Raw genomic sequence first — 72089 nt, 5'->3', positions numbered from 1 at the left:
ATAAAGACTCTGCCTCACTGAGCTGCACTTTCTCAAGGCACCATTCTGAAAGCAGCAGCTCCAATATGGTGGCTGTCCAACAATGAATCTACCCAAAAACATCCACACTTATGCCTGTGCTCAGCACAAAAGCAGCACCAGGTATCAGCACTGCAAACATCAAGCACTGACATGGTTCTCACTGCGATCAATCTACATCTTTTACATAAGAAAGCTACAACGTGCTGGCTGCTAAGTTTCCCTGTTCTTGCATGCCGCCCTTGCATGGCTAAACCAAAGACTTAAGCTTCTCTGCAAAAGTCCATTTGCTTCCTGCTCAGTCCTCCTAACCTTCTGGAACAGGATTTTGAATTAAAATACAAGACAAAGGTTCTTCTTCAACGTGACATTCATAAGCATTTACCAAAGACTGGTGTTACCGGGCCAAACTTACTAGTTTTCATGTCATCTTTTTGCTACTGGAGCCTCAGTAATGTGTTGGGTACCATGAAAAAAAATAGTTAGCCAAGACAATTAAAAAGTGTGATGCTATGGAAAAAAGGTGCAAATGGCAAGACATGGCATTGAGGGAAGTATCAAAGCACAGAGAGGTTACTAGCAGAGTTCCTCAAAGACCCAGTCTCAAAAGCAGTCTTGTTTCATTATTTAGTTAAAAAGTATAACCAGTAGTGATTTGTTTCTTCAAGTGCATGCAGTACTCATGTGGTGAGGGGAGAGGCTTCACAGAGCTTGTGAGACCATCCCAGTAGGGTTGGGCAGCTGTGGAGACTACTGCCCAAGAAATGCACCAAAATTCAACAGTTCAAAGTAGCAAACATTCAAGGATTAAATCGAAACACTTGAAGTAGTTGTACTACCTGATGAGCTACAACTTTAAGGAAGGGGGAAAAAGAAGTAGCAATTGTCAGACTCCCCATGTTCAGGCCCACTTCCCCATATTTTAATCAATTCTACGTTGTCTTCTGGGAGACATGATGCAGACAGACAGACATGAGATTCCATCTGAGCACCACCACCTTCCCATAGTAAAAGCACTCTCACTGTGAAAACACTCTCATCACTCTTTTTCCTCTGTAAAGTCATCAGACATGTTCACAGATGGAAACTCTCTCCCTTATCCACAAGCCCAGGCACTCCTTGTAATTCAAATCAGCATTGCCTCAGCTTTCTTGAAAATACAAACATTTCTCTGCTAGAACAAGGTGCCATTCCCACATTTGACTGGCTAATTAACAGTCCTTGTATCAAGAGAGATAAAAACTTCTTTCCACTTGAGCACATCAGCTCTGCACAGGCTTCAGTGCAGAAGCAGTTTTTCCTTCCATATCAATCCTTCCATTAATTGTTGCCCTGGATACAACATGAAGTGCCTTCGTCCTCGGCTTTTGATGTAGAGGGGCACACAGTTAACAACCTCCAGACAGCAGTCATATTGCATTATTTGACTACTAGCACCAACTTCAAAGCAAGTAAGAGAAATCTTGGGGCCTAGAGGGAGAAGCACCTACGCCAATGTACAGGATTCTGCCCAGACATCTCTTCGGGTCAGTTTGTTAAACTCTGGCCATCTGCATTTGAGAAAAACCTCAGGATGGAAGTGATACAAGGACTAAGCAGTGGCTAAACAAAGAGAGGGAGAGTCCCTCTCCAGGGAAGACTGGAAAATCCCTCCCCATTTAATCTACCTTGACAATACCTGAAAACCAAATAAGCATAAACAAGCGTGGGAAAAACCCCTTTCAGCTGAAGGACAGGTATGATTCACAAGGAGCTAAGTATGAACAGTTTGCACATAAGTTTAGTCTGAAAAGTAGAGGGGTCCTGAAGCATCAAAGCAATTTGAAGATAGACTTTAGTGGGAAGGGACAGGGAAAGGGAACTCCTTTTGAAGTACAATAGCCTGTTCCAATGAAAAACATCAAGATCTTGCCAGGCTCTTGTGAGAGCAAGGGAGTTAAGTCAGCAAAAAAACGCAGTAGCTGTCCCGTCTTAAAATCCAGAGGACTGCAACACCACCTGTACTACCACTCAAGGATGATTTTATTCAGATTTTTTTGCCGGTTCCTTGTTTGCTTTTAAATTAAAAAGACTGGAGTAAAGTAGATAATGGAAGCATTACAGTACAAAGCTTAAATTTTGCTTATAATGTTTTTCTAGACAGTTTTTTGTTTCAATTGTTTACATATGCTACAATCCTTGAATTACTTCCAACTAGGCTGCAAATTGTGCATCACAAATAATCAGAGAAATCAAGTGTACAAACAGCTGCTTTGCTGTTGGGTCAGCAGCAGTGGGTTATATACTTACATGGATTTCTTGTTGGACATCAAGGTTGCGAAAATTCAAGTCTGGCTGTTCTTTCCCAAACTGATGAAAATAACATTGCTTTCTCACATCATCAAACTGCCAGCTGGAATTCCCAAAGACACTCACCTGTTCATGTAAGAGAGGGAGAGAATAAGAACTCCTCATTTACTTCTATGCATACTTTAAAATGTGCAGCATTACAAGCATATAATATAAAGCACAAAATGCCTAATCAATGGACTACCTTGTGAGTAGATTTTGGTATTTAGGTTTTTACTTTCTTTTTCCTATTAGCTGCTCTCCCTTTAGTTGTGCTTTGCCACATGTGTTTCTTGTTCAATGTTATGGGGATTTTTTTTTATTAAGTAGACTTTCATTGGGGATTATTTGGAATAGAGGGGGAAAACATGTCTGGGAGCATTTATTTTGGAATTGCTTTCCCTAAAACTAAGTAAAAAAAGCTTTAGTTAACTTATAGCTTTCTGCAATCTGGTATTATCCCTTTGAAGTGCCAACAACAGTCAGCATGTTAAAAATGTTAACTTTATCATCATCTCTGTAATAGAAGATCCCAAAAGCTAAGATAGCTCTTAAGACTCTAAGCTTAGAGAGAAATTATATTAACTGGTACAAAGTATTAATTCTACCTTGAGTTTTTAGAATATACAAGTTCTTACACATGATACAAGTTTTTACACATGCACCCATCAGTTCAAATTTCAAATAAATCTGTTTGAAATAGACAACACACTTTCTGGCCTGATCACCTTCCAGAAAAAAAAAAAAAAAAGAAGCCAAGAACACATTGTTTTGTTTCCTTCCTCACCAACTACGATTTCAGAGGAGCTGACATGAAGTTTCTAGAGCAGAGTACCCAGACACAGAAGGGGGCACATGTGAACAACTCTTGCACAATTACTCTTTTCTGTGTTTGTTTAATGAATGAAGATTAACACTGAGGTAAAGAAACACAAGTAATTTTAAAAATTCTGTTTAAATTAGGAACTTCCCCCCCATCTGGTTTACATGTTAATCTGCACTAGCCCATGTAGAAACATCAGTTTGTAGCTCTCAGATGTCACTTATAACCCAGCATACATTGGGACAATCATGCTACAGCTGCTTTTGCTCTGTGGCAGCCTCCATCCAGCCTGGGATTTGCATATGTCCCATCCCGTGTTTACCCAGTTGTTTGGAGGAATGACTGAACCAGCAGCCTCCGTGCAGTCCTGCCAGATGTAGTAATCTGTGTACTTCCCAGTCCGGTTGCGACTCAGCTGAAACCATCGGTGTTTGTCACTTGTGTGGTTTGGTATTAAATCCATTATCACCTTCAGCCCTTAAAAATCAAAACAGTTAGACTCACTAGAGTTTGCTAGTAGCTGGAAGACATCTTGTTGGTACTGTTCCCCCCAGCATGTTGCCTGGGAGGGAAGGAAGGGTGAAGAAAAAAATCAGAACAGATTTCTGCTGTTATGAACCACTTCCACTAACTCTGACTTCAACATCTGTCTCACACCTCCCAGGTGGGAAAGGCACTTCACCAGTCTAGCCAGGGAACACATATTCTTCATCACCCTCCCTAAAGGCTAGACATTTTACTGAAATCTCAAATGTTTTTGGACTGGCAAACGATTTTCCCTTCAGCTCAACAGCTGTAAGAAGAAACACCTGAGCAAACATTTTGTCTAAGGCATAAACGCAGCAAACCAAGGATGCAATTACAGGAAGGAAGTGCATGTTCCTGCATGTTCAGTCAGAAACAACTGCACCTCAGCCTTGATCCCCAGACTGGATGCCCATAACATATGCACAAGGGAGCACGGATGGTGTGCCAGCCCACCACCCACACACACCCTCGGAGGGGACCACGCCTTGCAGAGGACACGCAGCCACCCAATGATGCTGCTGCAGCTCCCTGTGCCTTCAGTCCTGCTCCCAGCACTCCCCTGGCACCAAAGGGCAGGACACTGCTATCCCAGAGCTCATGTTGCTGTGGAGTTCACTTGTACCCTTTGCTGGCACCTCCATCTGCTTCTGCTCAATGCCACCAAGGGGGGAATTGCCAGGTGCACAAACTGAAATCTCAGGTTATAACCTTGCACTGTAAGGTACATCTTTTTAATAGAGTTACTTTGCTCAGAGGTGCAGCTTACCTCTGTCATGTATGGCTGCAATCAGATTGTCAAAATCACTCATTGATCCAAAAATGGGATCAACATCATAGAAGTCTTCAGCTCCATATCCAAGGTCTTTTAAAGGGGACTTAAAGAAAGAGGTGATCCAGATGGTTTTTATATTCAAATATGTAATATGGTCCAGTTTTTCTTGGATGCCTATTTAAAAAGAAAAAGGTATAATCTGTTTAGAAAAGACAAAAGATTTTTGTTTAAGTTTGGCATGGGCTCTCAAAGATGGTACACAGGTCTCCTCAATACATAACTATCCCTTGTTTTTACTGATCTCAGGTAGTAAGGACAGTCTTGACCTTTCTTCAGGGATAGCATGAGATCACAGAATAGAAACCATTCAAAGCCAATTTTACATGGAAAATAAAGCAGGAATCAAAAAGGTTAGATCAAAACAAATTTACATTCTATATTATAAAATATTTACTATTTCATTTAATAAATTTAACACCTGCTTCTGAAAACAAGCTCCTATATTTTGTTAAAAAGCAGTAACAGCATTGCTTTCCCATTTCAAAGAACATCAGTTAATCCTCAGACCACCCAAAGGGAAGCACAATGTTAATGTAAAGATCCCAGTTTTTTCCTAACTTAGGAAAAGTCTCTTATGGGGTTTTTCTGTTGTGTTTTGTAAGGACACCTCACTGCAACCTCCCCTAGTATTTTTAAACCCAAATCTTTTCATCTTCCTAACATGTACTACTGGCGTGCAGCCACAGAAACAGTTTTTTGCTCTTCACTTGCCAGTAGAGCACAGTGTGGCTAGTGCTTCTGGTTTAGAAATGTATTGTCCATTTTGGTGTTAAGCCTCTTTCTACAAGGCAGTCTCAGCTAAGCTACCAGTAAGTGGCATTGTCCATGCATTCTTAAGAGCTAAGAAACAGCTAGACCACGAGCAAAACAAGAAGTAACACATCTTTCTCTCCTCTTTGTCAGTTTTAGTCTTCTGTAGGAAAAGCAGCCAAACAACAAAGTGCTCAGCACCACCCATCCTCCTGACTGACCTCAGTTTTGTGGAGGTATTTTACTCTGATGGCAGCTGTGTTGCTGCTTGCTCTCAGCCCCATCTCTCCATTATAACATCCATTCTAACTCCAGGCTTAGGGTTAACAACTTGAGCAAGCAACTCCTGGATTTATTCATGACAATGTGAGTTACCATTAATGTTGTCAGACTACTTTTCTTTCCCCTCTCCATTAGGGTGGCTATGTCTGTTGGACTGTATTTTTCTATTGGTTATGCTCTTCATACACACACACACAGCTTTGTACATAGCAAGAATGAAAACTGACCCACCTTTCAGATCCCCATTCCCATCCATGTTGCTGTCCTTGAAGGAACGAGGATAGATCTGATAAACAGGACCAGCTTGCCACCAGTCAAGGCACTTTGGAGAGAGAGCAATAATTGCAATCGTAGCACACACAAGTGCAGCAGCACCAGCAATTATGAGCCAGAAGAGAATCTCCCTGGTGATTCTGTACCGGGCTTGGTTGGAGAACTTCAGCAAGACCTCCTTTGGCATCCCGGCATAAGGTTTCAGCACTGTCTCTTCCTCAGCCACCGGGTTCACATCAACAGCGCATGGTTTTGGCATTTCTTCTTGGCTACTGGTATCTGTTTCCTTGTCATCAAAAGCCTCATTTTGAACAAATCCATTGTTCTCCACACCTCCCTTCTCACTCAGCTCCATAGGTAAGCTCTTAGCTGCCTCCTCAACTATTTTATTTCACGGGTCGTGTCCTAGAGACTTGGCCAGAGCAAGAAACCGTTGTCTAACACACCTTTGTTTAGTGAAATGAGAAGCAGTGCAATTAGCATCTGGTTGATAATCAATCCTGACCAACTGGTCAAAGTTCAAAAAGGGACAAAAAGGGCAAAGTGCTCCCAATTTTTCACAGAATCAGCACCTTCAGCAAGATAACAGAATGCTATTGTTCACACCAGCTGAGCACAGTTATGTTTACTGTTGCTGTCTCCAGTACAGCAAACTTCTTTTCCCTTTCACAGCGTGGGGCGGGGGGGGGGGAATTTACCAGTAAAAGATCTAGTAAATATGCAGCTTTCTGGACAGGCCACAGTCTCCCCCGCCTAAAGCAGTCTGAATATGGGTAATTCAAACACAGACAGCAAGAGAATGAGGTGTTGACAACTACTGGCCCAAAAGCAACAATACAAACTAAGAAGAAAAGATACAAGGGCTGGTTGTGCTTCTTTTTCTCAGCTTAGAAAAACAAAATAACCCAACCCAGCCCACCCACAACTCTTAAGCACTAACAACTGCTAAGGCACATACAGATCCTGGGATTCGCAGCATGAGACATGAGAGGGATTGTTAAACCCAGAGCTAGCCCTGGGTCAAGACAGGACAGCTCTGCACGGGCACAAGTAAAACTTAAAAGAAAACCGCACAGCCCTCTATTGAAATGCATTCCCCCCCCCATTAAAAAAAAAAAAGTTAAAAGGAACCTCCCCCTTCTCCCTCCTTCTCCCCTTTTTACTACCCTAGGCAGGAAAAAGCACTGCCCAAAGTCTACACAACATGCACATGTGTACATATCTGTATGCCCCAAGCCCCAGCTGCCCTGAAGCCAGCGAGCCTGCTTTTGTCAAGACATTGCGTCCAGCCAGTGCCCCCTGCCCGGCATACCAAAGGACACACAAAGCAACAGGTATTTGCCAAGGATCCGCCTTATCACCTGTAAAAGTAAACACCTGCCCACAACCAAAGGGTCAGGGTCCCAGGGAAACTCTCATGGGCAATTGCAGTGGAGAAAAGGTTTCGTTTTGACTAAAGCAAAATGTTTATTTGGTTTGCCTCAGACCATGAAAGTAGTTTATAAACTAAGGACCATAAAAATTCCAGCACACAATATCTGAATGACTCCAATGTGTTATCTCTTCAGTAGCTGAGCTAAGAAGAGGTGTTTTATGCTGACAGATTTAATCCTTTTCTCTCCCTTCCTCACAACAGTGCCTGGCAGCAACCTCAGCCTGTGCAGCATCAGGCAGGTGCCAAAGCATCTGAGATAACGGCAGTAGTTTCAGTGCCTGTAATTCTGTATTGCCAGGAAATTCAGAACTGGGAAATTATTTGAAACAGTCTCACTTCCATCTAATGACTCTACAGTCTCAGCTTCATCACACGAGTGAGTTGTTAAAGTTTCCAGGCAGACACGGTACACTCGGGGCATAAACTTGTATTAAGTACAATGCCAACCACTCCACACCCCATTTCAATTGTTTCATTCCAATGACTTAACTTTCAATTAAAATAGGAAATGTGTAAATGCAGAATTTCTTTTAGCTTGCATCACATACACCTCAAGACATAGTACTCCCCATCTTGCTTTTTCCCCCCCAAACTCAGAAGTTTAAACATGCCCATAGCTTCCTGCACTACCTAAAAACTCCTTCAAGCACCTAAGCATGTCAGAGGCAAGAGCAAAGGGTGACCAAAATGCAGCTGCCTGCCACAGATGGATTGGTCAGCCAAGCCAATGAGACTCAGGATGGTCAGGTGCAGAGAGGGCTTGGTGCCAGGGCCAGGAATGTCTGAGAATGCATTCACAGCACCCCATCATGCTCTCAGTTTTGACTGCACCAAACAAAACCTGCCACAAGCCACGGTGAGCATCTCTTCTGAAAAATACAGGCCAAATGAGGACCCTGACATTTTACCATTTTGCAGCATGGGCATACAATGACAGAAGGTGGGTGTCAGAGCATTTACATACTTTAGACACAGTTCAGCACTTCTGGAAGTCGCAGAAGGCATCTCTGGTACATCACTGGGACACAGACATGTAACTCAGTATGACGAATAGCTGCTTAATAGGCAATGCTACATGACTGTGACCAAAGCTACAGTTTTGTGTCTAATTCACCAGCATTTAGTGCTAATTTAATCAACTCTTGACCACTTGGTCTGGCCTTGCATTGCCTCTTGCCTCATGCCAGGTGAAGTATTTTGGCAGATGCAAAGTGAGCCAGACTGGGAAACAGATTTGGCTAAAAAAAAAATTTTATTCTTCAGAAAGTTCTACCCCCAGAAGACCATACCAATGCTTCAGCCAGACATGCACAGAGAAGAGGCAGCAGGCAGGGAGAGGGGCCAGGACACAAAGGCCAACAACTTGACTGAACAACACTCCAGTCAAATCACAGCCTTCAGGTCCCAACATTTCTTTTAGTACATTCTCATCCGTCCCTCAGAGAAAGTCAAGTAATCACACAGTCCTATCATTTCACTTCCGGGAGTAGAAGGCAGTTAAGTTTCACACCCACCAACACTGCTGGAATCAGAGATAGGGAGAGGGTTTAAATTCCATGAACAGTTTATCCCAAGTCATGCATGAAATCTACAGAGGATCAGGAACCTAACCCCAGTTCACCAAAGTACTACATCACCATTACACAAAACACTATTGAAAGTCTGGTTGCAAGTGAGTATTCCAACTCCCCCCTCACCTCTTTTCTTTAAGCCAGTAAACTCTGTGATGATAATTGCCTGCACAGACCCTGTTCGCTTGATCTAAAGATAGAGGGAGATTACCCTTCCCCTGCATGTGTTTTACAACTGATTTCAACTGATTTACAACTGATTACAATTTAGTATTTCAGTAGTCAGAAGCTGCCACTGCTCTCCGTATGCACAGTTTGGAAACCATTACTTTCCCCTTATTTGAACATCTTGCAGGAGCATAAGGGCCAATGCCTGCTCTGAGAATCCCGCTGTGCGAAAGCCATGCCTTCAAAAGAGCCCCTCTTGTCCTAATGTAATCCTCAAGTAATATTAAAGGCTTATTTATACCTTAAGTAGGAGAGATCGTGTCTTAATTGTCAAGCGCCTGGCTGAAAAGCGGAGGATTATACTGCTGTGGTAGATAAATGCAGCACGCAGGAGGCGGAGGCCATGGATAAGATACACTGACACAATCACTGTAAGGTTAAAACAGAACATAAACCATCCTGGAAACGACCAAGTGGCAGTCTTGGTGAACATGAGAGTTTTTAAGAGTTGGACTGACCGGACTTACAGTCAGACTTCAGTCGTATTTCAGATCAACTCCACGTTGCTACATAAGAAGAGCAGAAGCACAAGCAGGTACCAGCGGAGCACAGGTACACCTAGGATAGAAATCTGGACCTTGAATACTAGAAATTCTTCTAGAAAACCTGCAGTAAATATATAGCCAAGGAGCTTAAAATAGGAGAACAAACCCAAGAATCTGGTATTGTCCTCTATGTGTTTGTCCTCATAGACTAAAAATAAAACCACACAGGTATTTTGTTGTTATTACAGACCTTTCTTTTTCTTCTTCTAAACCTGAGGAGTTGCTTGCCTTAAAATTATTTGATAAAGGAAAACTGTAAACTTCATCTTAAGAGAGGCAGATCACCAACAATTCCCACTGAGCCTTAACTTTTTCCTTTTAAAATATATTTTATGTATGCAGGCATTATGTTTCTGGCTTGCTCTCAAGCAATTCTCAAATGGTTCCCCTCCTGAGCGATTTTATAGTTTAGCAGGAGCAACTAGCCAATGCAACTGCGTTAGCAGAATCCACTGAAAAGCATTAAGGAGTAAAGAAAACACTTCATATTCTCTGCCAGTTACTCTGTTTACCTCAGGGTTAGGTAGGGAAACAAAACCAATCGGTATGTGGGCAGTAATAGCTGCTATCTCCACACAGATTGCCATGGTTATTTCTATAAGATGGAGGGGTTAATTTCCACAAGTATTTCTTATATATAATTATTTAGATGCACTGACTGACTTAGCATCTACTGTTTGATGCTCTACAAATGCCAAGTAGCTTGCCAGTTACTCAGTACCGTACATATTATGCCAAAGACCATGCAGAGGGGTGATTATGCACCCTAATGTGCTAAGTGTAGGAAGACGTTTATTGTTAAAAAGTTCTCTTGCTTAATGCTTTTTCATTAAAAGGTTTGTTGCCACTGGAACTGGTCTGACATAATGCACTTTACTGCTAAATATAACCTCATTATTTCCAGAATCAGGGCCAGCTTTACACCTATGGAAAAAGGCAGACAGGACGCGTGTCGGTTTTTCCTCAGTGGCCCCCACAAGACTAGAGGATAATCTGACCTTTAAAGTTACCTTTCACTCAGCACTAAGAAAGTCCTCTCTTGACCCAGAGGGCAGCTGTCAAGAGAGAGATGGTCTCCAGGAACAAGTTTCTGACACAGTATCTTTTACCCTGGGAATCCATGAGCATGTCTGAAGTTTCTGCCACAGCCTGAAGTCCTGGGGTGGCAAAATGCAATTGCATAGGACACTGTTACATGGTTTGATGGGGGGGTTGTTACTTTTTTTAGTGATCTTAGTCCGCTAGTGGACTATGCGATTAAAGGTTAATGTCATTATAAATGCTGTAATTAGCTACTGCTTGGCCCCTGCCCCCCACAGCTGATCACCATGGCTGGCTTCTCCCACTATTTTTAATGAAAACAATTTTCATTAATTAATTAATTCTTGCTGTTATCGTAGCTGCAAGAACAACAGCACGCAGTGTTGACTCCTTCCAGATGCCCTCCCCTGCAGAGGGCCAAACACTGTCACACACCCGTAGAAAATCTTACCTAAACTCCAGGTTTGTAACTTTTCCAGAAGGAAGCTCACTCGCATAACTGCACCCTTCTCAGCTTACCCTCTTCCCTTTACAGCACTCATCCATTACATTTCTGTCCTAGGAGATGACAACTTCAAAGGATTTTCTTTTCCAGCCTACTCCTTGAAACTTTTCCCAGCAAGAGACACAGACCTCGATTTTACCCTTGTGCGAACTGAGAATGTTCAGCATAGTACTGAACCCTGTCAGACTGTTTGATGGCTATAAACTCAAGAGTGACTTTGTGTTACTGAAACATCCCTGAAATGGGAGATTCTCAATACAGACAGCAGAGCCAGGCAGCCCAACAGGAAGCCAATCTGAAGCTCAAGAACATAAAATGGCATCACACTGCATCACCACCTCATCCATCCTTTGGGTTATCAAAAGGCAGCACCCCACAAACTACATCTATCCTTGATGGGGCTTATTTCTGACAAAAATTTACATTCACTCAGTAGTAATCAAGGAGCAAGTTTTGGTCTGTTGAGCACAAAGCATTTCATCACATGGAAGGATGAAAGGACTTATAGGAAAGGGCAGTCAGGCAGGGAATACTGTGTTCTGCACAGCTGTCACTGCATGAGCACTGCTATTGCCATACTATACAAGCTGTGCTGCTTTTCACAGTGCCTGCTTCCCCACCTGCAGGAATTACGCACATAGTATCACAGCTATATATGGTGCTCCATATGAATTTACTCCTTTCCACGTCTCTCTAGGTGCATCCAGATAGGCTTTCCTGCAAATAATTTGCTTTTTCACATATATCAAATTGGTGACAAGCATCTCATGATCAAGCCTACTCAAGATTGTGCTCCTGTGAAATAATTTCCTGCCAAAAGAGCTCAGTTCATATCAAAAATCTCTAGTCTTTGTACAGAAAGCTTCACTCGCTAGCACTGAATTGCATCCCAAGGTTTTTGCAATGGCTGCTTGGGACCAACAGTTCATGGATTCCACATCAGACCATAACAGTCCAGTAACAGTAATGCAAGTGAGTGTGCAAAAAAATCAGTGTGAACACTGGGAGTAAAAACAAAGAACTGGAAGTATATATTTTATTAAAAAGCCCCCAAATCAACAAAAACCCAGTTCTCCAACTCGAGTGGAAGGATGTAGCTGCGAAACAACAGCTGGCACATGCAAGGTGATGCATTCAAGGAAGAGGTGCTGTGGCCAGCACAGACTAGACCTGTGCAGCAGGTAAACACTCCACAGCTATAAGAAATCATTTCCAAAGATACACATACCATTCACTGCAGACATAAGTAGCAGAACTTAAATTTCACATTCACATGAACATAAAAAGACTGAAATTGAAGACAATCCAAAAGCTTTTATCTAATTCACTTCAAAGCCTAAGGGCTACTAGGATCATATGAGAAGTTACATCTACAAAATATAACTTTGTGGTTTTTTTAAGTTCAGAGAAACAGCGCTTGAAATATAGAAACCACACGTAAAAAATTGCTGCAATCAGTCACACACTTGGATCTCTCTGTTTTCCTCTTTAAAAAATTGAGTGGGAAGTGAAATGCAATAACTAATCTCTGAAACAGTAGCATGGAACTTGCTACATGTTTTTAAGGTAAGGACAAGTAGGACTGAAGGGATAAATGTGAAATATATTTCACCATTTTAAAATTTCACAGCCAGCATAATGCAAAAAATACTACCTAAAAGCAGAGACTAAGAAGTTCTTGTAAAGCACCACACTTCCAAACACGTCACACGTTGTTTGTGTTAGCAGAGTATTTCCTACAACGACATCCTTCCAAATTAATGCAGATTTACTGGAGCCACAAAAAGTATTTTGGTTTGATTTCATACATTCTTTGCTCCCAAAGGTGAAATATTATTATTTTAAATATACTAGAAAAACACATCTGCTTTACATATCCAGGCCAAAATCCTTAATGCACAACTAAACTTAGATATGTTTATAAAGATGGATAAAAGATTTAAAAAAAATAAACCTCAGAGCGCATTATCCAGTTTTTCCTAAGAACAACAAATAAGTACTGTAAATTATTTGTCCAAGATTAAGCAGACATCCACCATTTTGCATGTGAGTAACCTGCCAAACAAACCAAAGAATGAATTTGACAGGGATGGCATTAAGAAGTTTCCTTGTAAAAATAATGGGAAATAAATTTTCATTAATGCAACCAGACTTTAACAGGTATCTTACTTCACAGTTAAAATGCATTTACTTCAGTGTTTCCAACTAACTTCTGAATGTAGAGTATTTGGTAAACTATGTTTAATGTTCACCTCCCAAAGAAGTAGGTAAATACATCAATGTAGAGAGGTGCATTTTCACCACAGCTCTTTTAGCACATTTTTTAAAAAGACAATTCAGATTTTTCAAGGAAAAAAGTAATACTCTTGCAAACAATATAACATACACAAACGTTTTCGGGTACCCCTTCTAAGTTTTCGATACTTAACTCCTGAAAGTAGTGTTTTATCTCACAAGACAGAATTTTCATTCATAAGACAGAAATTTAATTACGAATTTCTGTCCAATTTCTTTCACTTAAGCTTTGCAGCTATTTCAAAGTGATAAAAGCAGTACTTCTGTGTTTACAGATCTGACAAACTTTCAAGATTTTCATCAGAGGACTCATGAATTTCATGCTTTCCAGCTTTTTAAAGGTCAATGGCAGTGTCCTTACCACACAAAACGCTATTATACACCATAGACTCAACTTTCCCACAACTCACCTTAACTTCTAAAAATCCGAGAAAGCAGAAAACCAGGGTAAAAGTAATTTCTTAAACAGACTTGACACAACAGGAAAAATTATGTCGAACAAGACTGTTTCAATTAATTGCCGTAAGTCTTCAGAATGTATCTTCCTACTACACAGTGTTTTTCTTCCTTTACTAGGAAGGACAACTGCTTTCAAAGATTACCAAGCTGATGGCGAATGTCCATTTTTTTCTCTCCTATCAGCCCATCCCCGTGACCTGAACCCTTATCAGTCTTTGTTAAGTTTTAAAAGCCGGTGCTGATGCAATCATTAGTTGACGTTCACTAATCGCAGTATCAGCACAACAAAGAGTTTTTCTGTTGGAAATTCCCGTCAAGCTGCACATAAACAAATAAGGACAGCCAAGGGCAGAGGCAGGAAGTTACTCAACAATAGAGAAGGAAGATCTCAATACTCCCCGGCAGCCTTTAAATCCAGGCATCACAGCAAAGGTGAGCTTTACAATTTCTGAAGAAATTAAAATAAGGTCTTCGGAAGAACACGACCTTTCAGATGTACAAAGAGCCAAGCACAGCGGCACTGATTAAGTGTGTAACAGAGTGAATGATGGAAACAACAGCTGACCACAAGCAGTGAGCTGAACACAAACAGGAGGCCCAGTCTTGCTAACATGCAAAGGCTGCTCATCGTTTGATCACCAGAGAAACAGCCAGGTAAGAATATGAGAGGTATGAGCCACGCATAGCTAAGTCAGGTCTGTACAGCAACAGTCCAAATAAACACAAGCAGGACAAGTTCAGGTTGGCACACAGAGAAACAGGTTACAAAGACACGAGAACACAGGTGGAGCTTCAACTGCACAAGCTGCATACTTACCTGGATTATTCTGTGTAAATTCAGTGACTTTGGGTACTTTGCTGTGGTTTTGTCAAATTGCCTTCATCTCTGGGAGCATCCTATGCAGTTGCTTACCTGCACGGGTGCAGCTACCTTCCTCTGACTTCATTTTCATTTTAGAGCTAAAAAAGAACTATAAAGAATCAAAAGCAACATGCCTTCAGTAGACAATCCTTAAATCTAAAATTTGCTTTTTAGCCCAACAAAACCCAAATTAGTCGATAGATTAAAATCTGCTTAGCACTGTGGGTTGTTTTTTCTTTTTGCCAGTATAGACCTGATACCTAATCTTCGGCAGCACTGTTTTTTGCTTCATCTTCCAGAGGTAAAAATTGCCCACTACAGTTCAGTTCAATGCTGTAACTAATCTCAAGTTCCTGCTGACTCTGATTTTCACTATGAACCTATAAAGTGCTAAAGAAAAATGACTGGTTTTCTGGGGCTAACTTAACTTTTTAAGATTTAAGCCAGTGATTATGGCTGACAGTGTACAAAAGCTCAGAGGCTAACTGAACTCCACTTCATACATATAAAGAACCTACCTAGCCACTAATAGCTCACCTGTGATGCGTTAAAAGAACTGACAACAATTTCAAGTGTACAGTTTGTTTGGGTTTGTGATTTTGTTCTTCTCTTCTTCCTTTTGTATTTTGGTTTGTGGGGTTTTTTTTGTTTTTGTTTTTTTTTTTACTCCCCCCACATCAGCATCAGAGTCACATAAGGCCCATGAAAAGTATCAATATTTTGGCCAAGTCTTGCAAAGGTTTGCATGCAGGCTCAAATAACCACATGAAGATCCAGCCTAGTAAGAGGAGACCTTCAGAGTAGTTAACTACCTCTCATAGGAGATTCCTGAGAAGGTCAGTGACACCACTTACATTTGCATCTGTTTTGTTATTCCCTATTCCATTTAACATGTTAATGAGGGCAGTTAAAACAGATCTTTATTTCACTCAAGATTATCAGAGAGCAGTTTTGAGAACTGACATGGATTACTTTGTCTCTGTTACAGGAGAAGTCATAAAAATGAAGTCAAGCTGAATTTTACACCTCAGAAAGACCCGAGGTGGAAAAGGTACTAACCACTCTCAGCTTTCTACAGAAGTATCTTTACATTAGTTATTGGGTGGCAACATAATTAACACAACATAATTTTAAAACAAATGTTAAAATTGACAAGTTATGGCAAATACACGAACAAATTTTATCAAACATTTAGACTTCTCATACTAAGAACAGAAAGTCAAAAAGGACAGTTTTCTTTTTTCCAGGCTGCTGAAATCTGCACAGTATTTTGATTAAACTACAAACATGGTTAGAAATCGTAACCAAGCGGATGCATGAATGGCAAGTAGTGTCAATTTAGAGGAAAAGAAGCTGTCTGGATTTACATTTTGATGTAGCTGTGCAAGCTACGGTCCTTCACTTTGAAAAACCTGTACTTCTATACACTTCGATACAATGAAAGCATAAACCCTTTTACAGGGAGACTATCCACATAATGCAAAAAATCTAAACAAATAAAAGGATTGGAGGCTATGGAGTACAAGAACTCTCTTCAGTGGAATAAGGCATTAAACTTTCAGCTCATGAGGAAAGCATGCAGGGATTATGCTGTACAAACAGATCCAACAAAAAAGCTCAAAGAAATTACAGATTTATAGACTCAAAAATCTACAGGTAGTTCAAAAAGACATCAAATCTACAGTAACACTGTTCAAGCATGTTGTTACCCTGCAAGTATCAACATCATAGATGATTTCATTCTCCTTTTCCACTCAGCTCAATTACTTCAGTAATAAGTGGGAAAAAAAAAATCAGTAAAAGTTCTAAAACGAGAGCATTAACATCAGAAAAATTTCTATCCAAAACACTGCACGATAGTGTAACTTTATAGATCTAACCCTAGATTTTTAAGAAACTTCAAGAAATGAATCAACTAAAAAGTCATGTGTAATCTGAATTTTTAGACTTTAAATGAATGCTCTCCTGTAGCCAGACCAAGACTCATTCCAGCTGAACTTGGGACAGACTTGCCCTAGGAACACTAAATGTTGTTTGCATTCTTCCGTCTCCCACAGAGAAGACTACTTTGAGACTTCAGCCTTACTGTAACAAGGGATCACGTTTGCTACAGAACAAACACAAATCCATCAACTAAGAGACACCCCATAAATCCTACTGGGTTATCTTTTTATACGGAACACTTGCATCTTCTTAATAAGTCGTTGTCAAGAAAATAGAAAACATGTCACACTGTTTTAGCAATCCTTTATTGAAGATAACAAGTTGGTTATGTTCACTGTATTGTATGAAACATCACAATATCATACTGGGAAGGTACTATCAGTACAGGGTTGGACCAGAGCGGACAGTCTGAACAATAAACCATTTTGCATTCTTCATTCCCTATCTTTTAACAACCCCAAAAAAACCAGTAAAGGGACAAATACCTGTTAACATCATCATTTAAAACACTTTAACTTACAAGGCTAAAATCTAATGAATAAATAAAATATATTGTGGCAATAATCCTCTCTAGACCAAAAAAAAAAAAAATAAATCAGATACACAGTGAATCAAAATGACTGGGAAAGCTGGCCTTCAGCACCAGTATGAAAGAGCGTGTGGTTTTTACAGACTCACCATGGGGATAAAGTTACAGAAAAATACCATGAATTTCATTTCACACAAAACCAGTTGATGACTGTCATTAGCTTAAAACTACACACAAGGGCAATTACATCCTCGCTGAAACACAGTTTAAACAAATAGGAAAATGTTTACAAGGCATCCACAGCATGTAAATCATGTACAGATGGATACATTCATTGTTTCCCCTCCCCAATAGCTTTTATTTTAGATAAATACTTTACTCTTCCCCATTTTCAGCATTTACTGGACTCATTACATGCACAACTCAAAGAAGTCAGAAAAAAAGTCAAGGTTATTGCAAAAATAGAATTAAACTAAGAATCTTCAAGTACCTTACATGACAGCCACTCTGTACCATGCCCATTGCTTATAAAATGAAAGGTCATCGAACCCATGAAAATATCTCTAATATTTTCTTAATTTAAAATAGATAATTTTAAGTGTATTTATAGTAATCTCAAAGTGATAATTTGAACTTTGAAAATAATGCAAACAATTAAAAATTATACCCATATTACACAAGACTTCTGTATCTTAAGCTGAAAAAAATCAAAAAAACTATAGAAAACCACATACAGAACAAAAAAATAATCACAATTTACATTATAATAAAGGCAAATTTTCAGCATTTTTAAAAAAACCTGCAGCTGTGAGAGATGTCAAAGCAAGTCACTACTAACTATAAATTCACCAGTTTGGTTTTTTTTAAAAGACTTTCTCTAGCAAGAGTTTAAGGGTGTGTTGTACACATGCGTAAAATTCTTACTGGTTTTAGATGCCTAGAATCTTCATATATTATTGCCAAATACACTTATCTTCAAGCAAGCAGTAGGCAATGTATCACAATTTGGACACCGCAGGGAAACCCAACGGTCTGGTAATACAGGTAAAATTGGAAAATTAAAAAAAAAAAAAAAAAAAAAAAGAAATAAAATACACATCTGATAGCGTATTGCCCAATTAAAATTACTTCCAAGCCACAGAGCTGCAAAGCCTTCCAACTCGGTAAAGTGAAATAAGTAATGTCTCAATTACTTGTACTCTCTCATGCTTGTGTGTTGCACGTTTCATTTGGCCAAAGTGTATCTTCAGAGTACACCTACAATCCCATGCACCTCAGGTACATACACCGGTCTGCTGAGAGACTCCTTCCTTCCTTCCTTTTTAGGGCCAAAGTTCATTACAGATGTAATCAGTATGCCTGAGGCTGGTAAAAATACTGTAGTACAGGCAATGCTAAGAGTGGCAATATCAGAAAACACAAAAATGAACAAATGATGGAAAATTCTAATATCTTTCTGCCCATTTCACAAAATGTTGGAAATCCACCAGAATTTTTCCCTTGTATTGAAGAAATCAGATTTAAAAGTTTTTTTTCCCCCTTTCAGAATCAAAAGCATTTTAGTAGATTTGTAAGGCTACCACGGATCTTCTAGATCTCCAGCACCCTACAGGAAAAGAAGAGGAGAAATATTACTACTCACCAATACAAACGAAAACATTTTGTTGCACTTTGGATTTCAGTGGCATAATTAAGAACACTAGTGTAAGACAGACAATATTTTCCTTGTTTTCCATACCTGTCCACTTCCACGCACAAATATTTGCTGTTTGTCAACATCATGAGGGAACTTAATTTTATAAAACATGAATCCACTAAAGCTATTATAGCAAAAAAGACTTAAAACCCAAGATTTATCTAAAATTGTACTAAATCACAACTATCAATACATACTACCTCTGTGAACTACAAAACAAAAACAATTTCTAGAAAATACTAAGGAGCTCAGCTCTTCAGGTATTCCTGGTCCGCAAGAAATTCCCACAGGCTCATTTTCATTAAGGCGGTGAAATCTGTACCTATTTTGAACAACTATATTTTTGAGATAATGTTATATATTATGAACTGACCACTGACACAAGAATTCCAGATTTCACTTATTAGCAAGTGAGTTACCACCACTGCAAATTCCCAGTGTTATCACTGGTCTACCAAAATGCATGTACGTATATGTGTTGCACCCCAAAAAACAAGAAACAGATTTGGCAGAAGGCAAGCTTTAGTAGAATAGTGTATTCGTTTACATGGCTGATATGTAACTTGAACATGAGAAATGTTGCCCAAATAGAGGATTATGATGAATGATCCAAACCAAAAACTACTCAAAGATTTGTAGAAACTAATGAATGTCATGAGTTAATGTGAGAAGCTAGGAAAAGTTTCAGAGTCATGTCAGAGTGATAACACTTCAAAGAAAGTTTATTACTTGCTTAAAAGAGTCAATATGCATACAAATATTATTCCACAGCATATGCTTTATTTTCGCTTGAACAAATTATTATAACTCGACACTAGGTACTAAATCTAAGTACATTTTCATTTCTGGATATATGTTGTGCTACAACCTGGGATTTAATAACACAATTGTCTAGAAAAATTGGTATTTACGATGAACAGTGGATACAATCTATATTGGGGGGAAAAAATAAAATCAAACACATAAGTGACAACCTAAAATGTAATCGCATTTGTAATTTAAGTCGTAAGAGAAACTATACACAATTCAAACACAAACATGCAGTATATGATGCTGGGGGAAAAAAAGACTAAAGAATTTGTATAATTCAATTAAATTGCACGAAAGATACAACTAAGATGTGAATTGTTTTACAATGAACAAACATATACCATCAAAAATATTTAAAAATGTATTTAAAAGAAAAAAATTTAAAATTTATTTTTGCATTGTCATGTTAGATTCCTGTTGTTGGTGTCACAGGATTAAAAAAAAAACAAAACCAAAACCAAAATCTCAAATAGCAAGTTAACTGCTTGGTACACAACATAAGATGCAATTACTATATATACCACAGCCGTTGAACTTCTAAGGAAATAAGTGCTCTCTATAAACAATCTGTACAAATAACTAAAGTAAAACCGAACAGTCTTCTAGGATAGATGTGACAAATGTCGAGATACAAACAAAGGAAAACACGCCAAGTGAAGCGAAGCGTTAAATCCTCTACGTAACAGCTTATGTCTGTTTATCGCTCATCTCATCGCTCCCCGCATCTTCGTCCGGGCGCTGCGCTGCCGGCGGGCGGTCCCGGTCCGGGTCCTGGTCCCCGGGGGCGGTGCGGGAGTCCGGCCGGGGCGGGGCGGGCTCTGCCGAGCGCTCCGGCCCGAGCCCCTGCGCCAGCCTGAAACTACTGAGCATCTCCTCCAGCAGGTGGCGGTAGTTCCCCCTATGATTAATTCTCATCTGCCTCAGCGCCTCCACCAACTTGCCCTGCGTTCCGCCTTCCTCGGCCGCGCCGGGGTCCTTTTGTTAAGATTCAAGACCCCAAAAAAATCATGTAGTTAAACTGGAATGTTTTCTAACGACATGAAAAAAAAAAAAAACAAACCAAACCCAAAACAAAACAAAACCAAAAACCCACACAACCAAACCCATTTTTTTCCTCATTAAGAAAACATCAGCTTTGCTCTATTTTAATATAAAACACCTCATTAGGAATATACATCGTAGAATGATATATTTCATGTTCATCTTTTGATACAACACAACTTAAGAAACGATAACTATTAAACCAGCATTTTTAATAATTTCACTTCATTGTGAGCCAGTCGTGGTATCTCCTCACAATTAACTCAATATTTATTCAAAATGTCTTTTGATGAATATAGCTGATACTCCCCAAAACTTTATACATTTGTCAGCGGAAAATTTTGAAAATTTAAGCTTCTTTAGCCACCAGGTCAATATATTTAACTATGAATTTCTGCACAACCAATAGCAACACAGTTCTGTGAATAACTGAGAGAATAGTTAACCCTACTGATAGCAGTTTAGTTCAAAATAAACGCTCAGTGTTTTAGTAAACAACCTCTGCTTTTCACATGCAGGATGCTGCCGGAAAAAAAGCAAGCAGCTACCCATTAGCACCAGGAGTGATGGTATTTGAACAACATAAGACACACCTTTGGCAGATGGTGTATTGCCTAGAAAAATTAGCATGTAGAACAGTTATTTAAAGTCAAACCTAAGAACCTACAGCACAAAATCTGAGAAGCGAGCACTGGTTAAGGAAGTCTCCTCAGCAAAGGACGTATTTGGTTACAAGCCTTCCATTGAAAAAAATGTTGGTTTTTTGGGGTTTTTTTTGTTTCTTTGTGATAGACTTTCACATCTGTTACAGTGCTCTGACACTGACACTAGGTATTTTCACTTTCAAGTGCTAAAGCAGTACTTTTGCTTTAAGGGAATAGTACATTTTAAATTATTAATATCTAGCAACTTACCAAGCTAGACAAATGGAACTGTACCTCTGAAAGCTGGCAGATTTTCCAAGACATTAGAAGTACAATTCAAACTGCCCTGTTCTCATGTTGACCTCATTTTACTGTCATGTAGTCCAAAAGCTTCCTAACTACAAGTATTGCTGTCACTCATTTATAAGCTTAATAGCAGTATTAAGAAAATATTTTGGGGTCAGTAAGACTTTGCATGCTGTATGTAATGTTGCTGGAACAGAAGCCCCAAGACTGATTAGCACAGTCCAAGTTAAAAAGGGGATAATTTTACCACAAAAATTAATATCATTGCATATAATGCTGTCCCTCTAAGTTTAATTTGTTGCATAAATAAGAGACATACTTTCAAGGTGGTTTACTGGTCTTACTTTGAGATGTTTTGACTCCCATGTACTAGCATTTTCATATTAAAATATGAAAATATTCAAGAGAATATTCAAGAATTCAATATTTTCTTAAAGAGCCCAATGAGGAGAAGCAAGATAAAGGAGGCAGTTTTAATGTATGAAGTGGGACTGGTTTAATGCCTTATCAGCACAAAGTCAGTGAAAACTCATGGCATCAATATCGTGAGGATATAGATGCATCCTTTTTCTTAGGTTTTGACAAAGAAAAAAACTCGAGTTATATATTTATCTAATACTAAACAAGGCAGCACAGCTGAAGACTTCTCATTTTTTAAAATTCAAACCATATCGAAATTCTATATTTCATCTATTCCATCAGTTTTGCTCTGAGGTTGACATTAACAAACACACACACTGAATTTCCACATTTCACAATACCAAGATCTTTAAAAATTCCTTTGGTAGATTGAAGTGAATAATTTTGCTCCCATGCAACACTGAAGAGTAAAAGCAATAAGTAACATAATAGCAGCCCTGAGACTCCTAAACAATTCAAATGCTAGTAGGAGATGAATTAACAGTACTGTTAGTGTTTGATATTCAAGCTCACATCCTGCTTTGCGTTGCACCCTATTCTATGGCAGGCTGTTTTGTTCTTCACTTGTGTCCCTCACTGCTAAGAGACAAGAAACCCCACAGACAACAGTAGGACACAAACTGCCTCCTCTATATATTACACACTATATACACAGAGATTTCTCTCTAATGATGTGTGGCTAGAACAGGTCCCTGAAAACTCTGGTTATTGTGCAGGGTAGAATTTGTCTTCCTTCATGTTCCAATTCAACTTAAGTGCTACTGACCATAAAAACAAGAATAAATGTGTGCTAGCTATATTCAGCATGAGCATTCACAATTTTTACACAAGTTCTGTTCTATTAAAATATGTGTATAAAAAGGGCTAGCATGTATTAAGGACTGGATTTACAATGTTGTAAGAAAAGTGTAACAATTGTGTCCATTTACATTTTTTAAATTATGTGTAGCAGCTCTTAATGACACATGATTTGGTTCAGCAAAGTGCCAGAGTATATTATTAGTAAAAACAAGAGAGAAACATGATTGATTTCAAACAAGATGCTCAAAGGCAGCTTTAAACAAATACCACTTGGAACTATTAACACAGCCACTGTAATTTTAACATTGCTCCTTGTGTTTAACGAGATATATATATATATATACAGTAAAGTAGTCTAATTGGTTAGCATTCTCCTAGTCTTAGGGGCACATCAAAAAATAAAAACGGTCAAAGAAGTAGCCATAGAGAAAAAGCAGTGCTTTTACACATTAGAACAGCTCAGTGGTATTGTAACATTACAGTGCTAACAATTATTTAGCTATGAATAAGTCCTTTTAAATCCCCTTTAAAGAACTGAAAGCACCAGTCCCCAATACATAACAGATTTCTGTGCTTTCACTCATATTTGTAAAGACACAAGCCACAGCACTTATAGCAGAAGGTCCTCTGCTCAAACACTGGTAAAGTTGTTCTTTGTGACCCCAGTGCAGGGCTCTCTCTCCAGCCCTTGATTTACAAAATACTTGTACTCTGAGATGCCCAGCAGGAAAAGTTTAGGACTGCTATACTCTAAAGCCACACACCAGTGATCTCTGAATACTGCTGTAGTAAGGACCCTTTCACTTTTCAGTATCTTGCTCTATTCAACATCTCCTTATTTAGGCTCTATGTTAAGGATTCTCATAAAAGGCACATGTGAAGAACGGAAAGAAGCTACTCTACAATCCCTAGCTTGGATGACAAAAAAAAGTTTCTAAGTGCAAAACTACCTGAAATATTTAGTGCTGAGTAAAACAAAGCCAATCTAGAAAGAGATAAAAGCTTGGTTTTAATTTATACGCTTTCTAAGAATTTACTTGCAAAGCTATTATGATCCAGTTCATCATAGGAACTCAGGTAACTATTTTAAATTGTAAAATGTTAAAAAGTACACGTTTTAGAAGGAAGTCATATTCTCAATTGCAAAAGTTAATTAGATTGTTTGAGGGGGTTGGTTTTGTGTTTGTTTGGGATTTTTAATTGTTACACGTGCATTAATATTTTAGCAACTAATTACATTACCTTGCCAAGTAATAAAAATAGTTCTAGCCTTATTTACAACCGTAAGATGAAGATGGCTGCTACAGGCAGACTTGCCCTTCCAGTTAGTAACAGCAGTATTCTGCACAACACCCACACTTGACATGTGTGCACTGTTAACTACACATAGGGGAAGATACTCAAGTGCAAGTCAGTGCCCCTCTGTGCTCTGCAGACTCAGCATCCTTGTCTCTAGCTCCTAATTTTTCATAGGAAGATCTGCTCTTGCTTCCTCCTGGTTTAAACAGGGGCATTATTAGCTACATTTCAATCTCACTTGGCAATGTCATCATTGAGATGTACTATATGTTTCCTTCTTATCTTTGCTTCCTGTTGAATTGTGAGACCTGTAGCAACATTATCACGCATGGAGACATTCTAAAGAGTTTGATGCTGAGTAACCAAACAGCTTCCTTCCCTTTTACCCTCCCCAGGCACTAGAGCATTCAGTTCAGAAGGCTACAAGATCACCACATATACACCTGAAACTGAGTAAGACCAGCAAGGAAGTCATGCTTCCATCACCTCAGAAATGAGGCCCACTAAATTCATCCACTTCAAGGATGGCAAGATAACTTGTTGGGAAAGTGCAAACAGGACTTGCATCCTTCACCAAGCAGGAGATCATCCTCTCAAACTGCTCTGGGTCAATATCACTTGGGATGGAAAGAAGAAAAGGTGCTGACTGGCAAATGACATCACAAGATCACACTAAAATTTAATCCAGTCTATATAAAACATCGTTGTTCAGATTTGCACTTATATATCAACATAAGAAAGGTTTACAAAGCAGATTGGAGTGTAGTGTTCACATCTCCTATTAAAGAAGCCAAATTAAATGCCAATCCAACTACCAGGGATCCTAATGGCAAAAAAAGTCAAAGCTGTTAATGGTATATTCTTTTATGAGTAAAATGCATATTTAGGTCAGCTAACTCATTTTACTAAATTAAAATGGATGATGCACAAACATTTTGTGAAAGGAACCAATAGACAAAAGGCTGCTGTACTGCATGTTAGGACTTTCAGCAAGCTTGCATGGCTATTGAAAAGTAAATTCGGACTTGGATGCATCATAAATGTAACCATGGCACATGACATTTCTAAAAACTAATCATTAAACAAACTTTTAGGTTTTTTTCTTAAAATACCAATCAATTTGTAAAACCTAGGCTGTTCTTTTTAAATAAACCACTTAAACCAGTAACTTTTCCCCAAAAAGCAAGAAAAGTTCTGGTTAAATATAAAAAAAAAAGTAGCAGGCAAATAGAGGTGCAGAGTTTCCTGAAGGACTAAAGAAGCTGAAAAGAGGAAAATTTTGTCTAGCTTGTTTTGGGGTACTGTTGCAAGCTTTCTTGAAAGCAAAATGAAAAATGTATACTCTGTCACTTTCAAACTACAAAAAGGAACAAATTCTAGTAAAATTAAGAAGCTAGAGATTTCTTCTCCATTTGAACTCTAACAGAATAGTGGCCCCTTCCACCCACCCGAGCTTTCTAACTGAAGAGAATAATTCAAATACAGGTAGTTAAGAGAAGATGACAAAGGGAAAGACACAATAATAATTGTGGTGAGACTGTATTTACAATCTCAAGGTGCACAGCTGATAATTCTGAGCTATTTCAAGTAGCAGTTGACATCTCCTCAACACCATTCACTGTAATGACTACCTGACTGAGGGCCTTGTAGCCATCTCAGAAGAAAAAATTATTACAAAGGATTTACTGGAAAATGAATGGTACTTTCACAGATCACTTTGCATAAACTGTACAGGAAATAAAGTGTACAAGCATTGATGTTTTTTATCGGTTCTTCAGTTTTCCACAGTTTTTAAACAAATTTAAACATAATTGATAGGAACACCAGTTATTACTCATTTATACTAAGAGCCACCTAATAATCAGGCTTAAAGGTACAGTAAACCATATTTCAACACACTATTTAAAATTCAACTCAGTAGGAAATCTAAGCCATTTCAGAAATCAGAACTGATGTAAACTAAAATCACTTTACATTTTCCTTGGATCAGTGCATATGGGATATGAAAAGATAGTTAAATGCTAAAAAAAAATAATTGTCAATATTAGTCTCATTATCTATTATATTCAGTGTACCAAGGTCTTCCACACATAGAGAAGACAACAGGAAGTGTGTTTGCCCCCTCTTGTACTAGATTTCTGGACAGTACACATAATAGTTAATTAAGTAATGAATTTGCTGACCATAATTTCTTACAATAATGAACTATAATTTAGAAAAACCCTGCACTTTTGCCTCAGAGGTTTGACTGAGAAAACAGCAGTCAATTAGATGTTTAAAAAGCCTTCAGAATAGAGTGTCATTTTTCTGTCTTTTTGAGGATGAACTTCGATATCAAATCCATCCAGAGCAAGGTAAAAATTACCAGTATGTTACCATACATATCCTGTGTTTATAACACTTTATTGACAGTGATGTACACTTCTGCTTAAAGTATGACACTACTTTGATGTTCACATTAACAAAGACATATAGCAATCAAAATGAGAACTTACCCCCTCATTCTCCCTGTGTGGATTCAGCCTACTATACACAGCTTCAATAATATTACGCCTAAAAAAAGAAGTTTTAAAAAAGTTAAGCACAACAAAGGATTTCAAAACAGTGAGAAAAGTTTGAGCATGGCAGACATTTTAAAGTGTTGAAGATATTTTTCTTTTAACCTGCCTTTTAAAAAGATGAAGCCCATTCTCAGTGTCTTTACTCACTTTCAATATGATATTTTAGGATCTAGCAATTGGTCAGGATTTGCAAAGACTAAGGAAAGTAAAACATTTGCTTGTTTTACCCTCCCCATGGTCTATCTCTTTATGTCTTTAGAGTCGCATACTCAGATTTTGCCAAGAGTAACATTTAAATCTATATTTTGCTAATTTTAACAAAATTATTCAAGATTGCTGGGTTTCATGCCTTATTTCTGATGTGGAACTTGAAGACAGTTCTGTTTTTCCACATTTTTATTACATATTTTGAAGTGTGGTGCCCAGAATATACAGCCTCTGAGATGTGTTGTCTAGTGTCTATTCACACTGTAGAAATTAGAACCCAAAAGCCACTAACTAGACTAATTCTGGCTAATTTATGGCCAGACCTTCACAGGCAGGCAAAATAAGCACAAAAAGCTTCACAGAAAATAAAACCCGAGGTATAAACAGACTTCTGAGAAAAAGGTTATGTATCTACATCTTCAAATCAAAGTTAAATTTGGGATACATTCAAACAACTATAATAAATAAGATCAAAGTTATTGACAGTTTCAACAAAAAAGAACAGCTACATGAACTAAGACTCCTAAGTCTGGAAGTGGTCAAGATCTAGAAAAACTGCCGTACAGAATGCAAGTAAGCACCAACTGTTGAACCCTCCAAACAAAGAGCACAAGGGTATCAGATGAAGACAGCAGCAAATGTCTCAACTACATAGTCATGGCTCTTGATGAGACAGAACTTTCTAGCCTAGAATAATGAGGATGCTACAAATTTGATGAGGCTTCTTCTGAACATATTTAACATATTTAAGAAATCTAGATAGGTTGCTTGGCTGAGCTAGTATGGGATCCATCAGCCTTGATGGAAGATCTTCCTAGAGAAAAGAAACTGAATCTTTTCACAGGTGATACAGGAAATGGTTCTCTCCACTTAGTTCCACATTTAGTGGTGGAGGAATGGCACAATTCTGACCAAATATCTGTCCTACAGATATTTAGCACCTCACACCAATGTAACACCCAGACAGTCCAAGCAAGGCTGCCACAGAAGCAGCAGATAGCCAGAGGGTTTAAATCAGACTTGAAACTCAGCTCCTTGGGACTTATTCAGTCTTTTTAAATCACTTTTCTTTCCTTGAACAGTGTATTTCTCCATGCTTTCCTTTGATGGTAAAACTCAGGAGGCAAGATGTTGAGTGGTACTAACACCCAGGTGCCAGGGTTGCTCGGGACTTTTGTTTACTTCAGCAACAAATGATCATTCTTGAGGCAGCACTTGAAGTTATAAGAAGATCAGAGTCAAGTCAGAAGCCAGTCTTTGGAGAGTAAGATTTTAAAGGATAAAACAGCACCATCGGGTGACCACAGCAGAGCTGATACTTGCAGACCTCGTCTCAAAGAATGAGCCAGTAGGGGTTTCTATACAAGTGAGAAGCTTTCAAGAAGCATATAACACCAACAGAAGTGGGGCTACTTTAGAGGTTCCTAAGGTTTGCAAACATATTCCTGGTTACAGTAACATTGCACTGCATTTCTTCAGCTCTGACATACATCGGGAGCAACTATAACTGGCGCTAAAACCACAGATGTCAGCCACAGACAAGCTCTTTCTGCAACCTGTTTGAGCCAAGTCTTAGAGTTCAAATGGAAGGACAAAGTGTGAGTTCTTCATGACCTGGTAACATCATAGGATAAAAACCTCAAGACAAAAAAACATTCTCTCGTTAGGACAAAAATTTCAAGTTACACAGTATGTAAGTTTGCGTTGTGCAATAGTGGTTTTTTTCCAAGACTTCCATTTAGGAGCTCAATCTTGCAAGTAAAGTCAACTTAAATATGTCACTGGCTGTCTTTGTCCTAAGTTTGGAGGCCAAGATCAAGTTACTTAATACTGTATGATATTCTCTTGCAAGAAACTGCAAATACACTCCCTGAAGGCAGGGGACTTTAAATATAAAATGGAGAGAAAGGCATCAAAAGGCAAATTCTCAATCAAGCCCATGAAAAAATGTAATCTGGATGATAACAAATTAAAATAGACTTTATATGCAAAGGTTCTGGAACAATGAAGCAGTACATGATGCAGTTATTAATGAGCAAAACAACAAAACACAGTAGTTGGGAGGCACCAATAAGGAGAGGCACACACATCTCTGAATGCCTGGAATGCACACAGGTGGAGAAAGAGGCCCACAACATATAGATACTTTCAAGGCCAGAAAGATATAGTCATGGCAAACAGTGCTTATTAGTAAGTGCATGCAATGAAAATAGATGTATACACAAATGCTCAAAAGATAGGACTTCATGTTTTGTAAAATACAAATATTCCAGAAACAACATGATCTACACCAGGGAACAATAATGAGTCCTACTCTCTGGGGAATTCTACATTAACAATTGTATATGCAATTCTAAATTATTTTCATTAAAATCCTTACATTATAAATTTCTAGAACACCACCATTAGCCTCTCCAGAAAACCAATGTAATTTCTGAATATTTATTTCAATTAACTTGTAAAATGCATATCCTAGTTCAATATTCTTGGTTATATAACATTCAGTTTCAGACTAAACAAATAAAAACAATTTTCTTATGAGCATATTTGTTGAGTAAGTAAGTACTGTCCCAAACTTATAATGGACACTAGATGGCTGGGAGAACATGACATCAGGAAAACTCATCTGGTATTTTGATTTTCCCATTAAGTTATTGACAGATCTTAACAAATGCAAAGAAGTAAAAAGCCAAGAATACATTTATTTTTATTTTTTAAAATGGACATATGGAAATAGTTAACTAGGAGGTTATGTACCAGAATATGAACAATGTGTTTCCTCTTATCATTCTGGAATGGGAATAGTGATACAAATGTTTATATACTGCAAAAGGTAAACTAGCTTCAAATATAAAAAAACTTGATTTGAGTATAGCTATTAGAATAAGAAAGCTTTCAAATATTTAAACAAAAGAGTTTCAGTGAATTTAACAGTTCAAGAACTTCTAGTACTGTACTCACTTGCCAGCTAAACCACCTCCTGGTGGTAAATTAGGGATATTCTCCGCAGTTAAAATACGAATAACATGAGCAAGATCAGGCATTCCTTCTTCACCCGATTTTTCCATAATTTCTAGTTTAAAAACAGAAGAGGTCCTGAATTAATACCACCCATCGGTTAAGACATTGAAACGTAAGATATTACCACTTTTTAATAGAGACATTATGAAAAAGCTACATGTAAACAGGAAAACATTCTTCACATTTTAGGTTAACAGTCTTTGCATGGTGTAACAGAGCAATTCAAATCCCTAGTCTGTCTTTCCGGTATGCTGCAAGCCTTCCTCTCTCAGAGAAGCTCAGAAGCAGACTGTGAACTGAATAAAATACCCTGAAGATAGATAGCCTGTTCTCTTTGGAAAAGACAGCAGCTGGGAGTCTGTTTCAGTTACCTACCCATTGCAGTGCAACACATAATCAGAAGTTAACGTGCCATAACGACAATGCTTCCAAGGGATTCTGTCATGCTTTGGTGTGAGTAACACCTTGTATTCTCAAAGGCCTGAATCTCCAGTGCATAAACACTATGCCCATCATGCAAGCAAGGGGATATATAAGGGATATAAAATATTATCACTTAAGTGGCCAAAACAGAACACAGAAGGGATGAGGAATTATTAAAAATATGGTATTCATTTTCAAAGCAGAAGTATGACACAAGTCAAGTCCAGCGCTAGTAAGTCCTTCTACCTTGGAAAAGAACTGCCTAAGCCAAAGCAAATCTTCCCACGTTCTTTCTCATCAAAAAAGGTTCACCAAGTTATCTACAAATTGTAGTTGTATGCATGAATCGTGTATTTTTAAGAATTTTTTTTTCTGAAAATCAGCTAAGTTAAGGAACAGAGTGCCATTTCCCGTAGACACTGTTCTAGATAAAAACTCTTTCTTTGAGCCAAAACCCAAAAGGATTAAGAATGAATCCTCTCAAACATCATCCTAAAAATAATTTAGTCAGTCTGTATCTTGGCTACTATACAAAGATAAACAAATCCCTTAAATTTCTTACAGTTGATTATATTCTGGGTAACTGATCTGGAGCCTGCAACTTAAGCCAGAAGCAGCTACAATTTGAGTTTCTTAAGTTAGTAGAAAAGCACATCACCTACCTACTTTATAGCCTTCATCCCAAGTTTCCTGGTATTTAAACCTCTCTTATGTCTATCACTTATCTAGAAAGCAAGTTATATACAGGCTTCTCTTAGGACTACTAAAATCAACAAAGTGCTTGGCAAGGTACTCACTCTGTATCAGGGAAACCTGTAGGAAAGCCCCCAGTAGCAATCACTTGTAGAATGGTTATAATACCCTGTAACAAATAAGGCACTGTGCTTCTCAGTCCCAATTTTAAGCCAGCACCATACAATCTTGGCAATTAATAAGACAGGTACACTACTACTAAAAGTGATTAAGTACTGTTTTGTGAAACTTGATGTATATTATCATCCATCCATAAAGGATGAATCATGGCTAGCAAAGGAAATGACAGCTGAATAACTATGCCTGAATCTTAGGATTTTGATCACTTCTTCCAGTCACATTCACACAAGTTAGTTACAACTCCTCCTATAAACTGCATCCTTTTGTACAGTTCTACCTAGTTAGAAGTAATTGTACTGCTATAACATAACTTTGCTGAGACCCCTTTGACAAGAAATATACCTTTTGCATACACTACTTTTTATACACCACTTTTTACATCAAGAGAACATCTAGTTCTGTACGGAGGAAAAGTAGACAAATAGCAAGAATTAATAAGAAGAAAGGCTACAGAAGTAGGCAATTACTAAATATTAATGGAAGCATAAGTTTTTATATCTTCTTAAAAAGGAAGGAAAGCAATCACAGCTAAGGACTGCTGTTTCTTGGTACTGGAAATTTCTACTTTATATTGTATAACAACTTCTCAGGGAGTGCTGAACTGGACCATGAGCATCTTCTCTCCATTTCTAGAAGGTGCCAAATCAAAAATTCTGGTTGAACTGACCATCACCTTTTTGTTTTCCTGATATTACAGTGAATAATTTCATCCAGAATCTGTCCCCTCTCTTAAAAAAAAAAAGAAAAAAAGCGAAAAGCTTCCTAATAGAAAATCGAGAACAAAGCAAATGACCAAGCATAACCTTTATTTCATTACACATCAGCACTGTGGATTTGCTTGACAAAGGCCACTAGAGAAAGAAACCACATGTTTTCAGAAACAGATTTATGGGCATTTGCAAGGTTTTCACCTTCATCTCTATGATGTTAAGAATAATCCTGCAATTAACTTTGCATTGCTAATATAATTCCAACACTCAAAGAATAATTTCCTGATATTATCATATATGTAAATCCATGAAAGTCCAGTAATTTAGTCCTAAAATACTTCTCACTGAAAGCCTTAAACACTTAACTCACAGATGGGCATTTTGAAAATTCAGCTAACATTGTATTTCCATTTTATATAACGCAAGTCTCCAACCAGACAGCATTACAAGTTCTCTATGTTCCAGCACCTCCTATCACACCCAGCTATTATGACAAATCAGTTTTATATACAGTATATATTCCACACATGTAAAATGCATCATCCAACTCACTCTATTAACTGAGTATTTAGTAATAAGACTGTTTAAGCCTACATTGATCACATGTCCCTATTTATGATTTGTGGGGTTAGTGCTTATTGGGTTTTGTGGGGTTCTGTTTGTTTGTTATTAACTGCAACTCTGATATACTCTTTCAAATAAACTGAAATATAACAGAGAACTGAACTGACTTTTGTACCTAGTTTTCTCTTTATGTGACCAAACTTTGGATCTCTGAAAAACAGAGGAAAACAGAGAAAGTAGTATTTGCAAGTGGCAGTAAGAAAAGACTGACCCAGCATAACTTCACTACTGTTCAACACACCTGTATTACTAGTGGAAGGTGCCCTACCCATGGCGGAGAGGTTGGAACTACATGATCTTTAAGGTCCCTTCCAACCCAAACTATTCTATGGCTCTATGATTCTACTTTGGAGTTTGACCAATTAAATGACTCAAACCAGAAGCAGGGCTGTGCTCACAGTCATAAATGACTCAAGCACAAGCTACTGACTACAACCTCATTAAGTATTTCAGTATACTCTAGAACTGGCAGCTTTGGAATGTAGTTATCCACCTCCTGTCAACCTCAAGACCCAAACTATTAAAAGAGCATTGGTATATAGTTCTGCCACTAGTAAACTCTGACTTGCTGAATATGCTTTTTAATAAATCTGTTACAGTAAAAGATCTCTTCTAGTATTGAAACAATAATTATCTTTTAATAATTCCAGAAAGATCTCATGGAACTACTAACTCAACTCATTATACAAATATACAGAATCTCAGTATGCTACTTAGGAATGGACAAATACAAAGTAAAAATGCTACATGTGCAAGTATTAAATTGCTTTTGAACAGATATTTTTTTCCACTTCTTTAAACCAAACAAAAGTATGTCTCAAACACAGCTTTCTTCTCCGAGCCAGACCTTAAAATGCCCAAGTACAGTAGTGAAAAAAAACCAGTTGCCTAAAAGGTTTGATGGGTTAGTCCAGTCAACTTAAAATTTAAGGTCCACAAAAGAACAGAAACAATAGTCCATGCTGAATAGTGTACATTCATTAAGAACAAACACCAGTGATCAAACTAAAATTGCTTCAGTAAGTCTCAAAGGATTTTATATTAAGTTCTAATATTGCCCTGATTTATATTAGTCACTTACTGAAAGACAAGAGTATTCAAGAGAACTCATAGCTTCTATTTTTGACATCTATCTTTGCAGTTTAGTAGTTCTAAGACAAGTTTATTTTTTTCAGAATATTTTTACTACAGGCATAAATAAAATTGTTATTGGCAATCAACCAAGTGGATATAAGGTGGGGGCTGTTAACTTTTTAACAGATTAAAGAAAAATGTCTTTCTTGTTAACTCACTGTGTTCAAAGGGCATTATTTCCTTTTTGAAAGGAATAGTCATCGTCTAGAAAGGCATTTTAAACAAATCCATATTATCAACATCATAACGTATCTACCAAGCTTTACATTTTTAGAATTAAGTTAGTTTAAACCCTTGAGGCACAGCTCTTTCATGCACTGTTTTCTAGACCATAATTAGTCTAAAGATGAATGCAAAACTGAGTAAGGCAGAAGTCCTCTCCTGATCAAAACAAGTTCCCACCTTCCAAAACTTTTATTTACTACTCCAACACTTAAAATGATACTCTTCTCCCACTTTTTATTTTGGTTTTTAAATTAAAAAAATCCAACATATTTCTAAACAATTTTCCTCATGCTGCTTAGTGGTTTGAAACATTTTGCTAAAGCTTCTCTCTATAATTTCTGAACTACTAATACTCAAGGCACAAGTGTAAGGTAAAAACTTCAGTCCAACAACCTTTTTCTTTTTAAATAAGAAGACTGTATCAAAATTACAATTTCATAGAACTTATTAATAATAGAATTTGTTAATAATCAGATAAATATTTCAAGTTCTTCTGAAGTCTGCTTCCTTTACTTTCTCCGGTTGTTGACAGAATTTCCTCAAATATGCTAACTATCATTCCTTGCTAAATACTTGACATTTAATGGTCTTGCACTCTGTCCAATTAGTGGAACACTGAATGACACAGAACTCATGCAGGAGAAAAAAAATTAAAAAAAAAATCAAGAAGAGCTGAAGCAACAGAAGTTCAAGCTTTGAAGCAATTAATTTCTCTGAAGCACTTAAGCTAAACAATCATTTTGAGTTATATTTGGAATGACTACATATCAGTTTAGACTACACACTCTCCACTGTTGCGGGGTTTTTTTTGGAGCATGTAGTATTTAGTTAAATAGGACAATAGAGCTAAAATTTTCAGTTAATCCACTCACTGATCACAAGTTATTTGACAGCTTTCCATTAATCTTAACATTCACTTATGAAAGCAATAAAACATACTGCAATTCCATTTATTTTTCACCTATTTGCCAACAGAGAGGAGCCACCAAAAAGCTGGGAATAGTAACCTGTAACCACTGTGCACACCTGACTGCTGTCAGAGAAGGTAACTGCTCCTGGCTCTCTCCCAGAGCCCATTAACAGCTCCTGTACTCTACTCTGACACAGAAGGTAACAAGTATTTATCTTAACTAGTGTCATCTAGGAAGCCTGGGATGTAAGCCAAGTTCCAAGAAACATGCCTAGAGTTAGCATTCGAAGTGACCATTAGTGCTCTCTAATCTCAACAGAAATTACAAATAAGGAAACCATTTCAATTTACATCCCATTTAAACAAGAGGAAAAGACACCACACACAACAGCTGTGAGCTTGGAGATTAACTTGTATCTGAAGGCCTTCTTACATATATATCTAAATTTAGGTTTGCTACATCAACTATCTAGATTACTGGGACATTGACACAAAAACCCAGTACAGACTTTTCATTTTGTCAAAAACTTTCACAGGAAAGGGAAGAAATAGTACAAGTACTCCTTTAATATTTTATAACAAGGACATTAGCAAGATCACCGTTTACTGAGCTGATATAACACTTTGCAAGTTTGGTAGTTGCGTTTTGACCTGTAAAGACAGCAGTAAAAAACCTGAAACTCACATTAAGAAAATGCTTGCAGAATACCAGGATAAACTAAGCACAAGGCCTAAAACACTTTTCCTGACAGACAAAAATTCAGAGTTGTAACCAGGTCTGAATTTAACTCAACATAAGGCAGGAAAATGGCTTTCAGAGTTTTTGGTTTCATGCTGAAGATAGTTATGACACTACTGTGCTCACTATCACAATCAAATTGTTATTTGTTCACTATCTAGTGTACAAAATGGATTTCTTACCTTCAACTCGTGATTCCAAGTACTTATCCAACTCGGCATCTTTTTTCACTGCCTCATCTGAGACCTTAGGAGCATTTGAAAAACAAACTAATACGATACTCATGTTATCACGACTCCCCTACATGACAAAAAAAAAAAAAGGGAAGTTAGTACCTTTAATCTTATTTTTCATTTTTCTACTCTAATCACATTTTTACTTGTTCCAAATATAGCACTACATATAAACATGGGAAGAAAAGAAACCCTGCAAAAAAACTGTATTTTGATTAATAAGAATCTTTAAGTGTCCCAATGACGCTGCTCACTAAAATCCATTTTACTGATATTGATTGTATATTCTTAGTCTTAAAGTTAAAAGTAATTAATGGACTTATTTACATGTTAACCATTTAAAAATTCTATCAGTAAAGCAGGTCAGAAATTAGACAGCTGTGGAATGTTACCCTAATCCTAATAGAAAAACAGCTCCTGTTGCAAAATGAAATGCAGAACACTCTTCTAGACTATTAGAACAACTTAGCTCAAGCTACTGGTTTGTTTCAGTTGGAGGGCATTCATGTAAGCCATTACATTCATCACAAGTCCGTTTATCAGAATGCACCTGTCACAGCACCTTGAACCAAGTACAAAATATGAATTCGTTTAGTACAGCTGAGGTGACCCTACAGACTATGATGTGCTCAGAAACATCTGTCAATGGCTCTTTTAGGTACTAATTTTAATGCCAGTTCTTCACTAGTAAACTCTGATACCACTTTCCTGATCATATTTCATTTTCAATATTATAATTCACAGCCAAATTTAAAAACACAGTTCTAATTCTCTTACAAGGAGATCAAGCAGACCTATAAATAACTAGTTTATACTTATATACTAGTTTATAGCTTAACTTTTTTTTCTGTGTCACTGCATATTGTTTCTGTGTAAACCCAATCTACCAGACAGTTCCTACCATCTGTGACAACAAATCCTTCTCCTGAGGCAATTAAGTAGGAATGTGACATTAATTCCTTCAGAAATACTCAGGAGTTAGTCTGCATTCCCCTTTCTACGAAGCATATGGGGACACCTATCAGTATTATGTGGTACAATTCACATCCTGAAGACAGAAGACAACATTCTAATATCCTTACAAACTGCAGAGATCTAGGATAGAACTTTGGAAAATAAACATGCAGTCACTGCTCAGTTTTACTGGAGTGACCATCCTTTAGAGTGACCATACTTTAACAAGGTTGGTTGAGTACTTGGTCAGACAAGCCACAGCATTTAAACCAATCATACAGGTATGGTATACGCTGGAAACCAATCATATTTCTGAAAAAAAACCCAAACCACCTACTTACCCTTTATAGTTACCATTCTGAATTTTAGTATTTTCCTCAAAATTGCATGTTTGGTCTGTGGCCCAACAAAGGAACTCTATTTGCACTAGTAGGAGCTGCACTCTTCAGGAAATGCTGGAAACAGTATACCTGTTTAACATGTGTAGACCAACCTGGACTTGCTCCAAAAAAACTCTAAATTTGAGGAGTTCAAGCAAGCTTGAATGCAAAATAGTGCTTCTCCAACTCAGTTACAACGAACTAAGGACACCACTTCAGATGACAGACAAACCCTACCTTGAGGAGGGGATGGTGCCAACACTGGTTTTAGGTAAAAGATGCAAACACAACCCAACTTTAAAGAACAAAAAACTCCACAAAATACTTTCCTCAGCCTTGATTACTTTTATAAATACTGTATTTAGAATCAAAGTTTAGAGCTGGAACCATACGTAAACCTTTATTTTTGCAAATGCTATCACCTCTCCAAGCATTAAGGATGAGGTTGTATATTCTTCAGCAAGGATATATAGTCAAACTGGTACAGAACTTTGAGGAAAGGAAGATGGAGAAGTGGAACAGTAGGCCAGGAACTGCTGTTAACATCTGTACCCATCTAACCAGGAGATAATTTTAGAACAGCTGCTAGGAGAAAAGTTACATACCTTATGTAAACAAGTGTCCACTACCCAATTGCACACTTTTTCCAGGTCATCTGATACTTCAAGTCTAGACTTTACAAATTCACAGAGCTCTTCATTGCTCATTACATCCCAGATTCCATCACAAGCCAAGATGATAAACTCGTCTTCTTCTGCCCTTAAAATTTCACACACCTCAGGCTCTGGAGAAACAAGTTGTTCTGTAGGGCCTTTACCATCAACACATTTGTAGTCATAGTCCCCCAGAGCTCGAGAAACTGCCAATGAACCATTAACACGCTGAATCATTACACTGCCTCCTGCATTCTGGATTCGCTCTTTCTCCCTCGGGTTGCAAGGTTTGTGATCCTGTGTTGAAAAACAGACTTGTCCATTCCTATAGAGAACAGCACGTGAATCACCACAATTGATAAAGTATACATGCTCAGGTGAAATCATAACTCCCACTGCTGTTGAGCCACTTCTGTCCATCCCATTTCTGAGGTCTGAGAAATTGCGCATATACTCATCAATTTTCAAAAAGCCAGTTCTGATTCCACTCTTGACATTTTCCACTGAAGGTTCAAGAGCAGATCCAGGTTTTTCTGTCGCCCTAAAGTCTTCATTGTTAGTGATGTGTTCTAATAAGTGCGTGGAGCAATAATTTGCAACACGAGATCCCGCGTGACCATCATAGACAGCAAAAAAGGACCAGTCCTCTAAGCCATGGGGAATACCTACAACAGCTGTGTGAGCATCTTCCATTTCCACTCTCCATCCCTGCATACTGCTGAGGCCATAACGCAAGCCATTCCCTGCACCATGAGCATTATGTTTCTCAGTTTTTGGTTTATCCAAAAATGCACCCATGTTTATGCAATATTGAATCTGGAAAACAGAGAAGAAAAGTCTTATTTATAAAACCACCACTCCATATAAGCTTTGTTCGCCCTTTCCTGTGTTTCTTCTTTATAAAACAAGTGATAAAGCATGTACATGTGCAAAAGTCAACAACTATGTTGGAGGAAAAATGAATTAATACATGACACAAATGAACTGTGAACTTACAACCCCCGTCTGCATTTTTAGTGTCAGTTTTTTGTGTGAGGTGCTGTCTTTTTCAAAGAACCACTTCATAAAATTTAAAGTATCTCCATATGAAGGCAGGGTAGTTCACGTACCTTTGCAGCCCTGCCAATTTTGTCATCCTCTGCAGAAACTAATTTATGATGGAAAAATAACAATCATATCACTCCTACTCTTTTTCCAGTTTTATTATCACATGAAGAAAATAAAATTCATGTTCATGAATAAGAACTGACTGCTTTGCATGTATTGTGCTACTTCTGTATCCTTGTAAGGAATGCCAGAAGTGACAATAGGGGGAACATAGACCATTTGCCAAAGGAAACAAGGCAGCAATTCTCACTTCAGTACGAGAAAAATTCTCACAGGATTTTCTTAACAAATTATATTTAGTCCTTTGTATAACACCATTTCGATTTTTACTAGAGAATCACAGAATGGTTTGGACTGGAAAAAACCTTAAAGATCATCTAGTTCCAACCCCTCTGCCACAGACAGGAAAACCTTCCACAAGACCACATTGCACAAATCCCCATCCAACCTGGTCTGGAACAATTCCAGGGAAGAGGTATCCCCAACTTCCCTGGGCAACCTGTTCATCACCCGCACAGCAAAGAATTTCTTTCTCATCTCTTATCCAAACCTACCCTCTTTCAGTTTAAAGCCATTACCCCTTGCCCTATCACTATACCTGGTCAATAATCCCTCACCAGTCTTCTTGTATGCCACCTTGAGGTACTGAAAGGTCCCTATAAGGTCTCCCCAAGCTTCTCCAGGTTGAACAACCCCAACCCTGAGCCATCCCTAAAAGACTGTCACATGCGATTTTAAGTTCAAAGATGCATTGGTCTTGATGTTAAAATTTATTCAATTACAAGAGATATAAGCTATCTAAGGGAAGAAAATCATCCACAGAAAGTGATAAGTTTTTCAGAGTTTGGAGACCTATTTCAAAAATGTATGAGAAGAACCATCTCCAGAGAGCAAGCTTGCTCTCTGATTATTCAATGTGAATAATCTACATTGAAGACTTAGAGAACTTCTTATTTCCTTTCCTGTATTAGACTCAGTTGTCCTATATAGACCTGGAAAACTATCTTGCACTTTACAAAGTTAACAGAGAATACATTCTTTAAGACACAGATCCAGAAATTCAGATACCACAACTTCTGATCATGCTAAAAATGACCACCCTTTGACGTGAAAAATCACAGCAACCTTCATCCAAAAAGAATTGGTGAGAATTCTGCCATGACTGACCCTGTTCTGTCAGTCATTAGGTCTCTGACACAGCAGTACCCACCAAGTCTGCAGAGCCATGATAATTTAGTTCTAGTTTAAGAGTTTGTTACTAGGCCAGAAAGAGGTTCTGCCATTCCCCTCATCTAAACACCTTTTAAGTATACACAGGACTACACACAGATAATTCAAACTTCACACTACCATTCTACCTCAATGATCTCTGTGAAGTGCTGAGGATCCCCACTATTAAAGGCCTCAACAGTTAATGCCTCTTTAAACTGTCTCCCACTCTTAGTTTAATAAAAATTTTGATGAACTTCCCCAAATACTGCAGCAACGCTGTACCTGGTTTACTTTTTAGTCTAGTTTTACTGTCTTAGTCCAGGTTTAATGGCCTTTGATTCAAGTGCTACTAACATTATGCAAAAGGAGCAATGTGGTTCTGTAAGAGACTGAACATCATGTAACTCGATTTACTTTTATTTTGGGAGGGGAAAAAAAAAAAAAAAGGTAGGGGAAGCACCTGGCTAAGCCAAATCAGCTGTGAAGTGCCAGAATCTAAATAGCTCATGTTTGAGTACTATGCTATGTTCTACTTAAAGATCTTCAAGTTATCTATTTTGACATGGAATAAAACACTGATGGGACTCCAGGTTTAGAAAGATTTGCTGGAAAAGATGATTTCTGAAACAGCCACTATAAACTGAAGTTTTACATGGACAGTACAAATGCTAATTAAATTAACACTGTGCAACTGCCCTGTCCAGTTGAGTCATGAGTACTACCAAGAGTTCTAGTAGTACCATTTATTAGGGAACTCTAATTGTACATAGACAGTAATTGTAACTGTCTATGTATTAATCTTCTGCTATCAAGTCTGATGTTACCATACACAAGTCTTGTACTTAGGAAACTGTCTTATGTAGCTATTAAAGGAATTTTGTGACACCCAAGATAGTATTCTGAGATTTTTTTGCTCTTGAAATGGGGCATTTTATGTACAAACCCAAATCTAACCTTCCCAAAATACTTTCTGTACTTTTAACAACTTTAGAAATCATTAAGCCCTGTCAAACACATGCAAGCCATTCTAAACTTCCCTTACCTTCCTCACCATTTCAATTTTATTACATTATCTAAAGAATTCCACACATAAGAAACCACAAATATTTTCTTTATTCCTTATCTCTGTATTTACCGTCCACTGGCCTCTAATTATATTACCTAGGAGAGCAAAGATGACGAAATGGTTACACAGCTTATGTTGTTGTAAGCTTCACACTGTATGCAGTTTGCAAGTGAAACTAGTAAGGTACATTCTATTCACAATTATTTTGTATCATTATTTTTCCTTCTTTATTCAAAAAGAACATTTGCAACACTGCGAATCAGTGGAAGCTACACACAAAGGGTATTTCATCACGGAGATACACAGCCAAAACTATTCACAATCCTTCCTCTCGAAACATCTGATTTTGCTTTGGAAAAGAACCCCAAACAAAAAATAATCTGTGTCAAATGGTGTCATAAAAGCAAAGTAAAGCAGTTCAACATACCAATACAAGTGTTTTCACTTGTATTCACTTGTATTTTCACTTGTTTACTGAAAACACTTGTATTGGTATGTTGAACTGCCTTACTTTGTTCTCAGTTAAGAGCTGAACAAGTTCCACATAGTTTAATAGTTCAAATAACATCAGTAAAGGAGACTCGTGCAAGGATTCTAATAGCTCATGATCACCTATTCACAAATTACACACAATATAAAGCTATTTTATAAGCACATAAAAACATTTTTTACTAATAAAACTGTAACATAGGACTGAAATGCTAGACCTCCTCCAATAAATGGCAGACATCCTCCAATACTTCAGAACTTCTATGAAACTCCTCTAATTGAGTAAAGTATATCCTTTAGATCTTGAGTTCTTAAGATCAAAAATGTGGAAGAAATCATATGACTGAGTAAGGAAAAAGATCAAAACCTATCTAGTTGCAGAAGTCTGTGAGTTCACTATTGACTGTTATGTTTTATATATGTAAAATAAAAAATACTACTTAAAAAAACCCCACCAAATGCATTTTTCATACCTTAGAGCTTTACCTATTTCATAAGTAGCTTTGCTTTTTTACAGTTCAGGAGTGAGAAACTAAAAAAAAAAAAAAAAAATCATACTATTCAAGATTATGTTCTTAATGTTTGAAATATCCCATTTCCTACTGCAGATCTGTAATAAAGGATGCAGAGATTGACTTGCAATCAGTAAGAAATCCTTGCAATCAGGAATCAACTTGTGTCCTTTGCCTCTTAGGCTTTTATCACACATCTCTGAGAAGAGCATAGCTCTACCTTCTCTGTACCTCCCATTACAGTGTTGGAAGACAGCTTGGCCTTTTCTTCTCCACACTCTAGAAACTCAGCTCTCACCTCTCCTCATACATCACATGTTCCAGCCCCTAAGTAAGAGAGTTGTCCTCTGCTCCACTATGTCTGTGCCTTTCCTGTAATGGCAGGCCAACACTCCACACTGTATTCCAGATGCAGCCTCATGAGTTCCAAAGAGAGGAAAATAATCACTCCTCCCAAAATGCCGGATACACCTTTTCTAATATGGCCCAAACTTCCACCACTACAAACAGACTGCTCTCTAATGTTCAACTCACCTGCCCTTGTTCTCCACCAGGACACCCCGGTTCTTTTCTGCAAAGCTCACTCCTAGATAGTTATCACACAGCCTGTAGAGAGGCACAAGGTTTCTTTATTCCAGCTACATGACTTGATTACCATTCCTGAGGTTACCATCAAACTATTTATCCAGCCTACCAACATCTATCAACTGTTAAGGCCTACCATTGGGCCTATGGACCACTCCCTCAATATGGTATCAAACATTTTAAGAATTAATACCTTCCCAGTGTCTAAGTTCTTAATGAAGACTTCATCATGCTTCCACTCAGTCAAAATATCTCAACACTTCTTGAGGGACTCAAGGCATTAAGCCCCAAACATCTTTGTAGAGCAAGATTCAATCTTAAGAGAAAACACAGTCAACAGAAGAACAGATGAAGCATTCACCTTCAAGCCAGTAATTCAGTTGGTTTAACCAATATATGTAAACTTAAAAATTCAGTACCCTTCAGCTTTGAGATTTAATCTCTAAAGATCTCATTTTTAAACAAAATTTAATTGTGTAACACATCAGTTTGAGAAACCAACAATTTCCTTGTGGTGAAAATGTTTACTTCACATAAAATCATTAGTTCAGTTTTTGAAAATTTGGATGACCCTATCTACTGCAGTTCCCAAACTTTCTCGGAAATGTAGAAGGACTTAGTTCTCGTCCATGCTCCACACACTAGTCTTCAAAACTGTATATATTATTCAGATCAAGAATGAAAACCTAGGATTCTCTTCTCCCAACAGTCTTCCCAACTCCAGGAAAAAGGTAAAAGACAAATAATTAAAATTTAAAAAAATCTATTTCCTGGCAAAGACCAATAATCACCAAGGCTCAAAGGATTTTGGAAGGTCTTTATAAAGGAAGAAAATATTGGCCTTTGCCCCTCTCTGGCAATGAATGAATTAAATCTGATCAATACACTGCTAAAGCAGAGGCTCTAACTACTGCTCTAGCTTTATATCAATAGCTAAGCCATTTCCAAGAGAGTTCAGGGCAGCAAGTCCCTAACAAAAGCTGACATCCATTTCCCAGGGCAAAAATCTAACCCTAGGTTTACTTCTCTACAATCCCAATATACATTCTTTGATGTTTCCTACCTGATACAAATCCTACCTTGAGGTCCTTATCTCATATACAAGCAACATAAGCAATAATTCAGGCTCAGGAAACCAAAGATATCTAGCATTTTGAGGTACGGAAGTACAAATACAGAAGTCACGCCCCTCTGACATGCAAGAAGAATTCATGACCAATATCTTTTTTGCCCCAGCTACAGTGAAGACTTCCTTTGGTATTAGATCAGCCATATAGTAGAGGGCCTTAAAGTCACATCTGTGTATACATTTGCATTTATGTTTAAGAGACAAACAACTATACCTGCTACTTATAAATTGGCAAATGGTTCTTGCTCAGTTACAGATATTCACGATTTTCTACTATATCATAAATGGGAAATAGGTAGCTATTTTAAATGAAAAGCTTGTTCCTTTCCATTTCGATTTATATTTGACAGGCAGAAATACTTACTTGATGGCTGTAATGAAGGCAGCTGTCCTGATTCAAGCTAGGATAGAGTTAATTTTCTTTCTAGTAGCTGGTATAAAGTTGTGGTTTGGATACAGTATGAGAATAATGTTGATAACACACTGATGTTTTTAGTTGTTGCTAAGTACTGTTAGCTATACTAAGTCAAGGACTTGTCAGCTTCTCATACCCTGCCAGCAAGAAGGCTAGAGGGGCACAAGAACTCAGGAAGGAACACAGACAGGACAGCTGGCCCAAACTGGCCAAAGGGATATTCCATATCACATGACATCATAGTCAATATATAAACTGGGAGGAAAGTTGGCCAGGGGCTACTGCTCAGAAACTGGCTGGGCCTTGGTCAGCAAGTGGTGAGCAATTGCATTGTGCATCACTTGTTTTGCATATTTTAATTCTTTTATTATTACAATTTTCTTCCTTTTCTGTCCCATTAAACTGTCTTTAACTCAACCCACAAGTTTTCTCACTTTTATTCTTCTGATTCTCTCTCCCATCTGACTGGAGCTGGGGTAGTGAGCGAGCAGCTGTGTGGTGAGTAGTTGCCAGATGGGGTTAAACCACGACAACCATTTCTGGTGCCCAACACAAGGCACAACAGGTTGAAATAATAACAAATCTGACTAGAACGCATCAGAAGAAATTTGTTATATAAGCATTCATTATATTAGTTTAGTCACTGGTCACAATGGTGATGTATTTGCTCTCAAAGTTGGTGTGCTTGTTGGTAAAGTTGCAGTACATAATACTTTACTTTACTTGTATATATTGCCCCATGTGCTGTTTATCACCCATGGGAACCGGCCTAAGGTTATCACGTTGTTGTATTCCATAACACTGTCTAATAATACGACAAAATTGTTGGTCATGAAACCAATCTGGTATTTGTACTCAGCACTGCCGACATCTCCAGACTTCGGGAGACATCTATAGGAAACTATTACTAATTACAACTTTTACCTTTTCTCCTCAGAGACCCAATCCATGGGGGAGACCGGTACCTACCTTCATCTTCCCCTTCTCCTCCAGGCTAATTAAAACAGTTCTTGAGAATTTTTAATATCCTTGGGATGTTGAAGCTTGCATTCCTATTGCTATGTCTTCTGGACACGTTCAAGATGTTGTTTAGGGGTAAAAGACTATTTCAGAGCCATACAGAGATCTGTCCTGAGGTTGGACAGAGTAATAAGTGGCAGGGTGTATGGGCAAGTGCCTAGGACAGGGGGCACCTTCAGTGCTTTGGAACTTCAGCACTGAACAAGCACAAAATCTGGAAAAACTATGCTGTCACCCAGATAATACCAGAGAGAATAAAAGTCAGGCAATGTGCTAGGGCTTGGCCCAGGCCTCCTGAGCCCTGTTCAACACTACACAGTAGCTCCAAGGGCAAAAAAAGCCTCTGGATCTGATGGTAAAATGACTGGCACAGCAGCTACTCCAACGCCAGTGACAGACACTGTGGCTAAACCAAAGCACCAACTTCTGTCTGTACCATACTATTATAGACAAGGAGAGATATATATGGAAGTGAGCTCATTTAGAAGGGATGAAGAAGCAGGGCCATCACAAGAAGAGGCAGTGGAAGAGGCAGAACCCATAAAAGAGACAGCAGCCATCTCATGTTTTGGTTAACAGCACACCCCTGAGTGAGCTGTTAAATATTTCAGCCATCATCCAGGCAAGGACATGATCACCTGGCTGCTCCAATGCTGGAATAACAGGGCCAGTAGCCTGGAATTAGAGGGTAGGGAGGCTAAGCATCTGCGATCCTGTTCTACAGAAGAGCACATTAACGGAACAATTGGAAAAGGGGTACAAGCCCTCAGCCCCAGGAAGCAACTCCTGCCAGGTATGAAGGAAAGGTATCCCTTCACTGAAGATGTTATGCTACCCAGGCAAGTGGACTCACTTCAGCAGAGCTCACTGCCATACAGTCAGTGCAGACTAACAGTAGACTATCACAGCCTGAATGAAGTCATGCCCCCTCCGAGTCCAGCCGTGCCAGACACGCTGGAGCTTCAATATCAAGAGGAGTCAGAGGCAGCCAAGTGGCATGTCAACTGATAGCGCTAATGCAGTTCTCAACCCCTTTGGCAGCAGAGTGCAGGCCATCCACTATACCTGGAATTGACAGGTGGAAACATAGACCTACCATTTGCCACGGACTGATCCAGACTGTACTCAAACAAAGCAAAGTTCTAGAACACCTAATACATTGATGACAACACTGTGTGGGGTGATACAGCAACAGAAGTTTTTGAGACAGTGAAAAAATAGTTTGAATCCTTCTGCAAGCTGATTTTGCCATAAAACAAAGACAGGTCAAGAGACCTGCACAGGAGATCCAGTAATCACCCATAGAATTGCACTTGCTCAAGGATCTGGGTGCACATGGTGGGTAATGCAGAAGGACAAGGATTTCCAATGTGTACCTCAAAGGGATTTGATTCTGGGTAAGGACAGGCAACGATTTGAATCATATTATGTTATTTGCTATATAATATTGTAAGTCATCGCTATTACAGTTGTTAAATAATAATCAAGCATATTATAGCAGAATTACTCAGATTAATGAAGAACAAATTTTGATGACAGAACTAGACAAGTGCAGCAGTGATCCAACACTACACATAATCTCTCCTACCATGACAGATGAAGCCCGAAGTCATGGACTAAATAAACTCAACAGACATTGTGGAGGGATGGCCCACAGACTGATAGAAAAGAGTATCATGGAATGATATCTGTGTGAATTTATCAAAAGAAAGGAAAGGTGATAGTGATTACTTGGGATGTACTGGAAAGTGTGGGACCTGGGTATGATGCAAATGGTATAGAATCCAACATGTTTTCAGGTCGGATAGAGTCAATTAATTTTCTACTAGTTGGTATAGAATTGTGTTTGGATACAGTATGAGAATAATGTAGATAACACACTGATGTTTTCAGTTGTTGCTATGTAGTGTTTATACTAATTCAAGGACTTTTCTGCTTCTCATACCCCGCCAGCAAGAAGGCTGAAGGGGCACAAGAAGTTGGGAGGATACATAGGCAGGACATTATTTTTTTCCTTCCTTTTCTTCCCCATTAAAAAGTCTGTATCTCAACCCACGAATTTTCTCACTTTTATGATTTGTTTTCCCATCCCACCTTGGAGAGTGAGGAGGGGGAGCGAGCAAGCAGCTGTGTGGTGCTTAGTTGCTGGCAAGGGTTAAACCATAACAGCAACCAACACATAATTAGATTACAAAGGTCTAAAAGCCATAATCAAAGTTCTTATAGATACTATAAAGTAATTTTCAGATCACATGTCAGCTTCAAAGAGAACATCAGAACTAAACTAATACCTTGATGGTCAACAGTCCCAAAGGCAATAATGTATCTTTTCATAATATGAGAATGGTCCAACATCAATCTTTTGGGCTTAGGTCATAAAAGTGTACTATAAAATGTCTTTTCCTCAGAAGGATTCACTCAACAGGCTAGTCATTTTTAATAAGTCAGTGCTGTGGAAAACAAACAGCGTCAGAGTTTCCTGTTACAAAACACATGTGCTCCTGCTATAAAAAAAGAATGACGTTTCAACAGAAAAAATGCTGCACTAGATATTAAAGATGTAAATGACAAATAAATAATCAAAGCATCTATGACAAACATTTTCAAAACCCATTGAAAGTGCAGGAAGAAATAACTTCTCTGGTTTAAGTTAAAAAAACAAATTTAGTCTTGGTAGAAAGCTCATCTGTCTCCATCTCCAGTCCCTCACTAGTGTGTATTATGTGCACATGCAGACTTCTATGCTGTACCTGTGTCTACACACTGTAGACAGTTTTGAAATTCATAAAGATCCTCTTGTCCTGGTTTGTGCTTCTTCAATTTACAGAAGAAATACTGATATTTTACTCATCTTGTGTTCACTTAAAATATACTATTATTATACTATCACTATACTCATAGTATAAATACATAGCATAATGTATGTATACTACATGCAAATTCATTTGATGAGTGAAATCAGCTTTAAGGATCTCGATGTTTGATCCCAGAAAACCTGGTCTCACTTCTTACTTACTGGCCTTAAAAATGCTGGCATTATACAAATTTACATTAGGCAAACTGTTACTGAAGCTTTGAGCAAGAGCTCTACTTGAAGCTTGGCTGTAACAACTACTCTAACTACGTAGCCACAAATACTGGCAAAGTCAAACAGAAACGATTGTAATCTAAGAATAAGATGTGAATATTTTACTTCCAAGTAAAAATGAATGACATAAAAGAACAGTGATTACCCCATTCATATGGGGTTTATTTTTTTGGGGGGGTGGGGTGGGTGGATTGTTTTTAAATAATCTGTGGCCATAGGAGTTGTGTTTAGGAAGGATCTCAGCTGATCAAAGATATTGACAGAAAGAAATTAAGCACCACTATAAAACTTAAATATAGAGCCTATTACCAAAAAACTTTTCCTGCCTGGGTATCATGAAAGAAGCCCAAAAGGCTTTTAAACCAGGAATTTCAAAAAATTTTTCAAGTTATCCCCATCATTAGGTAGCATACATGCTTAGGAGCTACAGTTGTAGTTTTGAAATGAATTTCAGCATCTCCATTGTTACAACAGTTGGGGAAAAAGAAACAGTAACAAAGACAAACAAAACACAACTTTCCCTACCACTACTTTTCAACCCTCAAGTTACAAAGAATGTACATTACTTTGAGAATGTACTTGAGCTACTTTAAAAACTGGCCTGGAGCTACAAAACCACCACAGGCACAATTTAGCACTGTAGATTCACATCTATAATCAGTCAGTAGCACCACCTGAAAACATTATCGCTTCTGCTCTGCCTCAGCTGCTCACCACCACATTGTGCCAGCAATTTCTTTTCTTTCAGAACTGCTGGCTGAGATGTTTTTGCCCTTACTCTTTGAACTGTTTCACTGAAGAAGTGCAAAGTTAGCTTTAGTATTTTGAAACTTTGTGACTTTGACTGCAGTGGGTTTGGAAGCCAGAGCTTAGACAGCAGATCCAAGGGGGCTGTAACCTTCAACAGAAAAGATTGAAAATATAGAAAGGAGCACCAGGAGTGCACCTTTTGAGCTATGCTGTTAACACCAGAAAAATACATATGCTTGTGGTCTTTTCAGAGGTTTATTTTATATTCTGTTTTCTTGCATCTTACTAGAACATGGGTGAAGCTACCTAACTGCAGATCTTCAAGTTCAGCTTATGCAGCAACTATGTGTCTCTCATGGATGAACTGCACACTTCTATGCTGAAGCTTCTTATTTTTCTGGAATGCAGCTTGGTACATACAAAGTTAGAGATCATACCTCAGATACTCAAGATGAACTTCACAAAAAACTTGAAAGGGGACTCTGAATCTGCCTTTCTAATCACAGCATATAGTACAAAGTCACCAGTGCCCAGGTTGATGTCTTTTTAGTCAAGAAACCTTTATCAGGCAGGTTCCCTTTTATTCAAATTGCAGAAGTCAAATTCACATAGTTTTGTGGCCAAATAAAAACTTTAAAAAACACGCAGTGCTTTTCCTAGTTAACTACCCAGAATTTTGTGTTTGCTAGTGTGACTTCTGATAACAGCCCTTAGTTCACATTGTACCACCTCCAGGGACTTAACCAAAGAAATCTGCAGTATCATTCTCAGTAGGAAAGACTCTACTGTAGTCCATGTCTTAATTAGTGTCACTCATCTTGGGTCTTCAGGTAACAACTTCAGTTTCTTTACCAAGACTTCCTCCAAACACCACAAAGCCTGGGAAATTCAATCCCCTTTATTATCTGCAAACAGTTTATCTGAGTTACAGAGTCACAAAAAGTGATACATAAGATAGGTAAATACCCAGGCTGGTTCATCAAATACAATAAGGCTGGGCCTAGACAATGCAAAGCAGACTACTGCTGCCAGTACCTGCATGGGACCAGAATGAAGGCTAAAGTCTTTAAGAGTCAAGATAGCTCTGCATAAGCCACCATTCATGCTCTTCTACCATTTTCTTGGAGTAGAAATTTGGTGCATTGCCATTTCAGTGAAATGGGCCTGCCTACCTGGTTAATTCAGATATTACCTGTCCAGGCTTATTAATCCTGGAGTCACATTTTGTCCTTAACTCAAACCCTGCAGCTCAATATGGCTTTATTATACCACCCAAAGACTACACGGTACTGTTGCTTATCTCTCCTGACTATATGGTCACAAGATTTACATCCTATGATATTAACTGAAATTCTTTCTGTTTGCCCATATCTGCTCATATTTCCTTAGCCAATAAGAATGTTCTCACTTCTTTACTGGGCTGTTCAGAACAGATGCACATGTGGCCCTTGGATACTACAAAGCACTGACCAAGTATAAAAGTGATCCTTCACTACCAAAGTTTATAATTATTTCTATGCAGAATCACCGTTTTGGTTCTCTACATTCAGTAAGAGACCAATTATTTTGAGTGTAAATTTAGCTTGGTCCTTCTTAATCATCAATATAACAAACAGCAGCCAGGTTTTTGTTAAACAAACAGCACCTCAGATTTTAAGAGAACCAAAGTTTATCCGATACACTACTGATATTAAAACTGAAGAATTTTACTCATTAGCATGAAGCAGCATGTCACTAGGCATGAGTTCTCTCTTATTCTAAATTTAGGCATTTCAGATAATTTTTCTTACCTCCTTCAATTTGTTTACAGAAAGTTTCAGACAACCTTTGGTGATAATAAGGCAGCAATGAATCATCAATTCATATAATCAATAAATTGTTCCCAAACAGGTCTGAAAGACCAGAATAAGGATTCTGCAACAGGTCTGCAAAACCACAGTAAACCAATACACCTTTATTAACATAATTGAGGGATGACTTCTTGATTCACACAGAAATCTGAGGAAGCTGGACACAAGGGTTGGGCTACATGAATACTAGAGGTCCACTCAAATTAAGTCTGACTGGCACAGTATAAGAAGAGTTGTGCCTTTTTTCAACATGTTACATCACTGCAAAATAAGTATGAGCATTCGATCAACACAACACTAACAAAGAAACCCTCAAAACAAACCACGTTTGAACCCTTCCTTCATTGTAGCAGAACAATCAATGCCACCTCCTTGGCACAAACCTGTCACTGACTTATGACCCTATGCATTATTGAACTTCAGAGTAGGACACATTAGACTGCTTCATAACAACAGTCCAGACTCTTGCCTGCCACTACTGACAAGTGGCAAGCCACTCTATCAAAGACACCCAAATGCAAAATCAAGACTGAAAGGCCTTCACTTGATCATGATTCTGCAGATTGGGCACATGCAATAAAGCTATTTCACAGACAGTCTTCAAAACACATAGTCCCTGTTTAAAAACCAAAATAAATCTTTCAGAAACACAAAAACCAAAATATGCAATCTCTATCACAGGTATTTGTGAAGGATGTGGGGTTTCTTTCCATTACTATAGTTTTATACCACTGAATTTATATTTTTTTTTAAAGTAGTCAGAGTAAAAGAACATTGACTTTTAGTTCCCTACACACAGGTTCAGAAGAAGGTGACAAAGAGCATGACCACTTATCTCCACCGCTGTCAGACAAAGTTAATGATAGAAAACCAGCAGTCAAAACATTTTCACTGACCTGGAAAAAAGACATCAACCTTTACCCTTGAAAAGGTGATTCAAGAGCTGAAGCTACAGGGGACCTTGTCAAGAAATTTAGAGATTTTCTGTAACTGATTAAAACAGGTAATTTAAGCAGTACTGCTGCTATCAGTGCTCTTGCAGAAATGCAGACCTTGTGGGGAAAAAAGCCATATGCAGACAGTAAGCTGATCCCAACACAGCGGCAAAACATAACTTTTTTACTGACACTGTACAGTCTTCTGTGTGAGAACATACCTTTCCCAAAATCTGGGTCAGCACACATTTCAGGTGGTGAAAAATTACATTTCTTCCCCCAATTAATTAACAGTGCTTTGTATAACAGAAAGAAGCTACACTTGAAATTATGTTTCCTCCTATTAAAAAATAGCATTAAACAAAATTCAAATACATCTAGAGAAGAAAAAAACACATAATTTTATCCAATATGCTCTGAAATTTCTGTTAATCCATGGTCAATTACAAATTGTAAATTAAAACACAGTCAAAGTAAAAGCAACTATATGTTCTCACAAATTTCAAAGTGGCATAATTTGTTCTTACCTGTAATTGTAACCTTGTCAAGGTTCTAGTTCAGTGCTGTAAGAATTAGTTTACATTCCTGCTGCCAAGAAGCACATAACAGAATGACTTGCAAAACCTTGAGATAACAGTACAGGACACAACATCTGCTTTATTTTGATATTTCCTAGAAAGAAACAAAGGAAGCAGTTAGCTACTCCAGATGGTGCACAACAGATTTATACATTAATTTTTTCGTGAATATAACTTTTTCCTAAATAGAAGTGCTTGAACTAAAGCTACACCTGGATGTCAGAAGACCTTTCAACACACTCTCTAAATGTCACATTCAAGATTCATGCTAACAAAGTATCAGCTTAAATTCTTCCCTATTTCCTTCACCAACACTGACAAGCACTTAAAAAGTCTTCAGCCAACTACCTGCCATTCAAATCCCTAAATTCAGTAACAGAAGGAATAGCTTTTGCATGCCTCCTAACATCACTCTGCTATTTCTTAATTTTATTCACCTACTCAAATGACAGAGTACACTCCTTGAGTGCTTGATAAGACTTAAACCCACCATGTGTAGCACATGTAATTTCTAAGCTTTTTATTCTGCATGGTTAGATGTAAAAATGCACAAGAGTTTAAAACAAAAATAATAAGCTTCAATTGCAAATGTATTTCAGGTCCTCTGAAATAAGAATCATTATATTTCTTTACAAATAGTTTCTATAAAATTAACCATAAATTCAGCTTGAAATGTAAAAGTAGCAAATAACTAAGAATTCAGATGTGTGGATCTACAAAAGCATCTATCCATTGTTTTGAACAGGATGCAAATGCCCAAACTCCTTCATGGATCAGGGTCTACATATTTAATCTTATAAACCACTGCATCTTACAAAAGTTACCATGACAGTACACTACTAGTAAAAGGAATTATTGCAGGAAGAATTCTGCATAACAGCCAGCTCTGTCTGGGGCATGAGGGAAATACAAGCCTTGTTGTGACACCAAAGATTTTAAACTGATTACAGCACTCTGATGAGCTGAATGAGTGATAAAGAGGATCTACTGCAGGTCTTGACTTTAAGCCCACTGATCGAAGAATGGAGCTGTGACATTTCATTATGGCTTGTCTCTTTCAAACACTAAATAGTGCTTTTCAACTACCAACAAGTGTCATAAGCACAAAATTGCTAAAAAGGACTGCTTTGCTACTTTTGAAGAACTGTAAGGGTTCAGTAAGTTTTATGCTCATAACTTTTACACTGCTGTAAGCCCTGTATTTTCACCAACATTCTCTCAGGCACTACAACAGGATGGATGGTTTGAGGAACCAAACTAATTCAGAAAAATTCAATTATTTTCTGCCACTTGAGGTCTCCGAACCAGCTTAGGAAATGCAGTATCAGACAAACGCCAATGACAGAAATGCAGAATCAGGAGATGCTGCCAATTCAGATTTGTTCAGAGTATTGTGAAACTAAACCTTAAGAAGCATCCACTAAATCATTAATGAACTCTAAAAAAGTTCTAAAAAAAAAAAACAAACCTACTAAATCACTGTATTGGACTACACGGCAAAAGCCCTCCCCAAGAAGTTAAAAAGTTTCAGTAAAAATGTTGTTTCCAGATCCAAGAACTCTGGAGAAAAAACCAAAACCTAGAGAGCACAGACTCACAGAGTTGCACAAAATAGCCAAACTCCCTCCTCCTAAATACAGGTTGTTCTAGGGCACAGACACAAAACATGTGACAAGAACGCAGCTCCCTCCATGCACTGTCTCCCACCTTCAGAAGATCCCCCCAACTAGGAGAGTACAGGGTGCTTGCACGAGGAAGTGTTCATGAGCCTCAGTGCTTCTGATGTTACTCCAGTGGCCTTTAGAAGAGAAGAACTCACAAAAGCAGCCCAGAAGATAAGCATTGTGCTTTTCAGAAGCAAGAGACTTGACCCCTCCCAAATGCTACTCTACAGAGGATGAGAGAGAGCATTCCTTAGACAGGGATGACTTTTAGTCAGGAGACAGGTTGCTTACAGTAGGGCAGATTCAAAACAGGTATTTTGGGCTAAGAGCATTTTTCTCCAGAATATGCTTCTATTTATACAAATTCTATCTATACATATAGCTATAAACAAGTGAGAAATACAGTATTCAGTGTCCCAAAACACAAAAGCAGTTTAAGATACATACTCCACTCCACCCCTGAACATAGCACAAAGAGGGGACATTATTTCTATGTAATTCTGCACAGTGGTGACTCTTATCTCTCCAAATAAGCTCCACACTTTTTTCCTTCATATGACATTTAGATTCATGATACAGCTTTGGGATAACAAGCTAACAGCCCCTAATAATTTTTGTGCAAAAAACAGTCACATGCACAAATGCAAATGTTTTGTCCAGATTGCTCATCATAAACTACATCACAAGAATAAAGTCGAATGTTTCTTATTAAAGGCTTAACAAAATTACAAGATGTATTAAGCATTTTATCTGAGCTACTTAAATCTTTGGAGTATGTAAACATAAATACAATAAAAATAATTGAGTAGGACTAGGTCAGTTCAGTAAACTTTTTTGCTACTAAGACACCAGCACCCTATAGTAGACTAGCTTTTAATTGAGCAAAACTTAAATATTCCTTGGCTAATAAAGAATTTGAATTTCACCACATCTACAGTATTTGCTTCAGAAAGTAAAGACCACACAGCTAAAGTCAACATAAGTAATTCATTGCTAAAGAACTAAACCAAATATTCCAAAATAAGCACATGAAAAAACAAAATCCAGAGAGATTTGAAAAACCCTACCATATTATTTTACAGAAGGGTAGGCATCAAATGCTGGTATTCCTGATGATTAAATATGCACTTAATAATCCTGGTAGCAAAGCACTAATGATCCTCAAGCCGAATCCTAATGTTTAAACAAACAAAACCCACTACAACATCCAGTCCTTTGCAAGTTTCCAGACTCTGGTCAGAGGAGCACCAGATAAACACTGGGTTTATTCTGCCTCACAACCAGCTACGACTCTGACCTTTCATGGACAACCAAATCACTGCTGCTTTAAAACAAGTAAACAAACGAAGCACCTCACTGACTGAACAAGAACAGAAAGAGCTATGATCTAATGGGCCACGATTGACCTTATGACAGCACAATACCACCACCACCTATATCATCCTCCAGAACTATGAACTCTGTGTACCTGTGTGGGTCACACAGATACTAAAAGATTTTGCAGAAGACAGCAGGAGGGAGAAGGAAAAGAGCACTAGTGTGTGCCACAGGTTAGCTAATAAACTGCAACCTCCCAGCTGCATGTTCCCACCATATGGTAAAGGTAAGATAACATCCCTCTCCTAAGAGAGGCACTCATTAGGCTACCTGATTTTTCTGGGAAGGCAGGAGCACAGACCAAGGGAACGCACTAGTGCTCCAAGTTCATGCAGGAGTTCTTCCTACCTATATGACAGATCCCAAACTAAACCAGGAGTTAATATCTACTTAATTACTTGAGAAAAGGTACAACTTTCACCCTAAAGAGAGAGTTGTTCATCCTCTGTAATAGAAGGGTAATTAATTCTCTCTATATATGCTAAGTGATCCTTGGTTCTACATAAAAACATTGTGAATCAACCAAGACTGGACAAGGTCTTGATTTGTGTTTCTGTGGGTGTGGGGTTTTTTGTTGTTCCCCCCCACCCTTTCAACATGGAAGTTGCACTAAAATATTCATATTAAACAGTTAAAGGAAGCAGAATGAACTAAAGTTCAAAATTAAAAACTCTATGAAGCAAGTTTAATCCTATTTGAAGCAGGTAATACAATAATATGGTTTTGTAAAAAGTGCAACAGTATCTTTCCATGGTATTTTAGAATTAACACCCAGGACTTCTTAAAAAATCTAAATGTCTTGAAACATTTACTTGGGGTTCCAGTGAAAGTTTAGTTTAGCAGGTTGAAGTTTGCAGCTCAAACTTCTATTGCCAGTTAGTCATTTGAACTATTAAATGCTGAATTTCCAACAGCAAGCCACTATTATACCAATATTGATAATATCATGGGCTTAGCATTCTAATTAGGTCCATACTTTAAAATATCACCTCAGAAACGGTGGACTTTTTGATACATATCACAAAAGCTATTCTGAACTTTCTTCCTGCAGACCTGTCTTTAAAATGTATTTGTAAGGCACCTTCTTAACTCCTAAACTCTCTGTGACTCACTTTTAGGTAAGCTTTAGATGAGTGAATTCGCACTACAGCTGTGCGGATGTCATGGCAGCAGTGGTAGCTTAAGTGGTATTTGCTCCCAGCAGTTCATTCCCGTTTCCATGCGTGTGGCTGAGCAGACATACAGACAGTTACGCTGGTACAAGTGAATGCCTGAAGCACAGACTGCTCATCCAGCTTACGAGTAAATCAAACTTTGTTGAATTATACAAGCATAAGATGAAGGAATACCAAAAGCCAGCCTTACTGGAATTCAGAACGCACGTACGCAATCTGTATTTGCCTACCGGGAGATCACTGGCAAGCACTTACTCCTCTGTTCCTCTGTAACAGATCAGAGCTATGCTTAGCCTAACTCAAGCAGAGAAATGAGGAATCATCTCTCCATCAGTTATGCTGGACAGCTCTTCAAACAGTCAGCTTTAGGAAGAGATGAGGCTGAAGAGAGAGGCCATCTAATATGCTTCAGTAAAAACATCCAAGTACAAAATGCTTTCATTTTAAGTGATCTGATCTTTAGCTGAACTAAAGAGAAGGAATTATCTTCAAGAGTTAAAATGTATTCCATTTCTATGTCAGCTTTCTTTAAAAAAAACCCCTCAATTAAAACAACAAAGGATTGTAAGCAGAGGACTTTGAACAAACATGTTTATTGGGGCTGCTAGGACTTTCTAGGGAAAAGCTTGCAAAAGTTTCTAACTAGCTTTTATCTTACTGTACATAATCACTGCAATGTAAGTAAAGTTCTAGATACACATTTTGTTACCACAGCAATCCAGGAGTTGCAGATTGAAGAAGATGCATCTGTATTATTCTGCATGAGTTTGTGTTTTTTCTTAAAGCAAAGGGCAATCAAAATTCCCTTCCTGATAGGCATTCAAAATTCCAGCTCAGACACAGAGTGATATGCACGGGCAACCTAAGATGTTCACTATTACTGCAGTGCCTATCATTTCAGCACATTCCTATAGTGTTTCCCCATGAGGTAAATTCATTATCACATTACTAGCTAGAATACCTGGGTAGCAATAGCTACTTAATCAGTTTGAAACCATCTGTCCATTTGCTGTCTTTGTTAACACCTGGCCTTCAAATCAATGTTTTTAAAAAATACAGTCACTACAGGTGGATTACTTAGACTTTGTAAATGTCCACCTGCATAAAACCAGCAGAAATCTCAGCCTGAGCACTAATTAAATGTTCTGAGAAAGAACCCACCACACCTGTCAGCTGATAACATTACAAGGCACATCTCTTCTGAAGTCCTCTGGGCCAAAACAGCATGTCCCTAAATCACATTTCACTTCAGTCTCACCCACTCTACCTCCTATAGCAGTACTAAAGGGCATCCAGAGTCTGTCACTCCTTTCCCCCAAAGAGCTAAGTGTTAGCAAAATATGGTATTAATCAAATTCAGAAGTAATCTTGCAAATAAAAACTTTCTCTGTTGATCATGCAGTAGAAAAGGCTTAGCCCTTTCTAGCTAAGCCTTTCAAAGAAAGGCTTTAGCATAAAATCATAAAAAAAACTCCTACTGAATCGGTTGTCAGAAAAAAAAAATTAAAAAATCCTACAGGATCAGTTGTCAGGAAAATCAGAGGAAGCACCATATTTCCGATCAGCTAATTCAGTAGCAAGTATGTGCATTTGAACAATAAAGAAACTTCACTGTCACAAACTTTGTTACACTGTAGGTAAGAAACCTGACATAACTGTACACTTTGATTGCTAAGAGAGCAAAGGGGACAGCTACAAAAATGTAAGATGCTTTAGTTGTAGGATACAGTTAAAGTCTGACAGTTTTCAGAAGATTAATATTGTTTTAATATTGTCTCTCATGAAATGGTCACAAAGGGGAGGAACAGATTATCTGCAGATGGTTATCTTGACTAATTCTTCTCTGAACAGTATTCAGTGACTTTTAAGCCAGCTAAGAGCCAGAGTCCCCCAAAATTATTTTTTATCTGGGTAGAGAACCTCATCCTAGTTCCTAGTGGCCAGCAATGCATTTAGAACAAGTCAGCTTTTGAATTAAGTCTCGCTACTATCACTGAAGCCAATAAGGAATTCTTTATCCTTAATATCCCAATCATATTTCTGCTGTTTCTGAAAGAAAAAAAAACTTAAACCTGGTTTATACGTGTCTTTCTGTAAAGATTCTGTATTTAAAACAAATATCCCACAAAGGATTCTCAAAGGCACAATAGCATCCCATTTTGTCTATTAGAGGAATTAAACCATTACAATATATGCATGCCAACTCATCACACCTTTCCATATCTTACACATATAACACATACATCCCTAAGTGAGACCTCAAGTACATACAAAATTTAGAAGGCACTTAAACACCACCAAGTGGGGTGAAAAATAAGCAAAAACATCAAAATTACAGTATTTCACTTAGCACCGAGTACAGAAAATTCAGCAGCAATTCCCTAATATTGATATGTTTGACAATGACAGAAATCAAGTTATATCAAATTTATAAGGGATAGCAAGAGTAGCTTTTTATTTCTTTATATATGATACTAGTGATTAGAGGAAAGACTTTCCCTCTCTCCAGGAAGGTTGTTCCCTTATCTTGTAAGAGTAAGTCTTCAGGTATAAAGGTACTAAAACTGAGCCATCACAGCATTAAAAAAAAAAATCTTGGCCACTGCTGATGTGCAGACAGTTACAGAAGGCATAAATTCTCTGCCACACTAGTTAGCCACTTGGATCTATTTGCAGCTTTTTTTAGCCATGTTACCACTTGCTAAATTTATACACAACAGGAGTTAAATTAAATGTAAAAGAGGTCGTTCAACACCACAATAAAATCACCATCACGTTCAAATTGGTAACATAAGAACACCAGTAGTACCAGCAGCCAATTATTAACACTTATGATGCTACAGGCATTTTAATGTTTACTGCAAAGCACATGACTTGGAAAGAGAGAATTCAAGCATCTGTTATGTCAACTCACAGCCTACACACACACAGTCTTCCAAAAGAACTAACTTTCTGTAAAATACAGGAACTGAAGGCTCCAAATAGGAATTGTTAAAATACAGTTATTTTTATACCTCGACTACAGTTTTAGAACATTTTTTTCCTTTGTCTCCTCCATGTTAAGACAATTTTTCTAATTACTAGTAAAGTTACTTCAGTAACAGTACGGTATTAGTATTAAGAGAATTAGTGCTTATAAAGGCAATTACAAATTTTTAAGAGGATCCATCTGTTTAGAAAGTCACTCCCTTATTACTAAAACAGATTTATCTTCCTAAATCAACCTGGTTGAACTGATTTGATTCATGTCAAATAAGGCATATCTCAAAGCATTTTTAAGGCAGTTATAAACAAATGCTGAAGAGAAGCAGCTGACTCTACGTGATATGTAATTATATACTCCCATACCGTAACAGAATCAATACACCTGTAATCACATGATATTCAATCCACTGTACAGTCTAGAAAGTTAGGTTTTGGACCACAGATGACTTCTCAGACTACATCAGAAAACACCCTACTCCCCCCCTGCTCTTTTATAGCATGCTCTACTTTTCCATCAGGCTAGAGAAACTTTTCAAGAAAAAGCCTGAAGTCTAATAAAAAAAAATTACTATGTCTAGGAACTGCAGAGTGAAGCAAATTTCCATTACCTTTTTTTCTGGCAGCAGGCTCCAGTATCGTTGCCTGGACACATGGAATCTTTTTCAGGTGTCTGCATTGAGGCTATCTGAACTGCTTCACTTGTCATCTAAACAGAGGAGTACTTGGCACAGAGCAGCCATTTGGCAACTTTCAAGCCTAAATACTCAAAAGTTTTGTCCAATTCATACTGCACCTTCAGTTCCACAACAAATTACTTGGATTCACTTTTAATCAATACAGTTTAAACTCTCAATTTGCAACATATTTCAACGCTGAACTTTCGGATATTTCTATTGAGTAAAAACTGTATTAGTTTTGCCACTATGCAAGTATCACAAAACGTGTCGAACTACACCTGTAAAAATTCAAAGGGCAATTTTGTCAATAAGAATGTTAAAAGTAACATGCAAGAAGACCATGCCGATTTTCAAGAAATCACTATTAGAGAGGGTGCTTAAGGACATGACAGGCAGTCAATGCAGTAACGATACATCTACACAGACTTGACAGCAAAAAGGATTCCGGGAAAGCAAGCATGTTAATAATTCAACATTCACTTTATACGACTCATCACTTCAGACATCAGCTGCAGGCAAATTTGGATAACACAGATTAAGACACCATCACCAGCTCCACCAAAGGTTACTATTGCTCCTGGACACGGTTGGCTGCAAGACATGCCCTTGCTGGACTGAATGGTGATGGGAACATCTTAGCACAAAGATGCATTAAAAAACTACATTAACTGTAGCAAGGGGGCAAACACCCTACTCTGTCATCCCATTTATAGACAACATGTTGAGACATTTTAAAATTATTTCTATATTCCAAAACTCACATCTCAGTCTTACCACTTAATTACATATAAAGCTTATCCTGCATGTATTCTATACTAGTTTAACAAACTATCTGGATTAAACTATGTATCCATAAAATAATCATGGCATATAAAGGAATACTCTTAAGTATTCATGCTTTTGCAGAGCAACTGAAAGAATCAGATGAATTTAGCAGTTTAAAAAGAAAAAAGTAAGACATTTAGCTTGGGGATTACACAAATAGTTCAGTAAAACCTACTACATAAAAAACAAAACCACAGTCACAAAAAAATCAGAAATAGGTACATGAATAGAAGACTGCTGATCCAAGCCTTCAAATAGGTGCTGAATGCAGTATAATGAGTGCCAATTTCAGTAGGTTTCTACCTCCCCAAAACTGCTAGCATTAGGCAACTAGCTGCCTATATTAAGTGCTACTTCTATATTAGTCCCCAAAATAACTCTTAGGTCCTTCTGAGTGACTACATGTGAATGTCTCCAATGTCCCTTCTACAACCAGATACCACAGCCTTGTATTCCCCCCCTTACACAAGTACTATCTCTGCAATGGACAGCTATGTGCCTCTCCATTCTTCATAGAATGATTTGGGTTGGAAAGAACTTAAAGATCACCTAGTTCCAACCCACCTGCCATTGGCAGTGACACCTTTCACTAGACCAGGTTGCTCAAAGCCCCATCCAACCTGGCCTGGAACACTGTCAGGGAGAGGGCAGCCACAATTTCTCTTCCTACTATCTAATCTAAACCCAGCCTCTTGCAGTTTAAAGCAATTACCCTTTGTCCTGTCACAACACACCCTGGTCAAAAGTCCCTCTCCAGCTTTCTTGTAAGCCCCCTTTAGGTAATGGAAGGCTGCTACAAGGTCTCCCCAGAGCCTTCTCTTCCACAGGCTGAACGACTCCAACTCTATCAGCCTGTCATCACACGAGAGGTGCTCCAGCCCTCTGATCATCTTCATGGCCTCATATATATATCCTCCACTCTTCCCTGGGAGTGGTGTGAGAACGACACAACAAACATTAATAACATTTTGTCAAACTGTGCATGTAAGCTGAAGTCAATGGCATCACTGCTGAATGATGTTAATGGCTCCTACCACTTGACCAGTGTTTTAACTTGCAGACAGGTGCTGCCTGTGCATGTGCTTGAAGCTATGGTTTTATTGAAAGAAATGCATCTACCATTCCCTCCAAAACGCAGCAAACTTGCCCTCTGACTCCCAATTATTTCCCAATGTTTTGAAAGTGACCAAATTATCACTCGAATGCATTCACTGCATTCAGGCTCTGCGTTCGCAGAGAATTACAATAAGCTCAGCACAGGAATAAAAAGTAAACAAAAAAGTTACTAAGACAGTGCCAATTTAGTAAGACATTCCATGTTGTATCATGCAACTTAGTATATCAGTTTTAGAATTAGAAACACCTATGCTACCCAAAAGACAGCTCTGCATAGTAAACACTAGCTACAAGTAGCAACTCACTTGACCATTTTAGTTAAGGAACACAGCCACTGCCAGCTTATATGCCTCTGATCATTAGTGCATTTCAACAAAGTATTTAGTACTTAGTAAACAGTCATAATAGTCTGCAGGAATAGTATAATGTGCAAGAAGCCAAGAACTCAGAAATAGTCCCATTTTGCAAGTCTCACTATTCATGCTTTTTGTCATCTGATCACGGACAATTTTGAAAGTCTTACCTTGAATGTAGTACAAAAGCAAAACTTCTTTCAGATCTTTGTCTTTCAGATAGAGATTCACTTTAGAGACTCTTCCATGTATATTAAGGGTGAATAAAGCAGAAGAGCCTTTGAGTCTGAAAGCAGTAAGATGGGAGAATTGACCAATTTCTCTCCTAGTTCAACACAATTTTCAATACAATCTGTAACTCAATAGCTACTGCTAAACTGAAACTGATAAACTCCATGAGCCACTGGAAGAGGTCAAGTTAGTCAAGAAGTTCCTATTTGTCTACGTAATGCAGCAAAACATCACATGAATGCTTTTAACTTGTTAGAGATGAAAGTATGAAGCGATTTAAGATATCAACAATTCAGTGGCCACTACTTGCCAAAAAACTCTCACAATGTCAATACATACCACCTTCACAGATATCGTGTAACCAAATCCGTTTCCAAACCAGTAATACGTAAAGCACGTGACAGAGAGCGCCTGAATACAATTATGTGTATGCATGCATGTCTAAGTGCAGAGATAATGGAAAAATCTGATACACTAATGCAATAGTTTACAAGAATATATCCAGACCCTGCATGCAAAGGAAAAGAAAGACTAAAAGCTGAGATAGCAACTTATTCACAAGCACAGAAACCATGACAAAGAAGCCTGTTACTGGCCACTACAGATTTCTTTCAAAGCACAAGCAGAAGCACACAAGTATTCACTACGCTCTCTTGGTTACAAAAAAAACTAAGGAAGTTGCACTTTCCACAAACCCATGAGAAGGGTTATCACACTTAAACCCACCCAGTATGTAATTTCTGCAGCAAGAATCTAACCAAAGCCTTGTCCATTTTGGAGATGTTTATATGTAGCATCTAAGATAATAGTTTTTTTCACAGGCCTGGACAAAGAGGGAAGGGAACCAATACCAGAGAAACGGAGATTTAGTTCCACTATCCAGCATCTTGCTTCCTCCTCCCTCCCCAATAAATTCAAATGCTCTACAAATTGCTTTGTTTTACCACAAGGTTCCGAATAACAAAGGCAAGACATATGGTTAACTATAATATAGTTATATTATAACCATAATATATTTTTGACACTGAAAAAGAGTACTTTTCCTTTCTTTCTTAGATTAAATGAGTTTATTCAATGAATGTACCTTGCTTATTCCATGTTTACTCAGTAGACGGATTCCAAGTAACTAATGCTTAATATCAAAAATAGTCAACACAAGTAAGTGATTATGGTAAGGCTATTTTACTTAGGAGCACTAGAAATAAACACCATTCACACAAGGAATGAAGTTTCCAAATAAAACAGTATTGGTTAGTTTTGCTACTAAGTCCCACCCATGGGTGATTCTTCATAGAACGATTCAGAGCGGAGCGGACCCAGCAAGTCATCCATCCATTTCCTCCTCAAAGCTCAGTCAACACTGACCACAGTCCCAGGTGCCTAGGGCCTTATCTACTCAGGTCTTGAAAACTTCTATAGAGGCTTACAGGTTATCACTTAAAATCTCTTAATCCTCTTTACAGTAAAAACTTTTCAACATATATCCCCGAATTTCAATTTATGGCTACTGTCTCTTGTTTTCCCACTGCGTACTTCAGTAAAGAGACTGGCTTCATCTTCCTGGTATCCATCCTTGCCTATACCAGGATGGTTGCTACTACATCCTTCCTAAGCGTCTCTTCTTCAGGGTAAACAGTCACAAAAGGCTCTCGGCATCCCCTCACAGGTCACATACAACAGCTCCCTGATCATATTGGTGAACTTGCTTGAAGTTTATCAGTGTTGTTCTTCTTGAGGGTAGGGAGCACAGGAGCAAAACTGCAGACAATACTGCAGATGCACTCTGGGACCATGTGAAACAAATGCCAACTAAAAGGCAATAAAGCTGTTTTCATGACTAGCAGGGTGAACTGCTGACTTGTATTTAACCTGCTGTTCACCAGAACCAAGTCCTCAGTAAAGCTACAACCCAACCATTCTGCAGCACCGTTACCAGTCCTGGAAGAAGGCCTTGGTATGAGTCCTTGATGAACATTTTAAGACTCTGACAGGCCCCTTCCTCCAGCCTGAGTACTTCAGGATGGTCACCCTGCCCTTGAGCCACCCACCTCTGTGTCTACCACAAACTGATGAAGATGCACTTCATCTCCCTCTCTGGGCCACCAATAAAGACATTAAATAAAAGAAAGTAAGTAAGAGTAGGTCACAGTAGACCCTTGAGAAGCTCTAGTTTAACTGCTGTCCAGGCAGAGTATGAACCATGGGCCACCCTCTAAAACCAGTTTTCACTTGTCTAGTCATCCTCCCATTCAGACTGTAAATAGGAGTATGTTATGGGACACTAAAAAGTCTTGCTAAGGTCAAAGTAAAAAAAGAAAAAAAAATCCAAACTGCTCTGCCCTCAGTTGAAGACCTAGTCATCTGACAGAAGGCAGTCAGGTTGGTCAAGCATGACCAACCCTTAGTAAAGCCAGGTAGACTGTTCCAGTCACCTTTTTCAGGGGCTCAAAAATGTTGTGCTACAGGTTGATATAAACTACTTACCGATAGGGCTATCCAAATAGAGCAGTATTTAATGCTTTTATCAAGTGAAACAGAAGGTTTTCTTTATTATATAATATAGCAAGGATGCCTTAAACAGTGAACAGGAACCAGCTCTATGCTTCAACAATTTGCAGAATTCAAATGTTCTGAAGCCTAAATACAAGAACTTTGTGCATTAAAAAAAAGCAGGTCTCAACACGTGAAACACAGCAATAAAGCAATTGAGTTTCTGGATAATTTTCAAGGTATCTGGCAACTACACAGTAATAGCAGAGGTTATAAAAGGGAAAACTTGGTCTTTGTAACTCTACCTAAAACTTATTACAGAAACAAGTGGCTGAGAAAGGGAAAAGAAAGAAGTGAAAAATAACAGCAAATGACCAAGAAAACTCAAACATGTTTCATTATGGACATTATAAAGAATTTCTGGAATTCATATTCCTTCCACCTTTTCCAATAGTCTGAATTTCTCCCCAGCTGTATTGCAAGAAAATGCATTTTACTGAGACCTCTGAAACTGAAAAAATACAGGAACTCCTGGACACAGAATCAGTCAGTGCCCGACAAACAACTGCAAACTCTATTCTTTGCTAGTGATGACATTACTCATGTTTCACCCAAAATAGTTCAGTCCCTTTGCAGTTCATCAAAACTTATGCTTGAAACAGGCAGTGGATAAGATACTGTAGCTGCACATTAAGCAGTGAACGCCACCATAGTGGATGAGCTTAGGCAGTCCTCTTATCCCCTAAGCAAATTTGCAAATGTGACAAAAAGCACAGAAAAACAGCTTGACTTGCTCAGGAGCTTTCTGGCAAACTCCTTACCATGACCTTCACTATGCAAAGTTTTGGTTTCTGTTGTATTCTCGTGCCTACAGATATTCTTGTCAGCAACCGCTGGTATTTAATTAAACCGGAATGACTACTGTGAAGGGAGTCATATAAACATCTGTAGCAGGCCATGCATTTGGGGAAAATCCAAAAGAGGGGATGGACCTTTTCAGTTTAGTTATAATAGATGTTTTAATGTCAACATTTAATTGCACGCCCTTTTTTCTTTAGGATTGCTTTAGGATTTTCTTTAGGATCATTGTCACAGTTATATGACTTCTCTATGGTCTTCTCTTCAGTAACATTCCAAGTAAATATAGTACTTCCATTTACAAGACAGGTCACCAGGTATCCAAGAACCCACGTTAACAACTGCACAGGAACGTCCTTTGAAACATCTCAAGGTGCCATCTTAGAATAAGTTATGATAAGCTAAACTGGTAACTGCTGTAAGCCCACCTCCTGCCACATGTATTTTCTACTCCAACTTTTGCATCATCTCATATCCTCATATAGCAAGGTGATTCAAGAAGCTAAACTAAAAGAAAATTAATCTCAACAACATATACCCAACATATGCACATGACCTAACTTTCACCACAAAATGAGACACAGCTGAGTAGCAGCATGACAAGGAAGAGGATCCTGCACATGGTTAGAAGTAGAAAATTGCAGACATACAGCAGCACTAACATACTCAGGTAATCATACGAAAACCTCTTCCTCAATGAAAATCAGGATTATGAGTGAGTTCCAGAAGCAAATGCCTGAGTGCATGCAGAGGCCTAACAAAAACTCTCTTTTCTGTACTGTATCAACATTGAAAAGTGGTAAGAAACGAAACTATTCTAAGGACCTTTAACTAAAGAGAGGGATACCAGATGCTCACCAACTAGGCAGCATGTAGCAGAAATCTGTTTGTGTAGAGAGAACAAACTTCTCATAATGAGAGACAAAACCAAAGCCATATTATGTGCAATGAGTCAGCTTCCAAGAAGATGCTATATCCATTCTTTTTAAACAGCTGCAAAGAACTAGTATCAGATATGTCTAGTCCCCAGCACTCTCACCAAGGTAACATAAGAGTTAATGACTAGAAACCAACACAGAAGAAATTCAGAATTAAAAACTCATCTTCAACTGAATTACTTCAACTGTCCTTTCTCCAAGATTTTGAAGGCACTACCTTTGCTGGTTGAACCAATTAAGTCTTATTGCTTTTCCCCCTTTTAATTTAAAAATCATTCTGAATCACATCAGCTCTAACTTTGCTTTCTAAATGGAAGTTTAGTCCCAGTACATACTTTCAGTCATCCAAAGACCTTAGAAGAATCTTTGCTTTCTCAGCAACAGTCACGGAAGTCTACTAATTCCATAACACCTTACATCCAAAATACGAATAGATGCACTAAGTTTTCCACTATCTGCAGGACTTTCTTACACAATTTGGGACAAAAAATAACCAGCAACATGTACAGTTCAGGAAAAAGCACTATAGACTAAATCTTCTCTCATTCCACCCAGCCCTTATCAAGAGGGGATACAACATGAGAAAGAGCTGAAAGAAACCACAAATAAACAAAAAGGACAGAAAATGAAGACTAATAGCAAGAAGCTCCTCCCTATCTCACCCAGCAATGTCAGTGGTCAACTCACACTGGTTGCGTTTTACCCATGCTAGTATCAAAGAGTCAAGATACCTCTCAAAGGCAAACAGTTCCAGGAGGCAGTGGCAGGCAGCAGCACTTGGTAATAAAAGGCTGCATATCTGCTGATAAAAATCTTTCACATGACGAACAGACAAATGAACAGAAAACAGAACCCCATGATGAGAATAAGAAAGAATATCCCTTGATGAATAGCGTGCTCTGCCTACTCAAGTATTAGCTGAAGTTATTAATGAATTTATCACATAAGTTCTTTAGAAAGCATTGTAGTTTTCTTCCTTACTAAGAACACTACCTTTCCTGTCCTCTCCTGCCTTATTTTAGTTTCTCTCTTGGAGTAAAAGTAGCAGACTTTGACCCAAGGAAAGGACAGGATAAACACTAACTGGGAAGTGTTCTGAAATCAGAACAAAATGAACTGTACAGAAGCAAGTTTGCTCACAGAAGTTCACCACTTCTTTTTGCCCTAATGGTAGCTTAAAATGACTACTAAAAAGAAGAGAAATAGCAGAAAAGGATGATGAACATTCCAGTCCAGTGTTCTAGGACCATTACTTTACTTCAGAAAGGTTTCAAACACAAATCTGACAATTCACGACAGATCTAAGCTGTCATGCCTACTTTGTATGCACGAGCTTCTGTTTTAATCAGTGCTTCAATAAACAAACAAACAAGATCTATGAAGGAAGAGACAAAATGGAGTTTTCCACATTAACTTCGTATTCCTTGTGAAACTGAAAACATAACCAGGTTTCAAGTCTGGATGAACCTGGAGAAACCTTTCCAAAAAATTAGTTACTTCAGTTATGGCATTGCTACTCCAAGTTTTTATTTATACAAAACACATCTGAATCTGCTAAGCCTGAACAAAACAAACCAGTGAAAACAAATCACTTCCAGTAGTAGCTGACTAGTACTTTTCCTAGATGAGAGCCCTATATTTGTTCTGTACAGATTAGGAAATACGTAAAATTTCAGATTGAAAATAGTATGGTCATTAAATACAACTGAGAATATATGGTATTTTTCAAGGAAATTTTTTCCAAATATGAATTAATAAAATACAATTGCAGAGTACCTTCCACAGTGACATTTTTCTGACCATGTTAAATTCTGTTTCCTGACACTGGCAACAGCAGTACACAAGCAAATTTCAAGAATCCTGAACTATGCTGGAATTTTATTTCTTCACCTCCGACTCCAGAAGTAAGGTACCATTTTCACTTCATGTTAAAAAAATCAGATATTGTTTTGACTGTTTGTAACCTTATCCTCTTCCCTCCAGAAGTCAGATATGCTAAGTCAACAGCATTCCTTTTTTTCTTTAGATTAAAATAATACTGCAACAATAGTCAAAACCACAAAATAAGCTGTTTTGGTTAACAACAGCTGCTATTTTGAGTTCATTAAACATTTTAGAGAATTTCTTCTCTGGCATAGAATTTTTTTTGGTGCATTCTACTTAAGAAAGTGAGAAGTCATCCTATTGTATGTAATATTACAAGCCAGATACTAATCTTCAATAGCTCTTAACCTCCATCACTTTCATGCTCAAATACCATAAGAAAACACATAGAAGCATAGACATGGTTCAGCATAAGACAAACCAAAGGGAAACCAGAAGTAAAATAAATTTATTGTTTACTATGATATAAAAGCAGGATACAAAACATCAGCATCATTATGGCAGAGTCCTAACAATCCTTTCCTTCCACATCACATACAAACTTAATTATTATTTCCATTTTAAAACACAGGAAAAAGTTAAACTATAGTTTTTACCACTTATGAAAACACAAATGAGCTCTCAAGGCTTGCCTGCAGAGGACACTGAATAGCTACTGACTCCAGCAAACACTAAGAAACATCTCTTTCTAATGTAACCATCCACAAAGTGGTATGCTTGTCTTTTCCTTGATCCCACAAATTACTTGTAAGAGACAGACACATTAAACTGCTTCCAATTTCTTTACATTGCAAGAGATGCACAGAATCTAAAAGAGGCCTGGTTGGAAACCCTCAGAGAAAACAAACAATTGCTATTATTAATGCATTTTTTAAACGACTGAATGCTTCTGAACTTGAGGTTATCTTTTGAACAGCAGTTTGAATTGTGGTGCACTTATGGAGCATTTATAGAACAGGTTTCACACTCCCCTCTTCCCCCAGCTCTACCTATTGTTTTCACAACAGTGTTCTCATCTTGTTTATGTATAAAACCTCTATTATTTGAAGTCTTATGCACAATCTTCTACTACCTTAGATAAAGTACTCCTCAGAGTAACACAATCAGATACAACCTAGATTTTGCATGATTCCATCCACCAGTCTAAGCAATCAGCAATGAAAAGAGCAGGAAAGACATCATCTCAGAGAAAAGGAAAAGTGAAACAAAAAAATCTCTTGCTGTAATATGTCTCCTGGAAAAGTAATAAAGGCACAGAAAACATGACAAGCTAGTAAATGGATAAACACCCCATCTGAGGAGTTGATTTGATACATCTATAGGCAGTAGTCCTACAATTACTGAATAACACTGACTGGGTATAAATCCTACCTGTAATTAGACATTGTTAATAACCTCCTTAGGGGCATCACTTCAGTTCTTGATGACAACACCCAAAGTGAGACATCCATGAGTCTTAACAGACTGTCCTGTGCACTGGGACTCTATGGAGCTAGATGGAGCTGCTTTACCTTTTAAGATGAGGGACTGAACACTACCTGGGGGAGTCAGCGGACTACCTCTGTTAGGTCTGGATTCAAGTTTTACAACAGCTGAAGTAAGAAAAGAACTTCATGTTTCTTCTCACTATGCACGCTAAAAATAAGTAGCCTTTTCCTGAAAAGTCAACTATAAACAATTTTTACCAAATGTCCCACAGAGAACCAAACTTAATCTCAAACAGTAGAAAACTAGTGGCTGCAACTAGTACCACATCTGAAGTGAGGTCTTATGCACAAGCTGGTATTTAGAGTACTTTTTGACCAGGATAAGATTTTCCTGTCAGGAACTAGAACAAACAGTACAGACACATATTTTATTACTATACTAGGGAAACAGAGAGCAGGAGCAGACAGGACACAGAAAAAAAACCTGATAATATCTGTGCTAGATTCACCTTTCATACCTTTAGAGAAGGTCTCTGAAGTCAATGCTTTGAGTATAGGCACACTTCAAACAGAAGCAAAAGGAACAATTTCTTTAGCTTTATACACTGAAGACAGAACGCTCAAAACAGCCTGCAGTACCACACAGTTTCGGTACAGTACTTCTCATCTGAAAAGTTTCAAAGCACATTACAGTTTCAGCAGTTTTTCAAGGTCACAAGGGTAATCACAAACACAAGTCCCCGCCCCCTCCAACTGCTAATCCACCACCCTCAAAATCCAGCCTAGCAGTACTCCAGAGACTTCAGCACATACATTTTCAAAACCCTCATTCACTTCTCTCCGAGAATCATGGTCCCAAACTACTATATGTGGTACTTTCCATACATCTGCAATATACAAAGGCGACTTCACACCTGTCTACATTTATTTGGACATGGTTTAATAAGCATGCTGGATACTCTCAAGAATTTTATCTATCCTGCGAAGAAGAGATTTTTAGCATCCCTTAAGAAGCTGCTGTGAGGAACATCGTTTCCTATTTCTAGATATGTTACCTGAAACGCTGGGGGGGATACACTTTTAACTGTTCTGAAAGACATTTTGAATAGTGTTAATTATAAAAAAAAAACCAAACAAGCATAACAACAAAAACCACAAGTGAAACAAGAGATAGTGGAAAATAAAACAGCAGCAAGCCAAGCTATATGTGCTGTGTTTCCCCACAGTTTCACTGAAACTGGACAGAACTCAGAAGTTAACACAAGAGTAAATATTTTGCAAATAATCAGGTCTTGTGAGTTTTGTGGAAATAAACAGTCAGGACAAGGAGAGACATCCAAACTAGTGCCCCTTGAGGACAAGTGCAGTAGAAGCTCAAGCTGTTACTAAAACCAACTTCCCATACAGGACAGCAGGACAGATAATGCCCCACACACATGAA

General features: G+C 38.1%; 2 protein-coding genes across 4 annotated transcripts in view; both read right to left on the bottom strand.

The window, feature by feature from the left end:
* SLC3A1 (solute carrier family 3 member 1) overlaps positions 1-14884 on the bottom strand; it is a 23711-nt gene extending 8827 nt beyond the window's left edge. The window contains exons 1-5 of one of the 2 annotated variants that reach the window (XM_039386952.1): positions 14731-14884; positions 5793-6280; positions 4464-4643; positions 3492-3646; positions 2308-2433 (exon numbers count right to left, since the gene is read on the bottom strand). In XM_039386952.1, the coding sequence (XP_039242886.1) occupies positions 2308-2433; positions 3492-3646; positions 4464-4643; positions 5793-6189 (858 nt within the window). In that variant the 5' untranslated portion in view covers positions 6190-6280; positions 14731-14884. Of the gene's footprint in view, positions 1-2307; positions 2434-3491; positions 3647-4463; positions 4644-5792; positions 6281-9309; positions 11293-14730 lie in introns of those variants that run through there. The other variant, XM_027723384.2, reaches the window with a different exon arrangement.
* Positions 14885-17002: 2118 nt separating this feature from the next.
* Positions 17003-71185, bottom strand: PPM1B (protein phosphatase, Mg2+/Mn2+ dependent 1B). Of its 2 annotated transcripts, XM_039386964.1 has the most exons (7): positions 71167-71185; positions 52598-52742; positions 37865-38728; positions 35875-35992; positions 29995-30106; positions 26761-26818; positions 19640-20729 (listed from the first exon to the last, which is right to left on the bottom strand). In XM_039386964.1, the coding sequence occupies exons 3-7, from the start codon at positions 38708-38710 to the stop codon at positions 20442-20444; spliced, it is 1422 nt and encodes a 473-aa protein (XP_039242898.1). In that variant the 5' UTR covers positions 38711-38728; positions 52598-52742; positions 71167-71185; the 3' UTR covers positions 19640-20441. The 2 variants fall into 2 exon arrangements, with proteins under 2 accessions (XP_027579190.1, XP_039242898.1); XM_027723389.2 differs by lacking the exons at positions 19640-20729; positions 71167-71185 and adding an exon at positions 17003-18854.
* Between the last annotated feature and the right edge of the window lie 904 nt (positions 71186-72089).

The sequence above is a fragment of the Pipra filicauda genome, unplaced genomic scaffold (assembly GCF_003945595.2).
Source record: "Pipra filicauda isolate LSUMZ 115617 unplaced genomic scaffold, ASM394559v2 scaffold51_size4534324_pilon, whole genome shotgun sequence".
NCBI classification, from domain to species: domain Eukaryota; kingdom Metazoa; phylum Chordata; class Aves; order Passeriformes; family Pipridae; genus Pipra; species Pipra filicauda.
The sequence above is the reverse complement of the archived record's forward strand: the minus strand, read 5'-3'. Positions and strand labels throughout refer to the sequence as shown.

Bases quoted from the DNA above. Each gene is read 5' to 3' on its own strand.
- PPM1B (XM_039386964.1), bottom strand. From the start codon at position 38,710: ATGGGTGCATTTTTGGATAAACCAAAAACTGAGAAACATAATGCTCAT. The intron at 35,993-37,864 runs GTATGTAACTTT...TTTGTCATGTAG, and splicing joins TGGACACTTGTTTACATAAG to GGGAGTCGTGATAACATGAG. The intron at 30,107-35,874 runs GTAAGAAATCCA...TTTTTAAACTAG, and splicing joins CTTGGAATCACGAGTTGAAG to AAATTATGGAAAAATCGGGT.